Source organism: Arvicola amphibius, chromosome 5 (genome assembly GCF_903992535.2).
Source record: "Arvicola amphibius chromosome 5, mArvAmp1.2, whole genome shotgun sequence".
NCBI classification, from domain to species: Eukaryota; Metazoa; Chordata; class Mammalia; order Rodentia; family Cricetidae; genus Arvicola; species Arvicola amphibius.
This window is the reverse complement of record NC_052051.1, coordinates 24923456-24995544: the sequence shown is the minus strand read 5'-3', so window position 1 is coordinate 24995544 and position 72089 is coordinate 24923456. Positions and strand designations below refer to the sequence as shown.

At 42.5% G+C, this 72089-nt stretch overlaps 2 protein-coding genes and 1 pseudogene across 4 annotated transcripts in view; 1 reads left to right on the top strand and 2 right to left on the bottom strand.

Annotated features, from left to right (window-relative positions):
- The window catches only part of Tbc1d20 (TBC1 domain family member 20), an 18011-nt gene extending 16170 nt beyond the window's left edge, over positions 1 to 1841 (bottom strand). For 2 of the 3 annotated variants that reach the window (XM_038331994.2, XM_038331996.1), the window contains exon 1: positions 1670 to 1841. In XM_038331994.2, the coding sequence (XP_038187922.1) occupies positions 1670 to 1736 (67 nt within the window). In that variant the 5' untranslated portion in view covers positions 1737 to 1841. The remainder of the gene's footprint in view (positions 1 to 1669) is intronic. The other variant, XM_038331995.1, reaches the window with a different exon arrangement.
- A 12409-nt stretch (positions 1842 to 14250) lies between these two features.
- On the bottom strand, positions 14251 to 55271 carry Csnk2a1 (casein kinase 2 alpha 1). The gene is given in 14 exon segments (XM_042055062.1): positions 14251 to 17035; positions 17037 to 17107; positions 18799 to 18885; positions 19991 to 20139; positions 20849 to 20949; positions 23086 to 23187; positions 23705 to 23815; positions 28009 to 28092; positions 30094 to 30153; positions 31473 to 31523; positions 31960 to 32061; positions 34810 to 34921; positions 38186 to 38395; positions 55129 to 55271. Coding segments are annotated over 13 exon segments (1203 nt in total). The 5' UTR covers positions 38287 to 38395; positions 55129 to 55271; the 3' UTR covers positions 14251 to 16963.
- A 13597-nt stretch (positions 55272 to 68868) lies between these two features.
- Positions 68869 to 69109, top strand: LOC119813975 (annotated as a pseudogene).
- Positions 69110 to 72089: the final 2980 nt, after the last annotated feature.

Here is a 72089-nt window from a genome sequence, read left to right as displayed (position 1 = left end):
CAAGGCCAGCCTGGGCTTCATGAGACCTGATCTCAAAAGAAACATTAAAAATAAATAAAGGAGGCTGGAAAGATGGCTCAGAGGGTAAGAACACTGACTGCTCTTCCAGAGGTTCTGAGTTCAATTCCCAGCAGCCACATGGTGGCTCACAACCATCTGTAATGAGATCTGGTGCTCTCTTCTGGTGTGCAGTTAGTCAAACATGCAGGCAGAACACTATATACATAATAAATATATTAAAATAAATAAATAAAGGGCTGAGAAGCCTGGGAGGTAGTCCCAGCACTCAGGAGGCAGAGGCAGGCAGATCTCTGAGTTGGAGGCTAGCCTGGTCTACAGAGTGAGTTCCAGGACAGCCAGGGTTAAACAATAAAACCCTGTTGTGAAAAACCCACTCCGCCAACAAGAAAAGAAAAAATATGTTTGAATACCATGTTTGTATAAAATAAAGAGTGGACCACAAAAATCTTATATTCGTGGTAAAATTCCTGTTAAAAGAAAATAAACCCAAGTGTCCTTTTCTTTGATAGTGCTAATTCATTTCTAAAAAACGTAACCAAACTGGAAGGAATTCATTAAGTACTAATATAAAGACAGATGGAAACTGTGAAGTTCCTGGGTAAATTATCAAGATCTGTAAACTTGGTAACTGTAAAAGGGCCCTGGCCATGTAGCTGGGGGTCCTTCCAGCACTTCCTGCCCTCTTCAAAGAATATACTTTACTGAATGGGGAAAAAGAGAACACACCAATTTGGCTATGAGCTCTACAACGGAGTTTTTAGCATTAGTAATTTGGTCGTCATTATATTTAAAACCAATCATCTTAAATAAGAAATATTCTCTGCATTCCCTTTCCACCCAGACAAGCTGGAGGGCCTGAAGTTTTGCAACCAAGATATAGCTGCATTTCAACAGGTCACACGACCCATGTCACAGGGGCACTGGCTATGCCATAAAGACAGATGTCACACAGACACAAGCAAAGAGTGTTACACATACCAAAGAGCCCGGGAAAGTGGCTCACAGGCTGTCCAGCTTCTCGGATGAGAAAAGAGGAATAACAGAAAATGAGCCCGGAGAACCAAGACGTGGAATCTAGAAGCATCATCCAAACATGTGGGAGGGATAACAGGGTCAGTTCTAGCATGCGCACCACCTGTCAGGGGACGGGAAGGGAAACAACGGCGCTTTTGGATTAGCTCACCTGGTACGGGACTTCTCACCAAGCAGTACCATATGGGAAATGTATTCCAGAACACGCGCACAACAAAACCCAAGATTTCACAGAAATGCTTTAGACGCAAAAAAAGAGTATAGGAAACAGCACTGCTTTGTGCACAACAGAACACTAACATAGGTGGCCCAAGGAAGGGCCAGAAAGTAGCTGAGCAGGGAGTGTGGGGTGGAGAGCTCACCGACGGGAGTTTCTGGAACTGGACAGAGGCGACTTTGCATGAGTTTGTGTGTGTGCGCGCGTGCAGAGGGGAATTTCAGGGTCACGAGTGAAGGCCGGAGCTCCAGCAGCCGTCTAGCACGGGCAGCCCGCTCTGCGGACGTGGCGGGCGGCGTCCGGGGCGAGGCCCGGTTCCTCCTCACCCGACGCCGCCCCCCTCAGGCCCCGGCCGCTGCGCGGCCCTCGCTCGTCGCCCCAGCCCGCCGCCCTCCGTACCTGCCTTACCCGCGCCGCGCTTCCAGCGGCCCGCGGAGCCGTCGCCCTGTGAGGGCCGGTGGGCCATCCCCGGGGGCCCGGGCCCCAGCCCGAGCCCCGGCTGGCGGCCGAGCCTGAGGCGCCGCTCCCACCGCCGATGGAAGCCCAGTTCAGCCGGGGCAGGCTGGTCTCCGTCAGCCTGCGACGCGCAGGCGCGCAGACAACCACGCCCCCACGTGACCCGCGTGCTGGTGTGGGAGGGGCTGGGGCGCGCGCATGCGGCTTGACAGTGGAAAACGCGGGTGCGGAGGGTAGGCTCTGAGAACTTGGTTGTGCGTTCGTGTGCTAGACCAAATTTTATTATTGCTTTTACTTTTATTATCTGTGAAACAGTTGTGAAAATTACTGAACTCACGAGGCTGGACACTGCCAGGCTCCAATGTTATGCGCAGACTATCGTTTGCCAAGGGCTCTACCTCCGGTCATACCTGGCTCCCCAACTTAGCAGGGTCGCCTTGTGCAGTTCCTGCGGCTCTGGCTGCACAACGCCGGGAGACGGCCTCCATTCATGAAGATGGTTATGGGGCACTGCTCCCTTGCTGAGTTGTGCGAACCAGTTATCCTTTGGTCAAAATACTATGGGTGGGATCAGGCCTTTGAGCTCCTCACCTCCGGTGTTTCTAACTGAACACACACTCAAACCCAAGCTCAGTGACTCCTCCTAAGAGTCATCCCCGCCTAGACACTGCCTCATCTCTCAGATCTCTAGTGAAGATGCTCCTGTGAGTCTAGCTGTTGATGAGCTTCTCCAGCCTCACTGCTGTTCCCCTATCCCTCATTTGCAGTCATCCCCAGAGACTGCCTCACCTCCCAGATCTTCAGTGAAGATGCTCCCATGAGTTTAGTTATTTGATGAACTCCTCTAGTCTCAGTATTTTTTTTTCTTCTAAAGTATTGGCTCCTCCTGGTTCCATATCCTTCTCTCTAGCCCACCTTTGTTCTGCAAGTCCTTTCTCTTTTTCTTTTCTTTTTCGTGCTTTTTTCTTTCTCTTCTCTTCTCTTTTCTTCCCTCCCCCCCCCCTCCCCCCCCCCCCCCCCCACCTCGGAGACAGTTTTTAGCCCTGGCTGTCCTGGAACTCACTCTGTAGACCAGGCTGAGATTCACCTGCCTCTGCCTCCTAAAGGCATGTGTGCAAAGCCACTGCCACCGGGCCTTCAAGATCTTTTTAAAGGGTCTTTGAAGAGGATTCCTAGCCAGCCAGTCTAGTCTAATTGGTGAACTCCAGGCCAAAGGAGATGGATGGGTATTCCTGAGGTTGTCCTCTGGCTTCATGCTAACATACACACACACATCTAAAGATAATCGATCTCTCCTCTCTCTCTCTCTCTCTCTCTCTCTCCCTCCCTCCTTCCCTCCCTCTCACACACACACACACACACACACACACACACATACACACACAAAGGAACAAAGGAGCATCTTCTGGGGAATTTTCATGAGCAAAAGAAATTACTCTAAAGTCATATTGGTTTTTAAAATTAATATTTAATACATGTAAGAATTTTCAATTCTGGGGCTGGAGAGATGGCTCAGAGGTTAAGAGCACTGTCTGCTGTTCCAGAGGTCCTGAGTTCTATTCCCAGCAACCACATGGTGGCTCACAACCATCTGTAATGAGATCTGATACCCTCTTCTGAGCTGCAGGCACACATGCAGACAAAACACTGTATACATAATGAATAAATAAATCTTTTTTAAAAAAGAAATTTTCAATTCTAATTGTTCCCCAATTTCAACTGACTGAAATCGAAAAATTTTTTTTCTTTTGTTTTTTCTTTTTTTGTTTTTCGAGACAGGGTTTCTCTGTGGCTTTGGAGCCTGCCCTGAAACTAGCTCTGTAGACCAGGCTGGTCTCGAACTCACAGAGATCTGCCTGCCTCTGCCTCCCGAGTGCTGGGATTAAAGGCATGCGCCACCATCGCCCGGCCTCGAAAATTTTTTTAAATGTTATTCCTAATCTCACAGGTTATAATAATCACTTCCCTGATCCTATTAACAAACTCAATTAATTAAAATTATGTGCACATTTGAAACATCATTTACAAATTTAGTAATTCTTTTTTCTAAGCTGTGGTTCAGTGGCAAAGCATGTGAGACCCAGACTGAGTTTGTTTTGTATTTGGTCTTTATTTGAGACAGGGTTTCTCTGTGTAGCTTTGGAGCCTGTCCTGGAACTCTCTCTGTAGACCAGGCTAGCCTCGAACTCAGAGATCTGCCTGCCTCTTCCTCTGGAGTGCTGGGATTAAAGGCATGTGCCACCATCACCCGGTCCATACTGAGTTTAATATAGTGTTCTGACAATGAAAAACCTTTTTAAGTATCCTGATTTTCTAACAAAGCATTTCAAACCTTTTTTGTTGTTGTTGCTTGTTTTTTTTTTGTGGTTTTAGATTGTGTTTTTATATACAGGGTCTCCTGTGGCCAAGGCTAATCTCAACTTGCTGTGTTCCTAAAATGACCTTGAACTTTTGACCCTACTGCAGCCACTTCTGTAGTGCACTACCAACTCATTTGTGCTAAGAATCCAGCCTAGGTTTTGTGAATGTTAATGAAGCACTCTACAAGCTCTATCCCTGACCTGTAATTACTGTAAATATAAAAAGCATTTAGACTGAGTCATGAAACTTCCCTCTAACCAAGAGACATCTTTGTTTTGTACTTTAAACCACACCTCATATCCTTTCAGCAAGAAAAAAAAATGAAGTGAGACACATTTGTTTTGAAGGTTGCTTTGGGGGCTGGTGAGACAGCTAAACAAGTTAACAGCACATACTGCTCTTGCAGAAACCCCAAGTTTGGTTCTCAGCACACACATGGAATGACTCCCAACCCAACCCTCCAGCTCCAGGAGTCCAATTCCCACTTGTGGTCTCTAAAGGTATATGTACTTGTATACACCCACACACTTTTTTTTTTGATACAGGGTTTCTCGGTGTAACTGCCTTGACTGTCCTGGAACTTACTCTGTAGACCAAGCTGGCCTCAAATTTACTGAGATCCCGGGGAGGGAGGGGCAACTAGGATTGGTATGCAAAAAAAAAAAAAAAAATTGTTAAAAAAGATTTACAGAAATCCCGCCTGCCTCTGACTCCCAAGTGCTGGGATTAAAAGGTATGTGCCACCATTGCCAGACTACATAATTTAAAAGAAAGTATCTTAAAAAAAATGCACACAAGAAATGTTTCTTTTGGAGCCAAGACACCATATACTTCTATGCACTTATAAGAACATTTTCCGGAGGCCTTTTATTTTTCTACACTTATTAAGCCATGAGTTAATTCTCAGGGGCTGTGCTCCAGCAGCTCAGGTTGTGTAGGCTTCTTGGGTGGATGGGCTTGGTGATGCAGCTGAACAGGCTCCTTTCCCTCTGGCATCCATCCTTTGTCTGATCATTTCCTTCACTCTAGAGCCCCAGCATGCTTAACACACGCAACAGACACTCATTCTCTCAGCTGACATTCGTTGTTTGTGACAATGCCGACAGGTAACACCGTAGAATCTCCCGGTTTTGCCAGTGACATTTTGGGCCATTCTTTTTTTTAACAGGACCCATTCCAATGTTTTATAAAGGCCCTAGAGATCATGTATCAGGTGTCCTTTTGTGTTCGTTAATTTGTTGAATTGCTGGAGAAAGGCTCTAGCCAAAAGGGAATGAGGTTGGTTGGTTAATTTACTTCTTTTGTGTGTGGAGGATGAATTCAGGGCCTGCTCAAGCTAGGCAAGTGTTCTACCACTGAGCTCTCTCAGGGCCCTCATAAAGTCTTTTAAATGTGTTCATATAAGTTTAAGGCTACAACTTAAAAATCACAAGTCTAAATTATTTAAATACATATTTGTCATTGAAACATAAGTATAATCTGTTAATGGCCAAGTAGGCATGGTAGTACAAGCCTTTAATCCCAACACTCTCGAAGAAGAGGCAGGTAAATCTGAGAGTTCTAGGTCAACCAGGGCCAAAAGGTCTCTCAAATAAATAATGTTTTGGGGGATGGAGAAGTATCTCAGCAATTACTTGTTGCTTTTGCAGAGGATTCAATTCCCTGCATCTTCATGTGGCTCATAACTGTCTAATTCCAGTTCCAGAGGATCTGATGCTCTCTTCTGGGCTCCAGGTATGCATGTGGTGGACATACACACATGAAAGCAAAATATTCATACTCAAAATGTTTTATTACATGTATGTATTTAGTGTGTATGTGTGAGCACGGGATTGCCATAAAGAGTGTTTGGAGGCCAGAGGATAACTTTTGGGTGTTGGTTTGCTCCTTCCATCACATGAGTTCTGGGAATCAAATACAACTCAGGCTATTAGACTTGCCGGTAAGAACCTTTGCCCACTGAGCCATTTCTCCACCTGCTCCTATTTGGAGCCATGCTGGCTTTGAACTAGCTGCTAACCGAAGATAACTTTGAACTTCTGATCCTCCTGAGTGCTGGGATTACAGTGCTTCTTAACTGGGCTACCATGCCTAATTAAGGGGCGCCATGACTTTTAAAACTCAGGACATCATGCATAACAAGCAAACACTGCACTAACTGAGCTACATCTCTAGTCTTAAAATCATACAAAACTTCTAAGAAACTAAAGTATTACATAATGCAAAGATATTACTACCCAAGGGCTGGAGATGTAGCTCAGTGCTAAAGCAGACCATGGCCCTAGATTTGATTCTTCCTACTGCAAATAAATAAATACATACACACATACATACATATTATCACTGAAAGTTCAGTCCAACTCCTCTAAGTCATTACTGAGGATAAAGAATGCTTTGTGCTTATAGAGAATTAAGTCATCCCACTTGGAAATTCGGAGAATGAGGTCATCCCACTGGGGAATAACCTGCTCAAGCAATTTGGGTCATAGTATTTATGACTGTGCTAGTCAGTGAGCCAGCTGGTTCTGGATTCCTCCCTTCAGTGGTAATCTGTCAGTGATTCCTCCCCCCTAACACCGTAACTGCAGGGCCAAACTTTGTTTTACAGGGCTAGCACTGTAAAACAAGGACATGCCTGGTTCTCATGACAAAGTTCCGGAAAGACAGTTAAGTGCAAAGAAAGGAGTAAGCTGCTCACAGTGACTGACTGATACATAGTTATTTCCTTTAAAGTGGTACATTCCTTCCTGGAGAGAGGATTTTTTTTTCTTCTTTTTTTTGAGACAAGGTGTCTCTGTGGCTTTGGAGCCTGTCCTGGAACTAGCTCTTGTAGACCAGGCTGGCCTCGAACTCAGAGATCCGCCTGCCTCTGCCTCCCTAGTGCTGGGATTAAAGGCCTGTGACACCACCGCCCGGTTGAGAGGATTCTTAAGATTCAGGAAGGAGAGCAGTTCAGTAGGCAAAAGCACTTGCCATCATGCACTGAACCAGGAAACGTATCCCAGCAATTTAAATGTGATATACTAGTGGTATCTATGTATACTTATTTTCTTTAATGTTTTCTAAATCTTTTGTTTTATACACTAAAATATTTTTTAGTGTATTTGTCTGCATGCTTATGTGCACCACATGTATACAGAAGCCCTCACTGCCCAGAAAAGAGGCTCTCTGATGCCATGGAACTGGAAGTTGTGATTTGTCACGCTAGTGCTGGGAACCAACCTGGTCCTCTGCAGGAGCAGCAAGGGCTCATAAGCACTGAGCCATATTTTCAGCCCCTAGCATGTATTTAATGAGACAGGGTATCATTCTATATCCCTGTATCGCCTGCCTCTGCCTTCCAAGTTCTGGAATTAAAGGGGTACACCACCAAATCTGGCTTGTTACTAAGTGTAAAGTGTATGGGTACATGCATATGGAGGCCAGATGATAATTTGTAAAGCTGGTTCCCTCCTCCCTTCATGCGGATCCAGGGGAGCAAACTGACGATTGGCCTTTTACAACAAGCACTTTACAACACCCCTATTTTCTTTTTAAAACCCAAAATCTGATTCTATTTGAGTGTATGTATGTTAGACAGTGGAGCTGGCTCTCTTTCCACCTTGAGCCCTGGGGATGGGACTCAATTTTGGCAACAGGTGTGCCTTTACCTGCTGAGTCATCTTACCTGTCTCCAAGTGTCCTGGAAGTTATGAATGGGGGAGAGGGGATTACAACCACTGAATTACACTCCCACCTGTCTCTACACTTTTGATCTTGCATGTTGATTTTTGCTAATTCCTCTATCAAATTAATTCGTTATTTACTAGCTTCAGCATTGACATCAGAGTCTAATTGTGCAAGACTTCTTGGAAGTGCACCACACGTCTACGGTCTACAGAGTCAGTGGAGTTGGGTTAGCTTGTTTAGGAATTCAAATAAAAGGGCTTTCAGGTGTGGAGTTAGGCATGCCTCTCCTTCTGCTAGGCCTTTTGTGCAGGAGTTGAGTTGGGTTGGTTCAGTTAATTGTTGCTGAGGTGAAATCCCATGCACAAGCTTCACATTCTGACATTGCTGACTTGGAGTGCAGAGCGATTTTTCTCCTACTGTGCTTCTGTCTTCTACTGGCATCTTCCTTGGAGGCTCTGTATCCTTGTCCTTCTTGCTATTGCTATTAGTATATATCATACAATGCTCATTTGCTCAGCACTGAGAGGTTCTAGAGCACTGTCCTGAGGCCCACTCAGTCTTCTTCAGGCACTGTGCTCCTGGGACTTGCGGTGTGGCTTCCTTAGAGCTCCTGCCCTTCTGTAGCTGGGGCTGTAGACCCAGTATGCATTTCTGTCCCTATGAAGGGTGGTTTTGTTTTCTTCCAGTTGAGTACTTGGTATCCTACCTTTCTATTTTGGCCTTTTGTGTAGTAGAGGACAAAGGACAGTGACTGCCTCTCTCACAGATCCCTTCTAACAGATTTTAAAAGACACATTCTAGTTTTTGTGTGGTTGTAGTGAAAACATTAACAGGTCCAGGGCCCATCTTTCACCTATATTCATATTAGCTGTCAACCAACAGCTATCTCTGCTTCTACATCATGCTTGTCTCTATTTACCTTTGACCTCTGCTCTCCATAAGACTTCTCCTGTGCCTCTCAGTCACGATTACCCAAGTCCCAGAAGAGAAAGTTGGTCATCCTTCCCACCCTTCAAGTGGGGCACTGTCTATAATGAGGAATATATTGGGAGACAGCAGAAACTGTGCAATTGGGAAACAATTGGGAAGCAATTGATAAGCTTTGAAGCAAGAATCAAAAGACCTGTTTCTGAATGAGTTCTCCGGCTGGAAAGTTTAGGACAAATCTGGAAACAGGATGGCATAAAAGAGTGCTAGTTGGCACCAGGATGGTGGCCTGCAAAGAAATTTGGCAGTTGGAATAGTGGAAAAGAATGTATTCAAAATAAATATCCATTTATTAAAATTTGGTTATGTTTTAACCAGAGCAATACAGTGTTACAAGTACATAGTTCTACTATGTTAACAATAAAAATATCAAAACAACATGCATAAAGAACTAATTGCTGATTTTTCAGTTTTAGCCGTAACTTCTCATAAAGTGTTGAGTGCTTCTAAACTGTTCATCCTGTTATGGATGCTACCACACCCACACTTCCCACACTAATTCTTTATTGTGACATTCTAATTTTGGTCAGACAAGTCATGATGGCTGCAAGTTCTCCTCACAGCTGACCGGATGATGGATTTATGTTAACGTCCCCCATGCTCCTAGCGTTGGTTCAATTTTGAATTTCTTTTGCTTTTCCCATTTTACTTTTAAAACCTTTTAACATCTAAACCCCTTACAATTTTGCCAATCATATTGTACTGTTTAACTAATAACTACCAAGTGAAAGCACATGTAACCACGTCCCCCAAAACATAACATTCCTAGACTGCAGAAGCTCTCTGTGTAGCAAGACTTCATGTTGTTCTGGCCAGGAAGCCTCAAACTTGGAACTGATTTCAATTGTTGGAAAACAAGAGCCTGGTGTGGAGGCTCACACTTGTAATCCTTGCACTCAGGAGGCTGATGCAGGATTGCTGCAAGGGCTAAGACCCTGTCAAGAAATAAACACACAAACAAAAGGCTAGAGATGGTTAAATAGTCAAAGAGCTCTCATACTGCTTTTCTAGAGGACCTGAGTTCAATTTCTAGTACCCATGTTGGGTGGCTCACAACCCCCTGCAGCGCCAGCTCAAGAGGTCACAATGCCTCTGTAAGCATCCACATTCATAAGCACATATCCATACACATTAATTAAGAACAAACGTTTTTTTAAACCAACAAAAAGTACAAGGATTTCTGATAAATACATATATAATGGTCCTCTGTAATTATGAGTTCTATACCCACTCAAATGAGAATTGAAAATCTCCTAAAAGAAAATGATTAGTTCTGGATTGAACAAGGACAACTTGTTATTTTCCCCTTATAGTAACTATCCACATAACATTACATTGTATTTAGATACTATAGAGAGGTGACTTACAAGTGTGTGGGAAATGTATGAGATTAACTACAAGGCCATTTTACAGAAGGAACTCAAGGTTAGACAGATTCTCGTACTTCATGGATACAAAGGGATGACTACAGATAGAACTTATGTATGACTTCAAATGATTAAAATTACCCACAATGCTCACTCCTCGGTCATCAGCGGTTAAACAGCTTCAGTTTCTGCTGAGATAGCATGATTGATTGTGTTACTGGTCTCAGTTCTTCACTGTCTTATAAGACTATGTATCATATCCTTTGCCATATTACTTCCAACAGTTCTCAACATGAGGTGTATGTATATCCTTGTCTCACTGATGACGGGCTTGACGACTTGTGGCCAACAAGGTGGCACATACCTGTGTGACTTCATCTGGCCTCTGTGCTTCTGCAGTTCACCATGGATAACATGTCCCGGGCAGCTAGTTCAGCATGTGACTCAGAAGGAACCACCTGGAACAAACATGAATCTGATCCAAATGGAGATGCCCAATCTAGCAAAGGCTAACCCTGAAGGACAGCTGCTTGGCTGAACTTAGTCTAGACCAATTGCCCTAGAAGTCTATGTGGATGCAAGACTATAAAGCAAAAAGAGAGTTTATTATAAAAGCAGAAGGGGCTCAGGGACTCCTTGAAAACACAGCTGTACACTCAGGAAACAGAAGCCAAGAATAGTTCTGATTCTCATAGTTCAGGGCTTTTTCCTAGTAGGGTTTCCCATGCTACTGTAACCTCATTTTCCAGAGGCAATTATAGCTAAGATTTTGTTTTCTTCCAGATGTTCCCCCAGAGGCAGCCTCGACAAGTATCACGGAACTGTTTCAGCTTCTACCTCAAAAGGCGCGCGCTCTCTCTGCCAACACTAGCCCCTATCCTCTGAGGCTCATTTCTAGCTAGTTTTCAGTATGCATTTGTTCCACAGTGTAAATCCTAACTTCCTTTGAGAAGTGGGAATTTCCCTTTCTTTAATCTGGCCTTCTATTTTCAAGTAAACTGAGGTGTTTATATGCATTTGGAGTAGTAATGACCTATACAAATTAGTTCCTTTTACCATGTTGACTGGAAATCCTTAATTCCCATACATAATTAATCAATTTATTATTTTATTGTAGTGCTAGAGAGTCCAGAGCCTTACACATCCTAGGTTTCAATACAAAGCTAAATCTCCAATCTAGGAAATTAAAAAACAGACCAGTTGGAATTATTCTACATAAATGACCTTGATTCTCACTTTCCTAGTTGATATTTCTATACATTAGATTGTATCTACTTCTTGCTTCAAATTATTTTACATAGGCCAAGGTTCATGAACACCAACACATCTGTTGATAAAAGATTAAAGGCAAGTTCAAGGTCTGAGCTACATATTAAGTTTCAGGCCAACCTAGGCTATAGTGTGAGGTCTTATCTCAAAATAAAATAAAAATAAATGGTTAAAAATATATACACTTTGGGAAGATAGTCAAGGTAGGAGAGAAAGATGAACCTCCGCTGGGGAGCAAGGAAAGGAATGAATATGAATATACAGAATGGGATGTGAAGGAGGAGGAGATTAATACCACCACTGTGTGAATGTATGTCGCTGTGATCGGCTTAATAAAGAAGCTGACTGATCAAAAGCTGGAGAGGATAAAATTAGGTGTGTGAACCAGACTAAGAACACTGGGAAAAGGAAGAACGGAGTCTGGAACTGCCAGCCAAACATCGAGAGGAAACAGGAGGTTCAAGATGCCACCATGTGGCAGAATGTAGATTAATATAAATGCGCTAATTTAAAATTTATGAGTTAGCTAGTAACAAGCCTGAGTTATTGGCTAAGCATTTATAATTAATATAAAGTCTCCATGTCAGTTATTGGGAACTGATGGGTGGGACAGAAAAGTCTTCCTATAAGCACCTGGGAGGTAGAAGCAAGAAGATCATGAGTTCAAGGTCACCTCAGCTACATATTGAGTTCCAGGCCAGCCTGGACTGACTACATGAGTCGCTATGAGAGGTTTAGGCCTTTTCAACAAGAAGTTTAACACTCAACTTTCCAGGTTTCTGGTACAAGTATTTTATATATGGCTGAGAATCACAGAGTGGCTTAGGAAGCTACTATTGTTTCCTTCTTCCCTTCTTTGTCAAGAAGACAATTCTGGTCAAAGTGAGTAAGGCACAAATGCTGTTGACTGAGAAATCCTCAATCCCTGTAGCCACTCCTCTAAGGAATGGACTAGCCATTCTGGAAGAGCCTGGAGGGTCCAGGGCAGGGCCACTTCAAGGTGGTCAACAAGAACCCTACTCCGGCCAGAGTGACAGAATGTAAAAAGGAAGACTGGGAAGAACAGCAAAGTGCAGTGCTAGGCTTTGGGAACTAGAGGGCCTGCCTTGAAAAAAAAAAAAAAAAACACACACACACACAAACAAAACAACAACAAAAAAATATCAAAACCAAATTTCTGTGTTCAAATCTTCTACACTGGTTGGAATTATTGCTTCATCTCGTTCACTTACTGACTAAGGCTCATAGCCATTTTCTTGTCCTACTGATCAAATCTGGCCTCCGGCTTATAATTACAGCTACAGACCCAAGGACAAGGTTCTGAGATGCACCTTGTCATGGCATTTCCATTTTTTGCATGTGTGGAGGGCAGAGGATGGTAGTGGAAGCGAGGAACCAGCCATTTAGTAAGCACTATGTTATTTATTCCACTCAGCCCTCTTCAATCCTGGGAGATACTAGCCTACATTTTAGAAAAAGGGTTTTAGTAAGACAAATAAGGTCACCAGGGAGCTAACTTGCAAGTGGAAAGGACAAGTATATCAACAAAATAATAAAAGAAGGTTCAGGTGGCCAGACAAAGAAAGGCAACAGTAGAAGCAAGGAAAGGAAATGCCACATGGGTGGGACATGAGGATCCAAGTTTTCAGACCCAATTTCTCAGGAAGGAAGGGTCACCCCAAAGACTTCTGGTTAATTTAACTTCTTCCTCAACCAAGAAATACTTCTAGGCTGGACGCTATGGTGCACACCTTTAATCACAACTTAGGAGACACCCAGGACTATTGACAGAGAAACCCTGTCTTGAAAAAACAAAAAAGGAGAGAAATGGTCCTAGAAGTTACCCACAACCAGGGACATACCTTAAAACTATACCCCTAAGGAGAAAAGCCCCAGCAGGACCTGTCAGTACAAGACCCACTCGGACCTGCTGGGGAGATTGGTGGAGAATGAGAACAAAACTCCATCTTTCAGGATCTGCTCAAACGATCAACTCTAATTGTATTACATGACAGTTTCTTGCATCTCAACCTAGCTCCTCAATCTCTAATGATCAAAGTTGGAGCTATAAAATCCTATGCAGTGAGGATCTAAGACAAAAGAGAAATCCAGGATACCAGCATTCTCCAGCTCTTACAATCACGGTTAAGTGAGAAGCAAATGGGATCTGCTCTGTCTGTGAGGACTTTTCTCAACTGGCTGACAGTTACCTGTTCCCACAGCTCACCAGCCCAGGTCTCTAAAACTGCAAAACAGCCTCCATAGTTAGGCTATCTTCAAGGCTGACTGTCCACGGGGACTATAACACACTTAACCAACATTTGCACCCCTCCCCCGGAAACAAGCTTTTTCCACAGGCCTTTTAAAATTAAGTACCACTCAGAAGTTCTTTAAAAAAAAAAAATCAGTTATTAGAGGCAAGCAAGTCCTCAGACAATTCATTTAGTTTCTCCTTCCTTAAAACACATAGAGCATAGAGGTCCTGAAGAGGGAAGGACCTCTTCCAAACTGTACTGTGAACTGCTGATACAGCAAACACCAAGGACTAACCAGAGGAATTAGGCCAGTGCCAAACACCTGACATAAATACATTTTCACCACATTGCCAACAACAGCGGCCCCATCTAACAGATGATATGTGATATACCTAGTAACAATGTGTATGACAGAGACGTAAATGAAATAGAATCACCGTGTTCCCTTCCACAGTTCTTCTAAAACTCTGACTTTAGAGTTTTATCACCAATACCGACTTCTCCCACCTAACATCTTCACCAACCCAGTATTAAGTTCAAATAACACAAAAACTAAACCATCCTTTATTACACACGGTGTCGGTTGGAGAAGCATATTGCTCAGGCTACAGGGACATTTCATTTATTAAATGTTTTTATTAAAAAAAATTAAAGACCTTCATGGCACAACTTCTTCCCAGCACAGTTATGTCTTAGTCATACCAATTACAATACAATTACAACCAATAAACCAAAGAGGGGAATTCTGACTTTAAACTTAAAGAGCGGAAGGGTACACTTCAAAACAAAGTAAAAAATACTTTGCCAACACAGTTGTTTTATATTGGCATTCATTTCCCACCATCTAAGCAATGCAGACACAGGAAGTGCTGAGAAATAGTGTCCCAATACAAGGTGTACAGATGAGGTAATTTACAACACAGAAGTTGTTACTCTGTAAACCACCCTACACACCACCCACTCAGGTCTTTTAAAACCCTCACATTTCTGCGTGACTCCTTGCTTCTTTTCCATTTCTATTATTTTACAAGGCTCTTAGGTGGCACTCCAGAGTCCTCTGCATCCCCATCAGCTCTTGTACTAGGTGTGATGAGTGTGAGGAGGCCCAGCCGTCTGCAGCTGTCCACAGCAGCCTCAAACACATCTGTATTTCTGAGCTGTGAGCAGGGTGTGGAGTCCTGATTACAACCTTCCTCTCCACCTCAAAAGAAAGAATTCAGTCTAAGTGTCTTGTTCAAATCACGATCCAGTGCAAACATAATCACAAACCGCATCTCTAGCACACCTGGTGCTTTCAGCTCCGCACAAATCCAACATGGTAACCCTCACAGCACGCTAGGGTATACAAGAATCAAGTACAATAAATAGTCACTGCAAGTAGCCAAAAAGAAAAATCACTCTGCAGTCAGAAAGTTTTCTTTTTAGCTCTCCCTATGGTTGAGAAAGGTTAAGAAAGGCATTAGCGTCCTCTACTTTTATCATTACATTCGCTAAAGCCACCACCTTGATAAAGTTACTAAAGCCAAGATGGATTACAAAGTTAGGTAAGTTAATTAAATTCAACTCCCCAAACAATTATGTTTTGTCTATGATGCCAGGTGAGAAAGCTTATGAGTCTATAAAGGTAGGAGAATGGGGAACTAAGATTTTAGGCCTTAAAATATGTTGGAAGATTTTTTTCCTAGTCCCCATAGGCAGCTACTGTAATGAAACAACAGGAGAAAATACAGAGCTGATGATTTGCTATTGTGCTTAAAAAACTAGGCTTCCTCAGTGAAGCACCTGATAAACTTAGGTGGCTGGATTACAGTGGAAAGTCCACTTTACACACACACAAACACACAAACTGGCGACTTGTCCTATCCCCAATCCCTGCAATGCTGAGACACAGAATGAGTTTTATGGCAAAGGATCCTTAATCCCCAGAGACGCTTTGGCTTGTGGTGCTTTTTTTTTTTTTTAAGGCCTCTGCCCTGCCCAGTACCATGGGTCGAACGAGGGGTGCATAAAAATGAGGGCCCTGGGAAGCCTCCATGGTATGGGCTGTAGTCCCCTCAGGTTTGAATGTGAGACACCCACCCAGCGAGACCTTTACACAGGGAACTTAAATCTACCCTTGATAAATAAAACCAAACGTTTATTTACACCATAGAATTCCAACACTGGATCTTTCACATATGAAGGACAAAGTTTTATATATATACACACAGCGAGGGGTAGCAGGGCCATAACAAGAGAACTGATAGTTTCCCACAATTACAGGTCTACCATTTCTGGTTCACTGGAGATGGTGGCTCTGCTCCTGCCTCTCAGATACAATTATAACTCTGAGAGCAGGTCTCCTCACTAGATGGCATGTGAAGAAAGGGGAAGGTAGGAGGAGAAAAAAGTACAAAGTTTAAAATGAACCCAGTGTGGCCACATCACCCGTTAGCTCTTAAGAGTACTAGCATGAAACTTACATGGACAGTATTTCTTTTTTAAAAAGCAATAAATTATGCCCAGTAACTAACTGACTTCAAAATGGCCAAGTCAAAGAAAACTGAAAAAGATTTTGCCTTCCCTTTCCTACCAGCTATGAAGCACAGCATGTGAGGAGATGGAAAGGGAATGACCAAAGCAGGAGCCCAGCAGGGAAAGTATCACAGATTTAAACTCAACTAAAATTAAAACGATTTAGGGTTAGGTCAGCAAGACATGATTCAATCCGAAAAGAAGCTTTAGGATCTGTCTGCAAGTCGGGTAGACTTTTAACATCTTGATGTAATGAAGACAGATCCACCTCCACCAGAGCTGGACTAACCCATGGACGCAGTCCTGAAGAAAGGTGAAGAAGCGACCAGCAGCAGAACAATGTTCAGGATAGACTGGGTCCTCCCTAACTATTTCCTTCCCACCTCCCTTGATAAGCTACACTTTCTAATCTCTGGGGAAGAGCATGAGATCTGCGCCCCAAGAGTGTAGTAATGTGGGGAGAGCATTGTGGGAAGGGGAAGAAATCTCCACCCAAACACAGTAGCTGGGATTGAGGCCAGTTTATCTTTTTCTTTAGTGGTGATGAACTGAATTTGGAAAGGGAGAAAAAATGTCCATGAAATATTCCATCTGCAAGTAATTTTTCAGGGAATACCCTGAGTTATGAAAAGTCCAAGTTTAAAAAACAAAAACAAAACAAAACAAAAAAAAGAAATCAGCCTATTATAATTTTTTTATGACTCAACTACTAAATCCACAAGCAACGGTTCAGACACGGTGCTTCTGAAGTTTTCTCACCCCTCCCAACCAGGCGCAAGCTGCATCAAGGAGAGGGTGGACTTCCCCACCTCTGCTTAGGCATCAGGAGATAGATGGGGATCATTACTGCTGAGCGCCAGCGGCAGCTGGAACAGGCATCCCAAGGGAGTTGGCAGCAGCAATCACTGGTGAGCCTGCCAGAGGTCCAAGGGGTGAAGGGGTTGGCACTGAAGAAATCCCTGAAAGAACAGCCAACAGTAAGCCCGAGACACCAATTACAGCCAGCAAACTTTCCATAAAACTTTCCCCAAAAGGTAATACAATGAAGATTCTTTCTTCATGACTTCTCTTGGCTACATTTTTGCACACTTTAATCTGTACAAATCCAAGTTAAAACCAACAAGTCCTAATAAATAAATTTAGCAGGCAGCTAACCGACAATTATGCACAGATATCATTAGTAGGGTGTCTAGAGGCTCTCTGCTCTGCATCCCACCTTCTCTCAGGATGACCTCTGGCTAGACATGTGGTTAGCACACACTTGAAGTGTGGCTACAAGGACTGGAGACTCAATACTAATTTTATTCAGTTTTTATTAAATAGCTGTGTGGGCCGTTTCTACCATACTAAACAGCATAGCACTTCAGGCAGCTGTCAATCTACAATGGCCAGGGCCGGAGAGATGGCTCAGTGGTTGAGTGAAGTGACTGCTCTTCCAAATGGACCTGGGTTCAATTCCCAGAACCCACATGGCAGCTCACATCTGTCTGTAATTCCAGTTCCAGGGAATCTGACACCTTCACACCAATGCACATAAAATAAAGTTAAAAAAAAAAAAGAGGTATACTCTTAAAAAAAAAATCTACAATGGTCACTTAGTGGAGAAAGGCGAATTCTTTACAAACTATGACTGTGATTTGGTATCTATTTCCATTTGATTTCTTCTCCATTTATTACAATTATATGTCAGCTTGCCCTCAATTAGCCAGTTTTCTCTCTCTCCCTCAAATACAAGACTGCCCCTTATCTGTAGGGGATGTGTTCCAAGGCGTTAGGGTGCCTGAAACCATGGATAGTACCCAATATTATGTATATGTATACTATGCTTTTTTCTACATACATATATGTATAATAAAGATTAGTTTATAAACTAGGCACAGTCATAAAATAATTTAACAAAAAACTAACAAAAGTTATATGAATATGTTTTCTCTTGATAGATTCCAGACAAATTGTATTTTTTGGATCCTGAGTAAGTAAAACCATGAATATAGGAGATTTTTGTACATGATTCAAAATATAAAAGGTTTAAAGGAGTCTATAGTGAAAAGTCTCTTTGAGCTATATATACAAGACAGTTTCAAAAAAAGCAATCACAACAAACACATATCTCTTTGTTCTTCAGGATTTGTTGGGAATTCAAGTCTCTGCAAGAACTTTTCTGCAGGGATACTGGAGATTTGAAGGGGAGACACCACTGATATCCTACTCAAGACAGTGTCACTAAAGTACATCCAGACTATTTAGTAGCACAGATTATATATACACACCGATCAATTTTTGATCCCAGCACCCATAGAAAAAAGTTACATGTAGGGGTATAATTGTAAACCTAGGGTTGGGGATGGGGAAAAAGACAGACCCCTGGGGCTGTCTGGCCACTTAGCCTAACCAAATTGATGTGTCCTTGGGAGAAAGCCTATATTGTGTTACACAGGCATACACTCAGGTAAACACTATTAACAAGAATGTGGATGGCTCCCTAGCAACCATATTTGAGGCTGACCTCTGGCTCCCACACAATTCACGTCAATGTTCTCACATCTATCCATCTCCACCATTTTATAAGAAAGGCACAAAGAGAGAACTGAAACTAAGAACAGTAACTTTTTTCTAAGTTTTCTAAAAAGAGAATTACCAATCAACCAACCTGACATCATATTGGCGCTGCTGACAGGTGTACTGCCCCCTGGCATGCTGGATGAACTCATTCGAGCCTGGTCTTTCACAACAGTGTCTAGAAAACAGATAATAAAGTTAGATTCTGTTCTGCTTGACGTACTAAACCAGTTGGGGAGAAATAAGAGCAGCTACCTTCAATCTTTACCTTTAATTTATACTCTGTATCACTTTTAGAACATATAGTGGCAACTACCATCACCATGAATCAAATAATAAATAATAAACACCTGGCCTGTAGAACTGTGGTTAAAAACCCAAGTCTGAATATAACAGCAGGATGATAAGAAAGTATCCATTATAGAGCTAAATTAAAAATAATGGTTAAATGAATGTTTAATGGAGATAATACAATCTAATCTGGCCAAGAGAACAATTTATTATCAGTGAATTGGTCCACCAGAGCAGGAGATTGAATGGGCTAAAGCTATTTGCCTATGTAGGTTAGTGCTATAAGCAGACTTACTTTTTATACCAACCAGCCTATGTGTTTTAGTTATCATAGTTGGCTATATACCCATAAACCTTAATGGTTTATACAACAGTTAAGACTTGTAAATTTCACTGGCTTTCTCCAACAAATGATTGGCAGAGATGGAACAGGTCAAGACCTATTATATTCCACCAAGCCAAACCAGCCATAGGGAATTGGTAGGAAAATAAATGTCTATAGACAAGAATCTTTGCAACAATTCTGCTTTGTTTTGTTTTGTATAGATTCTTACTTTATAACCCCAGCCTGGCTTGGAATTTACTATGTAATCCAATCTGACTTGGAACTTGTGGTGAACCTCCTGTCTAGGTCTCTGAAATATAGAGATTATAGGCACGAACCAACACATGTCTGATAGACAGCAAAACTTCATTAAAACATCATGTCCATTTTTGGTAGCACTGTGGATTAAATTGAAGGTTTTACATGTACTGGGTAAGTGTTCTACCACTGGCTATATCCCTATCTCTCTTCCCAGTAATTCTGCATGTCAACTGCTGACAGTGCCCCTCAGCTGAAGAAAATGAGGCTCAGAATGGGTGAAGTAACTTTTTGGTAGGAGCTAGATTCCAGATCTGATCTATAACACTCAGAACCTTGTTTACAACATAAATTCTCCTCTGCCTCATATAATCTGCTAGGCAGTGAAGGGCTACACAACTGGACTCACAGAAGTAAGGATGCTCCATAGCCTCTCTTGCAGTGAGCCGTGACTGGTGGTCATATCGCAGGAGCTTATCCAGAAAATCCAAGGCCTCAGGGCTAACAAGGTGTTGATTTTCACTGTGGACAAAGCGTTCCCATCGCTTACGAGAGTGTCTGTAAGGCAAAGCTAGAAATGAGAAATGGGATGCAGGGTACAGAACAAAAGCAAAGAAGGATAAAATCCAGAGGACAGTCTTTTATCACTCCTGTTCTCAAGGGGATGACACCCACAGATAGGTGGCTGGCAACTGGAAAGGACAATGCTGCACCAAGGAGAAACCTGGGTCTTCCCCTCTGAAGAGCCACACTTCAGGCTGTTAATGTTCTTGTGCAGCAGTCAGCGTCTGAGATAGCCAACACTCTTCCTCCATCTTCATTCTTTGCCAATTCTGCCACTTGGCAGATAAATGTCTTTGCTTCAGTAAGTCTGTGTCCTCGTATGAAGTGGCCAGTATATTCCTATTCTGTCTCTTCAGCACTGCCAGGCAGCTGTCAGCAAATCAGTCTATTTCTTTGTTTAGAAAGTCCTAACATTTAAGACACAAACTGTATCAATGTTGGATCCAACTGGATTCTTCTACTCAGATCCAAACTTACTTAAATTCCTTTCCCAAGACCCCCCTGGCTATAATCGTCACACTCAAGACTTTCCTATGTCAATTAGGACAGATGGCCATTCAATCCGATGTTATCATGTGTGCTCAGACAGCATCCTGCAGCTCCAGATCAGACACCTTACACTTTTGGCAAAGAGAACAAGACAATTTCCAGGAACCAAAATGCCAAAACACAGACAAATTTTGTGTGTGTATGTGTGACTTACCTGCCCAAGATATCGTTGAAACGTGGATCTAATTCAATGTTGTACTTGTCAATATAGTCATATAAATCTTCTGTTCCCAGAACCTTGGCTATCCTCACCAACTAATATTAAAGAAAAACAAAGCTCACAACACAAGCATATTGTATGATCAAATCAGTAACTAATAATAAATGGTACTGATATGCCCTAAAATAAATGTCCCTTAATGCTTAGTTCAAATTTTGGTGTGTAGCAGGAGTATGTCCTATAAAGTACTTAAGTCAACTCAATGTGAAAATGTTAGAAAAGTCCACCTATTTTGCTTTTTTCTCCCCTTGAAAGTTTCCCCTCCCCCCAGGGTCTTTTTTCCTCGTCACAACTCAAATGATGGTGTCTCTTCTTTGGAACTTGCCACACTTCTGCATTTACATTACTATAGTCAATTGCTTCTATTGCTGGATTTGCCTATAGACAATGAGCTATCTGAAGGCATTCCTCTTTGTAGACTTTAGTGGCTCACACCTTTAATCCCAGCACTTGAGGGGTAAGGGAACAGAGGAAGGCAGATCTGCTTTCCAGGCCAGTCAAGGCTACACAGAGATACCCTGGCTCAAAAAGCAAAACAAAACGTCTACTATGCCCAAAGAGAACTAGGCATTAATACCTTCCTATTATCACCACTAATTTAATTTCCTTAAATTCCAAGGGGCAAGTGTAATTAGTTCAAAGTACCACCTACATTTCTATTGATATATATAGACACCTAAACACAATTTATATAGAGAAAATAACCAAAGCACTATTAAATATAAGCCGACACATGGAAGAAAATATTTTCTTCTCTTCTAAAGGAGTTCTATTTTTATTTGATGTATATGGGTGTTTTGTCTACATATATGTCTATGTACCACATATACACCTAGAGCCCATAGTGGCCAATCACCTGGAGGGTTAGAGCACTTGGATCTGCAATTAGCCATTGTGTAGGTGCTAGAAACTGAAATCAGGTCCTCTGCAAGGTCAAAAAGTGGATTTACCACTGACCCATCTCTCTAGCCTCATCTTTTTTTTTTTTCTTTTGAGAAAAGGTTTCTCTGTGTAACAGCCCTTCCTGTCTTAGAACTCTTTTTGTAGACCAGGTTGTCCTCAAACTCACACTGCCTCCCAAGTGCTGGGATTGAGGGCGTGTAGTATCATGCCTGGTTCCAGCCTCGTTTTTTGCAAACTATTTAACATCCCTGCCCCAACAATAACAGCAAAAAGCAACCTTTTTATGTATGTATGTGTACCACACGTGTGTTGTGCTCATGGAGGCCAGAAGAGGACACCAGATTCCCCAGAACTGTACTACAGCTGGTTGAGAGCTGACTGATGTGGGTGCTAAAAACTATACCCAGGTCATCTGCAAGAGCAGCAAACCCTCTAAGCCACTAAGTTGTCTCTCTAGTCCTGAACATGTATTTTATAGAGCATTTTACATGCACACTTTACAATGAAGCAACAAACATTAACAAGACTGGGGGAGGGGTGAGACTCTGATGTCTGAAGATTAAAATGTAGGGCTCCAGTGAACAAGCAGAGAATTATCAGGCACTGTGCATTAAGAATTGGATTTGGAGGTGAGACTGGGAGGAGGGGGTTATGAGGCAACTGTACTTTATTTTTTTAAAAAATTGTTTTATTTTTTAAGTTTTTGAGACAAATTCACCCTATGTAGCTCTGACTGTCCTGGAACTTGCTGTGTAGACCAAGCTGGCTTTTAACTCACAGAGATCTGCTGCCTCTTCCTCCTGAGTGAAGGGATTAAAGGTGTGCGCACCATGTGTGGGAGAGTGGGGGTGGGGCATAACACAGGACATGGACTCTGGGATCCACATGCCCACATGCCTTTTGACTCCCAGGTACAAGGAATACAAAACCACATCTGGATGGGTTTTTAAGTTTTTTTTCTTTTGTGGTTTTTCGAGACAGGGTTTCTCTGTGGCTTTGGAGCCTGTCCTGGAACTAGCTCTTGTAGACCAGGCTGGCCTCGAACTCACAGAGATCTGCCTGCCTCTGCCTCTGCCTCTCAAGTGCTGGGTTTAAAGGCGTGCACCACCACCACCCAGCGTGGGTTTTTAATTTTTAAACCTTATAGCCCAGCCTGGCTTGGAGCTCACCTGTAGTCCAACCCCACTGAAGTTTCTTATGAGTTTGCAGATCTGGCTAATTTTTTAATTAGGTCAATAAATTTCTTAGTGGGAATAACATGTTATCACCTGATCATAATTGTCATGTCCATGGAAAAATGGCTCCTTCCGGAAGATCATACTTGCCAGCATACAACCCAAGCTCCACATATCCAAACTATAATCATACATCTGTATTAAAGAAAACATTGTTATCACATGAATTCCCAGACACAATAGACATTATAAAAGAATTTTAAAATTCACTTTGCTCACAGTGAACCATCAATAACACATTCATGTACCACTTCTCAGTCTTTTTATGACTTCTTTTACCCAGTTATTGGCTTGTGTTTTTTTTCTTTTTTCATTTTTTTAGTACTGGGGATCAATCGAATCTTGATCAAAATCCTTTTGCCTCTATCTCCTAAAAGCATGATTAGAAGTTATTTACAACATTTCTTCTGGATCAAGATAACCTTTTATTGGTAATCTTCTGGTTTTGCTTTGGCAAATTAAGGACCATAATTTAACATTACCACAAATAAAACAAATTACAGAAGACAGCTCATGTATTTGTTACATTTTACCTTAAAAAGGACAGCTACAGATATAATAAATGGTTTACTCAAAGCACAAACTGACATTTCTGTAAATTCTGTGCTAAATAAGCACAGGAACAACACTATACTTGCCATTCTCTTCTTACCTGATAATCTACAAGTAGCTCTGGACCTTTGAAGTATCGGGAAGCAACTCGAACATTATATTCTTGGCCAGGATGGTAAAATTCAGCTAAGCCCCAGTCTATTAGCCTTAGCTGAAAGGGGTGGGAGGGAGAACAAGTCACATATAACTACAGCATCTTTCATCTATTCTCATCCCAACAATGGAGTGCTCCAGAGAAAGCATCCTCAACAAGGTGTCCACATCCTTGCCAGCACTTTGCAATGCCATTGCATTTGCATTTTAGTGATTTCACCACATATGCAGGGAACTTTCAACATGCCTGCACTCTGCCCAGACCCTCTCCCTGTCCTCAGAGAAAAGGTCTGGGGAAACATGACTTGAAAGTCCTCTTCCCCCAACGTACTCAGCTCTATTCACGCTGCTATTCCGGCACGCCATATTGTGATATTATGATTTTAATACACATACATTGTTTTTTATCCATGGTTTCTGGCTAATTTCCATAATACCTATATTTTCTAAGTTTCTAAAATGATAAGCATACTTTTGGTAAAGTTTTTGCCTTTTTCTTTGTGTGCTAGCCTTTGACCCTAGCTAGGGCTTCCTAGGCACTGAGCTACATTCCTAGCCTGAGTTCCTGGAACAGTGTAGGCCTCAGACAGTAAAACTGTAAAACTCCCCCTTATGTACTCATTTTGCCCATTCTCTTTTTTTCTGAAGGTAAGCAACAGAAACTGAGTTTCGCTTTCCTAAACTAGATCACAGAAACCTGTATAAAAATGTGTTTTGGACCGGGCAGTGGTAGTGGTGCATGCCTTTAATCCCAGCACATTTTTTTTTTCGAGACAGGGTTTCTCTGTGTGACAGTTCTGACTGTCCTGGAACTAGCTCTTGTAGACCAGGCTAGCCTCAAACTCACAGAGATCCATCTGCCTCCGCCTCCCAGGTGCTGGGATTAAAGGCGTGAGCCACCATGGCCTGGCATGTAATAATATCATTTTTAACAAACCAGTAAATCTATTTACCTAAATTCTGAAATATTCTAGTAAATTGAACCAGAGAAGGGTTGGGTAAAAAAGTAATAGTTGTTGTTGTTCAAAAATGCAGCTACAACAACCTGGGGCTTGTAGCCAGCATTTGAAAGGGAAGAAGGGGAAGTCTGAGGAATCTGATAAAATGTTTAGGCACTCAGTGTTACACTGAATCAAATTAGAAAATACTATGTGCTGGTGTCTGCCCTAGAGTTCATTAGTTTACTCAGGGAGAGAAACTCCTTTTCCTTCTTGGAATATATTTTTTTCTTAACATTGTATTTCTGGGTCCAGTTCAGTACTCTCAAAATTGTCACTTTTCCAATGGACCCTATAAAACATCCTACAAAACACTGTACTGGCTAGTTTTATTTTAACTTAACGTAAGCTCGAGTCACCTGGGAAGAAGAAGCCTCAACTGAGAAAATGCCCCAACAGACTGGCAGACAGGCAGGCAGACAAGCCTGTGTTGCACTATCTTGACTGATGATATGTGAGAACCCAGCTCATTGTGGATGGTTGTAGCAGGCTGAGAAAGCAAGCCAATAATCAACATTCCTCTATGGTCTCTGCCTCAGCTCCTGCCCTCCAGGTTCCCTCAGTGATGGACTTTGCTGTGGGACTATAAGCTGAAATAAATCTTTTCTTTTCCTCCCTGAGTAGCTTTTGGCCATGGTTTTCTTTCACAGAAATAGAAACCCTAACTAATCACAACATATTCCTTAGTTAAATCTAAAGTATCTTCTGTGATCTGCCATTGCCTACTCACTGATCCCACTATCCTTCCTTCCCTTTCTAATACCTCCCTGAAATAGGTTCTCACTATATAGAACCAAGCTGGCCTTGAACTTGAAGCAATCACCTAGCCCAGTCTCCCAAGTATTGAGACTGCTTGCATAACGGCTTTAGTTACCACACTCAACTGAAACGTAACCTCTTCGGAAAAGCATTTTTGTCTGCTTTGTTCATTCATGTACCTCCAGTCTCAAACTACCTGTTACAAGGTATGTGTCAGAAAATGTATTAACTAGTCACCTAAATTCCTTAAGTCGACAACAATCATCACTGTGTAAAAAGATGGGTTTGGTAACTTAAAAATCTGAATGTCAGGGATAAGGAGAAAGCTCAAAGTGCTTGACATAAAAGGATATGAACCACCGAGCGATGGTAGCAGACGCCTTTAATCCCAGTACTCGGAGGGAGAGGCAGTCTGGTCTACTGAGCTACTTCCAGGACAATTAGGGAAGTTACACAGAGAAATCTTGTCTCAAAATACAAAACAAAAACAAAAAAGGGATATGAACCTGAGTTTTAACCTCAGCACACAAACGAAAAACAAGTATCAGGCAAGGTAGCACACATTGGTAATCACAGCATTGCAGAAATAATAGCAGGGGGAATGACTCATGCAGCTCACTGGCTAGCCAGCTACCAAATTAGTGAGTACCAGGTGCCAATAAGAGACACCGTCTCAAAAACAAAACAAAACAAACAAACAACAACAACAAAAAACCACACAAAACAAAACAAAAAACCAGAGATGTATGACTCCAGAGGAAGAAACGCAAGGTTGACACACATACATTGAAACACACACACACACTTGTCAGAATGCTTGTGTAGATTGCTCAACACGTTGAGTTCAGCCTCCAGTGTCACATAAACTGAGCATGGAGACACGCTGTAATCTCAGCACTCAAAAGATAGAGGCAGGAGGATCAGAAATTCAAAGATACCCTCTGATATATGACAAGATACTGCACTTTCTACCAAGGTTGATGACCTCAGTTCAAGTCCTGGGACTTACATGGTAGAAGGAAAAAAAAAATGACACCGAAGTTTTCCTCTGAGCTCTATACACATACCATGGTATAACATGTCCAAACTCATATACACACCCCATTCCTCCCTTCACAAAATAATGAATTTTTAAAAAAGATTCTATCACTCCGGGTGTGGTGACGCACACTTTACATCCCAGCATTTAGGAGGCAGAAAAAGGTAGATCTCTGTGAGTTTGAAGCCAGACTAGTAAACAGAGCAAGAGCCAGGACAGCCAGGGTTACACAGAGAAACCATCTCAAAAACAAACAAAAGCAGGAAGAGAGGGAAGCAAAAAAAGGAGGACAAAGAGCTAGCTATTGAGTAAAACTTTGTCTCCAGAAGAGAAATAAATATACATAGTGACACATGCCTTTTAATCTCAGCACTCAGGAGGCAGAAGCTAACAGGTGGATTGCTGTGAGTTTGAGGATACCCTGGTCTACACAGTGAGTTCCAAGACAGCCAGGGCGACAAAGAGAGACCCTGTTTCAACACACACAAATAAAAAAGGGGGTTCAGAGGAATGGGGAGATGGTTCAGCTAATAAAGTGCCTGTCGGCTGTATAAATAAGAAAACTTGAGTTCTGACCACACGACCTATGTTATAAACTAGGTGTGAGAGCATGTGTCTGTAATCCCAAAGGTTGACAAAACAGGGGCATTCCTGAGGACAATGGTCAGAGGGATTAGCGAATTCCTCCATCTTGAGGTTCAGTGAGAAACCCTGTCTGAAATAATGAAATGGAGAGTAATCAAGGAAGACATATGACATTGACCTCTATCTTCTAAATCCAGGTGTAGTGATGCGCGCGCGCGCACACACACACACACACACACACACTAAAATCTGAAATATTACAAAGCATGCTACTATTACAGCATTTGTAAAGGTCACAGGCTTCTTGATCTCTGCTACTAAAGCAGCGTATTCTGAATAATTTATCAACTTCATAAGCATGTGTTTTATTTATTCATTTACTCATTTATTTATTTAGTTGTTCGAGGCAGGCCATTTATTTATTTAATTATTTGTTTGTTTATTCAGGGCAGGTTTTCCCTGTGTAGCCTTGGCTGTCCTGGAACTTGCTCTGTAGACCAGACTGGTCTCTAACTCAGAAATCCACCTGTTTCTGCTTCCCAAATTCTGGGATTAATAGTATGTACCACCACTGCCTGGTCCTATTTATTTTTTGAGACAAGGTCTCTATATACTAAGTATATACTAGTATATAGCCCTACATAGCCCTGAAACTTGCTATGTAGACCACCCTGGCCTTGGACTCAAAGAGATCCCCCCTGCCTCTGTGCTGGGATTAAGGGCATGTGCCATCACACTCAGCCCAAGTATGAACAAGTATTTTATCAAGTATCTAACAGGTACTAAGGACTAAGGTAATGGGGATAAGTATTGAAGATGGACTGCTAACTCTCCACCATATTTACAAAAGAAGTTCAACTATGACATTACCTTTCTGTGCTCATGATCAATCATGACATTATGGGGTTTCACATCTCTGTGCATAATCCCCATGCTGTGACAATAATCCAAGGCCTGCAAAAAAGAGATTTGTTTACATGAGTCAGTGTTTTAAGTAACTTGTTTTTTTTCTTCTGTGTCAGTTTTTTTTTCTAACCTCACAATCCAGAAATCAGGGAATCAGGAATAGTTGCTCTCAGCTATTCCTCAAAACCTGGTTCAGAGTCAAATCTCATATTCAAGTTACAAAATCACCTCATCTCATCCCATTTCTCTCTCTCTCTCTCTCTCTCTCTCTCTCTCTCTCTCTCTCTCTCTCTCTCTCTCTCTCTCTCTCTCTCTCTCCCTATCTCTCTCTGAAAGACAGGATCTTGCTATGTTGTAGCCCAGCTACTTAGACTTCTGTCAACCTCCCCCCCAGCCTTCTGAGTGCTGGGTTATAGGTATTGCTGCTCTCTAGTTATTGCAGCATCCTTTCTGTTCAGAAAGAACTAACGTCCACAGCAACTGTACAACTCCTTATCCAAAACTTAAATTATTTCTATAAACACATTCTCCTCAGAAGAAAATTCGCCTACCAACACTTTGTTTGAAGAACAGTAATTTCTTCAGTGGCTGAGAGTGGGGGTGAAATCCCCAGCTGCCTGTTTATATGAATGTTTTATCTGCACACAACTATGACTGTGTACACACACTAACCACGGCTATTTTCTTGCTGTAACAACAGAGGTGAACAACAGAACAAAGACTTTAGCCCTATAAAGAAATCTGTCAACTCCTGATCTAGGTCATCTATCAAATCTGAATACAGTTCATAAGCTTAAATTAAAGTGAATAGAGCAACACACCTTTGAGTTTGTCAATCCTGGCCTTTAGTCAAACACTGCCATTAGCTACGTAAGTTCTTGCTCTTCCTAGGACAACCTGTGATTCTAGTTTGCGAGGCTGGGCAAAATATGTCTACAGCTTTAAGTCCTGCTTTCCACATGAGCCAACAGAAGATCAAATGTCTCTGAAAGTATAATCTTTGATGCTACTTTGAGGGGGGAGAGGGAAGGGAAACAGTGTTTCACTATTTAACTCTGGCTGGCCTAGAATTCACTATGTACAACAGACTGGCCTCAAAACCAGAGATCTGCCTGCCTCTGCCTCCCCAAGTGCTGGGATCAATAGCATGTGCAAACATGCCTAGCTTTCTTTTGATACTTTTAAATCTTAAACAGCTGGCATGGTATTAAAACCTATATTCATAAGAAATTTTAGCCAACTAAGCAGTTCTCTCCTTATAAATCTGATCTTGGAACTACTGAGTGCCAAGGATTTGTGATCTCACTTTAGAAATCAAAGTCCACTGTAATCAACAGTCTACAGGAAGAAATTTACAGTCTTTAGAACAATAACTCTCTGAGGGTTGAGTTCAAGAATCTTTCTTTAATCTTGTTTATTTCTTGACAGTCTCACTCTGTAGCCCAGGCTGGCCCCGAACATGCAGCAGTCCTCATACTGGGATTACAGGAAGGCCTGCACTGCTAGGCTACCGTCATTTGTTGAATCCAAAGTAAAATAAAGTATATCGACAGCCAATGCACAAAAAAAAAAAAAGAGTTGTTTTTACACTGTCACTTCCACCCCCAGTTTTCTTTAAGGCAATCTAGGGCTGGGGAAATAGCTAATTGGTAAAATCCCTGTTTGGCATGCATCAACAGGATAAAAACTGTAACCAAAAGAGAAAAAAAGGGGGGGGCATTGTAAAGTTGGGTGTGGGTGTGGTGGGTGGTAACTGTGAGTCCTAGAATGTGGGAGGCTAGGGCAGGAGGATCACCAAGAAAGGCCACCCTTGCTTAAGAGGCCCTGTCACATAAAACCCACATGTTCTAATTACAGTTTCTTTGTACCCCATTTCATTACTGAGACTTTACCCAAGAGTCTAGTACTAAAACAGTTTACAAATACTGCTGAAGCTCCTTGAGTTTAGCACACATTACAAAGTTAACCCCCTGGTTTTTCTACTATCAAATAAACTTCTCAACGAAGCAAAGACCAATTCAAAAATACTTAGTACCTACAGTTACTTACTTTTAGAATTTCATACATGTAAAATCGAATGTCATAGTCTGTTAACGTCTGGTACAATTGCTGTTAAAGACAAATGAGATTATTTAAGCTATAAAACAATGGTAAGCTAACACTTTACTCATCATAATTAATAGTAACTTCAACTAAAAACTGGCTCATTCGCCATGGTCCCAAGATTTATTTTTCAAATGCTCTCTATTTCTCCAGTTTCAAGAGACTCTTGAAGTCTTCACCTCTACATGCAAAAGTAAAGAATAACACAAACATATACTGAAGCTATAATGCAATGCTGGACCTACCTATATATACGACTGACACAACATTCACTGATATACTTTTACCACCTAGGGTTTTCTCTTCATTTACCTTCTAACTTCCTTCAAAGGCATTTTGCTAGACAACCTTTATAGTAGTGAAATGTCCTTCTTATGCCTACACACTTGGTACTACCATCACCAGGGGGATATGAAAATGTAAAGACAGATTTGCTGAGCCAATAGAACAGAACTATTCCAGTGTAGAATTACCCTAGACTGCAAACATCTGCAATATAACTTTTCCAGTTTCTAAAAAGGCTGTAGATTATTATTATTATTTTTTTTTACAACTAATTACCTTTAAATGGTGAGTGGCATTCTCTGGAAGTTTATTATTCTGATTATAAAATATCTAAAATAGTTCTTTTTTCTCTTTTTTTCAAACAAAATAAACCATGTTTAGTGTACTAACATTCAGACACCAGATTTGTACAAAGTCAAGTCAAACTCTATTAAATGTGTACTTGAGGAAAGTGCCTACATTCTTCGGTTATACCAGAATAGAGAACTGTTTGAATAAAAGATATGTATTGTCCATGTTTGTGCTATAGCAAAATCTTACATGACCTTTCCTCATTATCTTTTATGATCCATACCCTAGGGGAGTACAAAGATACATCTCAATGATAGTTGAACTGCCAGGCACTTTAAACGCTCAAGACCTGGGTTCAATAACCAACAGAACAAGAATAAGGAAAAAGAATAAGAGCCCAAAGTTCCTAAGATCTTATGGAATATGCATGTAGTCCTTACTATTACAGAAACAATTTATTCACTCTTGAACCTAAAGTCAGCATATATTGTCACCTTCACTAGTCTGATTACCAGCAGAAACTATTAAATCAATAATAAATGTGCTAGCTATAAATGTACTTACTAGTTATTCAAAGAGCACTAAACAGATGCAAGTGTAAAATATCCATGGAAAACAGATACTACTTTGAGCACTGATCAATCAATCTAGCAGCAAAACATTCTTTTTAAAACAAGCAAAAAAGCAAGCTCTTTTTATACCAACGTTCCCAAAAGATGTTCTGTATAGTTTGAAATGGTTGCTTATACCTTGAAGTCTGTGTTGTTTACGTGTTCAAAAACCAAGGCGGGGGTTCGTGACTAAGGGAAGAAAAAGGAAAATGCATTAGTATTGGTCCAAGCAGCTTTAGTTTACAGCTTGTGGGCTTTGTGTGGGGAATGTGGGGAATGTAGCCTTTGCTACAGTAGTAAACCTCCCAAGGCTCTAGAGGACCCAACAATATTCCTATTGCCCATTGGCCCTAGGCCTAGGTTTGCAGATTGGATTTCAACACATTTGGTTTTTTAAGGATATCAATCTCTTAGAATAACAGACTTTGTGGGTACATATGTGTGCACATGTTTTAAGTCTTTTCTTTCAAAGCAGGAGCACTAAGCTGGTTAAATGTGTAACTGATTTAGAACATTTAAAGCAATATTTAATGGTAGGGTAGTAAAAACAGAACAAAATAAGTTGTACTTTGGGCCCAATACCTCCTGAGCCCTGGCAAGCATAGCTAACAACGACTGTACTCACCACAGGGTCTTTTACAATATCTGCAAGTGTGATGATGTTGGGACCGCCTCTCAAATTCTCCAAAATCTTTATTTCACGCTTAATTTTCTTCTTTTTTACTGGCTGAAATGGTAAAAGTGTATTAGCATATACACACAAAAATACTTCTCAGTATATCTTCCAGTTATACTGGAAGTTATTATATACAGTTATATATAATACAGAACAGCTTCTATCTGGGCTTCTTGAAGAAAGGAAATGTGACAGACTTCTCTGAAGCCCTCCCAACACTGTCGGGCACTCTGCAGGTATAAAATTCCCACTCCAAAGACCAGATAGTCACAGAATCTTCATTTGGTCTCTATTTAATAGTAGTATGCTACACTTTAAAACCTTGTGAACCATCATTTAAAATGGCAACATAGTAGATCCTTTAAAACAAACAAACAACAACAACAAAAAAGCAAAAAGAAACCCACAAACTTTTAGTGGCCCAGAGATAAGGCTCAGCCTATAATGGAACTTTGCCACCCACACTGCTGTGCTGACCTCTGAGATTCTTCCCAAGTCCATGTGATGTTGTCTTCTAATCTCCAAAGACTCACAAAATAAGTAAATAATGTTAAAATAAAGCTTTTAATGCATTAAAGAGGGGCTCTTTTTTATTTTTTCCTATAACAAAAGTGGCTTCAAGTTCATATCAATATTCCTGCTTTGCTTCCAGATGTACTTTAAAGGAATGCAATTTCTTAAAAAAAAAAGGCTAATAGCTAGAACTAATAGTTTTTGTGTTTGTAGGTGTGTGTGCACTAATTGAAAAACCGCACGCCTTTAATCCCAGTATTTAGGAGGCAGAGGCAAGTGGCTATCAGTGAGTTCAAGGACAACCTGGTCTACAAAGTTGAGTTCCAGAACAGTCAGGACTGTTATACAAAGAAACCCTGTCTCAAAAACAAAACAAAACAAAAAAAACAAAAACCTGTGAGACAAGAAAAGAGCTACAAATGAAAGGTGTTGGGAACCTCTGCTCCTCAGTAGCAATAGACACCTTGGTTACAAGGAACTGAGCCTCCAATATAATGCAGCACAGAAGTAATGCATTAATAAACAATTAATAGACGTTGCATATTGACAACCAACTGGCTAAATCTGACTCGTGCGATACTTCAAAAAACCTTGATCAAAATTTATATATTTTTAAAATTTTATGTGGATGGATATTTTGTCTGCATGTTTGTGTATGTACCACATGTGTGCGTGATGTCCTCAGAAGCCAGAAGAGCATATCAGATCTTCTAGGACTGGAGTTAAAGCCGGGTATGAGCTGCTATGGAGACTAGGAATCAAACTCGGGTTCTCTGAAGAGCAGTAAGTGCTCTTAACCACTGAGTCATCTCTCCAGTCTTCTAGAATCAACATTTAAAATATCAGATTATGTAAATATTGTTTTCTAAATTCTCTTTGCCAAAGAAATCATCAAGAAACACCAGACTTGCACTGTTACATGAACACCAGTCAGCTGCAGCTAAGAAACTACCTCCTTTTCTTTTGTTGGGAAGGGTGTGTATAGATGCATGTGTATGTATAAATGTGTGTCAATACTGGGCATCTCCTGAATTGGTACAATGTTATATATAACATTTATTCACTTTTAAGTAAGTCCCACAGCATGTGCATGGCGATCAAAACAAAGGTAGCGAGTTGAACCATGTAGGTTACAGGGACTGAACTGAGGTTGTCAGTTTTATCAGCAAGCACATTTACCTGCTGGACCATCTTGCTAGTCCTCACCTTGTATTTTGAGACAGGGTCTTCTTATCTTCTTTCATTAAATCTGAAGCGTACAGAGTAATTAGCCTGCTTGGCCAGCAAGTTCCAGACAAACTCAAGTCTATAAATTCCCGGAAATTATTGCCATGTCTGGCTTTTTAGGTAGTTACTAGGGATCTGAACTTCTGATGCAGGCCCTCTGACTTGCATGGCAAACACTTTACTTAGTAATGTTCCTAGCTGTTGTTTTGTTTGTTTCTCCTTTTTTGTAGCATTAGGAATCAAATCCAAGGCCTGATGCACTTTTGGCAAGCACTCTACCACCGTGCTTACATGCCCAGATAGTTCCTGTTTCTGATGAAGTGTGTGCTTCCAGGTTTGTGTTAGTTCCTAATATTCACATGGCTGAAGTGTATGTGGTAATACTACATTAGGTGTATCTGCTTGCCTTCTTATTCCTATTCTTACAAAGCAGAGGTAATGATTTGTTTATTGAAAACAAAAGCAAAAACGAACTGAAAGCATGAAAATGGACATTAGGTAAGACCTGGGAAAGAGGAGTCTCTTCAGCCACTCTAACCACCTCTCTCTTGCTTTAGATCTAATCTGGCAAGCTAGTATCGGGAGTTCTGTTGACTTCAGAGGATATAAGAGGGAGGCTAAATTACTAGAAAAAAAATTCTTTCAAGGGAGATATATAAAAAGACATCTATGTAAGCCGGGCGGTGGTGGCGCACGCCTTTAATCCCAGTACTCAAGAGGCAGAGGCAGGCAAATCTCTGTGAGTTGGAGGCCAGCCTGGTCTACAAGAACTAGTTCCAGGACAGCCAGGACTACACAGAAAAAAACCTTGTCTCAAGAAAAACCTTCTATGTGAGCCAGATGGTGGCTGCGGTGCACGCCTTTAATCCCAGCACTCAGGAGGCAGAGACAGGAGGATCTCCATAAGTTCAAGGCCAGCCCAGTACAAAGAACAGAGTTCCAGGACAGGCCCCAAAGCTAGAGAAACCCTGTCTTGACCACCCTCTCAAAAAGAGAGAGACATCTATATGCATAGATTCTACATTTCAACTCTGACATTATTTCTCTTCTTGTACTCACCTTGAGAATTTTAACAACAACTTTTTCATTATTTGTGATGTTGATGGCTTCAAACACTTCACTGTATTTGCCCCTGCCTAATTTTCTAACAAGCTGGTAGTCATCTTGATTTCTGTAGATAAAAACAAAGTGACAATGATTTGAAAATATCAAATTTTCAACATGCAAAACTTTTTGCCAGACATGGTGGTGCATGCTTGTAATTCCAGCACTTGGTAGGTGAACATGGGAAGATCTGCATTCAAGGTTATCCTGAGCTATTTACAGAAAAAGAGAAGCAACACACAATCATTGAGAGAAAAAGAGAAAGAGAAAAAAAGACAGATACCTCCATTACCAGCAAAAGTAATACAAGAGATATTCCAAATGTATTAAAAAAAAAATCTGGGCCAGTTAAAACTATGTGTGCATCAAACAAAAAACAGAAAAATTTGGGGCTATGGCTCAATTGGTAGAGTGCTGACTTAGCATATATATGGCCCTGGGTTCAATCTCCAGTACCATGTAAACCAGACATGTCACACACCTATATTCTTAGCATTCAGAAGGTGAAGACAAGAGGATCAAAGTTTGCAACCACACCAGATATAGTGAACCCCAAAGGTCCTGCATTTATTCACATTTTGTTAACTAATAAGGACATTAGACATCATAGGCAGAGTAAAGAATAAAGCATATGTTAATACTTTCCCTTGTCCCCTGTTGGTTAGGCCCTTGCTCTAACCAATAACAAACACAGTTCCTTCAGGAGGCCCGGCTGGTTAGAAGGGTCTACAAATATTATCCCAGGACTTAAGAGGCTCAGGAAGGGGAATGGCAAATCTGAGGCTAGCCTGGGCTACAAAAATACAAAAAAAGTCTGCCAGAAAAACAATCAAGCAAACAACAACAAACCAGTAAGGCACAATTCTACCAGGTATGGTAGTACATACCCATTCCTAGATATCTGTCAAATTTAGGGCCTGCCTGGGCTACAGAGTGAATTCAAAGCTAGCCTGTTTAACTTAGAGAAACTATCTCAAAAGAAAAAATGAAGTGGGGCTGGTGGCACACACCTGTAATATCAAATCCCAACACTTGGGAGGTAAACGCAGGAGGATCAGGAGTTCAAGCTCATCCTTAGTACATGAGAATCTATCTAAAAAATACCAAAAAAATTAAAAATAAAAAAAAGATCTGGAGAGATGAATTAGTGGTTAAGAGCACTTGCTCTTACACAGGACCTAGCTTCAGTCCCAGCACCCACATGGTGGCTCCTGACCATCTATAATCCAGGGGATCTAATCTCCTCTCCTGATTTCTGAGGGTACCACACAAAACATTTATACATATCAATTAAGTAAACCTTAAAACAATAAATATGGGCTGGCAAGATGGCTTAGATGGTAAAGGCCCTTGCTAGAAGGCTCGAGTTCAATTTCTGGTCCCAACTCACAAATTGTTCTTTGGCACATGTAGCACATATAAATTCCCCATCAACTAAATAAACTACAGTAATTTCAATAATTTATTATTTTTTTTCGAGACAGGGTTTCTCTGTGTAATAGCTCTGGCTGTCCTGGAACTGGCTTTGTAGACCAAGCAAGCACCAGGCTGACCTCGAATTTACAGAGATCCATCTGCCTCTGCCTTTCCTGTGCTGGGAATAAAGGCATGAGCCACCACCACTAAGCAAGTATAATTTTTGAAACCCCCCCAAAATAAATCAAAAAGTTTAGTTAACATTCTATCATGCATGAATCCCTGATGCATATAACCCAAGGTATGCTAGTGTACATTGAACCTCAGTTCTGGAGAAGTAGAGGCAGAAAGATTAGAAGTTCAATGTCATCCTGGTTAGACAGCAAATTTGAGGCCATTCTGAGCTACATGAGTCCCTGTGTCATGAAAGAAAGAAAAGAAAAAAAAGAAGACTGGGGCTATAACCTAGCAGTTGAGTACCTGCTACAATCCACAAGGCCCTACGTTTAATGGTTGAGTAACAGGGAATGGGGGCTAAATTCTACTTATTCCTATAATACAGTATGCATGATTATCAGCCATTAATATTCTCAGTTAAAAAGGAGAATGAAAGAAGAGACATAAAGAACTAAGAACAATGGACAATGTTAATACTATCAGATCTCTTTCTGCTCATTGAGTTCTCTTACACAAGGGCATATGAACTAACACAGCAAGCAAATAGCACCATGTAAACACTCAAAAGGGCTCTGTAGTATCATTTCAGCAGAGCTATGGAAGAGCATTTGGTTTTGAAGCAGTAAACAAAGGTAATGCCTTGAGTTCAAAGTCCATGACATTACAGAATTGTTAAGATTATCAATAGTGATAACACTTATTGGTTTGTATTATGGTTCTTAACACCATCTCTAAGCTAAGAGTGTCTCCTTATATGTGGAAAATTGCTTGCTGTTAAATATCACAGCATACCAGAATGGAAACCATACCCTATGACAGTTCAAGGAGAGAGTTTTAACCACTTACAGACTACACAAAGTCATATGGAATCAGATATAAAATATCATATATGGAAGTTAAGTTAAAAAACAAAAACAAAAAACCAAGGTATTATTACTGCATAGCCCTAGACCTCCAATTCAAGGTCATCTGGTCTTAGCTTCTCAAATTTAGCTGAGTTACACCTCTCTGAGTTTTCAAATTCCTTTATTTTGTACTTAATCAAAATGCTTTTATCACAAAAGTGACAAAACTCTCCATGTTCAGACAGGAAATGCAAATGTTCAAATGAGCCTCTCATGGGTAACTTTGAGAGTAAACACGGTTGTTGAAGTAAGCTACAGCTCTGGAGGATAAATGGGCTGCATTCCATGATGCACATAACTAGGATCATGGAAAGGATAAAGGGTAAATCCTGCTTCTCATCTAAAAGAAGTTTCTATTTCTAGAGAACTGTTTCATCCTTTACTATCATCATGGGACACAACTCTGACCCCCCAAAAGACCTTAAGTAATTAAGCTTGGTGATTTTAAAGTCTCTCAAGTATTTAAAAACCTCTCTAGTATCTTCAGTGCTAGCTTTTAACTCAGAAGCCCAGGCAAGTCCTAACTTTGAGTTCTACCTGCCTCAGTTTCCCAAGGTTCCAGAACAGTAGCTAAAGCTGGAAGGCAAACTGACAGCTAAGTCTTTGTTAGTACCATAATGCACAAAATACATAAACCAGAGAAGTAATCACAATGACTTTTAGACTACAAACCCAGAAACTAAGCTTGCCAAATCACCGACCTGCTGTGTAATATACCTATGTAAGAAAGCAAGCTCGGTTTTGTCCTGTGCTTTGAAGGGAAGGCTTACTAACATGAATCTACAAGATACAGGACTGTGGGTGAGGACACTGAAGTAAACGGAAATAATTACCCCCATTCCACCACATGTGACTCATAATCCCAGTATTCTCGAGGTCTGTGCGTGTTAACATCTGTGTAAACTCTGGCCCTGCTTGGCACGGGTCCCGACATGTCAGACAGGTTGGCAGACAAAGCTGAACTTGATGTTTGAAGATCTGGCAGTCACTGTGTTCAGAGGCAGATGTAGGTAAGACCTTGTTTCAGACCTATTTTCTTCAAACTGTTGGGAAAAAAAGTAAAAACAAATTACTTTTTTCAAAGTATTTTTGGGGAAAACGATTTTACTAATAACAACAACGATCTCAAATATAATGCTATGCTAAATATCCCAGCTGATCTTAATCAAATTCCACAAAGTAGCTTGTAATCCATATGCAATGTGAGGATCTTTTTCTTTTGCTTTTTGAGACAGGGTTTCTTTGTGTTATATAGCCCTGGCTGTACCGGAACTTTGGCCTCAAACTCACAGAGATTGCCTCCCTCTGTCTCCCAAGTGCTGGGATTAAAGGCGTGCACTACCACTGCCCAGCTGACACCTGCTTTTCAACAAAAACGAAAACTAGAAGCTTAGAAATGGTCTAAAATCTGATAATTATACAAGGTAGATTACACAGTTCTACTAAAGTAATTTTTGTTGAATTTCCTAGTATTTGAAACAAAAGATTATTCTGGGATGTGAAAGGTGAAACTGGTTTTTATACCACAGTTTTATTTAGTCCATTAAATACTAATCAAAAGAAATTATGAGAGATGGGCCTCGATTTCCATATAGTCTCAGTTTCAGTGCCTTCAGAGTCCAGGTTCTTACAGGGGGATCACCTACTGGACTCCCAATCTTACAAGAAATAAAGCTGCACTGGAGGTTTTATCACATCTCAACTTATTTCAAGGTAGCCTCTGGAGACCTGATAAGCAAGGTCGAGAGAAAGAAGAGAAAGGAAGAGAGAGATAGGGAGGAAGGGAATGGAATGTCTTGCTATGTGTCTCAATGATTCCACACAGGGATGGAAATTTGAAAGTCAGCAGCACCAGCAACGCACAAAGTCAGGTTTACTGGCACCTACCTACACCTATAATCCCATTATCTGAGCGGTAGAAGCAGGACAATTGGGAGCTTGAGTTCAGGGGCTGGAGAGATGATAGCTTGGTGGTTAAAAAGTTCCATTCCCAGCATTTACATGACAACTTCCAACCACCTGTAGCTCCAGTTTCAGGGACTCCAAAGTCCTCTTTTGACCTCAGGGGCACTGTATGTATTTGGTACAGAGAAGAGACATACGCAGACAAAACACCCAAAGAAATTAAAACAAAACAAAAATTCTTCGAGAGGACACAGGCTTGGTTTCCAGTACCCATCTAACATGCTCACAACCATGTGGACCTCCAGTTCTGGGGGAATCTAAACACCTCTTCTGGCCTCCACAGGCACCACACGCACATGGTGCACATACATACACGCAAACAACACAAGCATAAAATAAAAATTTTTGTTTTCTTTTTGAGACAGGGTCACTTCCTGGCCATCCCGGAACTCACTAGTATAGACAAAGCTGGCCTCAAACTCAGAGATTCATCTATCTCTACCCCACAAGTACTGGGAACAAAGGTGTGGGTTACTACACCTGGCTATAAATAAAACTTAAAAACCCATCATTGGCTACATAGTGACCTTGAGGCCAATATGAGTTCCGTGAGGACCTGCCTTAAATTTAAAAAGTTAATATGATTGTTAAAATTAGCTTTAAATTTTTTTTATGTGTATGAGTGTTTTGCCTGCATGTGTGTGCATAGTGCCCTCAGAGATTAGAAGAGAACATTGGAGCCCCTGAAGTTACAGATGGCTGTGAGGCACCATGTGGGTGCTGGGAAACAAACCTGGGTCTTCTGGAAGAACAAGTGTTCTTAACTGCTAAGCCAACTCTCTAGTCCCTTTATGATGATGATGATTTTGAGACTATCTCTGTATTATAGTCCTGGAGCTTGCTGTGTAGACTAGGATGGCTTTGAACTCACAGGGATCTTCCTGTCTCTGACTCCTTGTGCTGGAATTAAATGTATATACCCTCTATTACTTTGAGACAGGGTTTCTCTGTGTAACAGCCCTAGCTGTCCTGGAACTCACTTTGTCGACCAGTTGGCCTCAAACTCAGAGATCTGCCTGCCTTCTACCTTCAGAGTGCTGGAATTAAAGGAGTGAGTATCCACCCACCCAAGCCCTTTATTACTTTCTTAAAGATTTATTTTTATTCTATGTATGAATGTTTCCCTACATGTATGTGCACCATACACATAACTGGTGTTGGAAGAAACCAGAAGGGTCAGGTCCCCTGGAACTAGAATACAAGCTGCCAGGACAGTACCAGCAATCAAACCTGCATCCTCTGGAGGGCAGTAAGTGTTCAATTGATAAGTCTAAATTCCAGTCCAATTTGGTAATTTTAGCACAACTTATTCTTTCAAGAACCAAGGGAGACAATGTAACATAGGCATTAAGCTATATTTCAACAGGATATCCAAGTTGGATGGATGATTTACAAAATATCTTCAGAAAAGATACAATAGCATTCAGAACTAGACAGGTGGCAACAATAGTTTAATAGAAGCTAACTTTATTTTTTCCTCATTTTTTTAAAGAACAAATATCCAACTTTAAGATATTAATGAATCTTTCCTGTTAGACTCAATTACTGAAATTTTAAAAACCCAAGACACAGAGAAAATACTGGTATTGTACTAAAAGAACAGGACTACTACTCCAGCTACCACACTGCACCTTATGTAAATAACTTTAGGCCTAAGGGTTGATGTCAGAAGTCTTCCTCCAAGGTTCTTTCACCTTACTCTTGGAGGTCAGGTCTCTTAAACCCACAACCTAGTTTCACTAGCCAGCTTGCTCAGGGGAATTTCCTGGCTCTGCCTTCCAATGCTAGAATTACAGGTGGACAGTCACTCCTGTCTGGCATTTACCTGATTCTGGGCATCAGAACTTAAGCTCCCTTGCTTGAGACATCTCCATGACACCCCCCCCCCCTTCTTTAACAGGGTCTTGCACTGTAGCTCCAGCTTGCCTTATGTAGTCCCAGGCTGTCCTGGAACTTCTTACAATCCTCCTGCTTCAGCTCCTTAAGTGCTGTGATTATAAGCACATGCCACCGTGTGGTTTAAAGCACAATTTGTTTCTTTTGGTTTTTTTGTTTTGTTGTCCTTTATGAAGATAGGGTTTCACTGTGTAACTCTGGCTGGCCTTGAACTCAAGAGTTCTACCTGCCTTTGCCTCCTGAGTACTGGGATTAAAGGTGTACACCACTACCACCACCTGAAACCAGAATTTCTTCCTATAGTACTACGTCTGAAAGGTGCTGCTTAGTACTGTCAGGCTCTATACACACTCACATGCATCTGCAAAGAAGTGTGTTCACACAGTGCAAACACATACACACACAAAAGATAAATACGGCTCTAACAACGCTTTGTGAATAAACTTAGCATCAAGTCTTGATAACCTAGGTCTGACTTCCAAAATCTACATGATGGAAGAGAACCACAGGTGCCCACTCCTCACAATAAAAAAAAAAAATAATTTTTTAAAAAGATACTGGTGAATTAAATTGAGGAAAAAATAGAGCTTAATAAAATTACTGGATAATGGTGCACCCCTTTAATCCCAGCACTTCAAAAGCAGAGGCAGGTGGATCTCAGAGGTCAAGGTCAGCCTGTACACAGAGTAAATTCCAAGACAGCCCGGGCTACACAGAGCAATCCCATTTCAAAAGCAACAAAACCACCAATAACAAAATGGATTAATAAAACCAACAACTAGAATTTTGACAGTTCCCAAGCTTTCTTTGACCTTCAAATTTCAAAGTTTCTTTCTTCTGTCTCTCTCTTTCTCTTGGAGACATGGTTTCTCTGTATAGCTTTGGAGCCTGTCCTGGAAGGCCTCAGTAGACCAGGATGGCCTTGAAATCAGAGATCCACCTGCTTTCTGCCTGAGTTAAAGGTGTGAGCCACAACCAACTAAGAAAACTTCCTGTTCAAAACAAAATTTGGCTATACTAAGGGTCCGATTTTGAAATATAATATTTATAATAGCTGTGGATATAGCTCAATGATAGAACTCTTGCATAGGGACTAGTATGACACGCGGCATACCCCCCCCCCCAAAAAAAAGCAAAACAAAACAAAGCCCAAACTAAAACTGTCTTGAGGTGTGGATGGAGTGGCTGCCTGAGGGGCCTTTAAAACAAAGCCTTTGCTTTAAAGATGTATGAAGGTCACCTTAGGACATTTAAAAAGCTGGGATATAAGATGGCTGTAAAAAATTAAAACAAAAACCAGGAGCACAACTACATGTTAACTACAGGAGAACATAGGTAGCTGCTGGTGGATAGTTAAGTCCTTAAGAATGATATCTGAAAATTCTTCAGTACATTCAAAGTGTGAAGTACAACATTTTGGGAGGAAAACTTGTCAGAAAGACAGATGAACAGAAGCAAATAATGAAAATAATCTCCAACTAAATTACACAGGGGGAAAAAAAGACCCAACATTGATGGGGGAAGCTTTGTTAACCAATCATCTTTAAGAAGTAGAACCTAATTAAGGCGTGGCTACCTGGAGCCCAGGAAGAAAAACTGGGAGGGACCAGGTGCTCACTCTCTCTGGGTGATTCCCGCTGGACACAGCGGAACTTGGACTTCCCATTTCTGTGGCATGAGTTTCCCCTTATAATAAGTAAAAATATAATTGTTTATCTTTAAGTTGGCCTGGTTACTTCCCAAATCAAGTTAACTTATACACAACATGCTTGAAAATTTACTGTTTTGATTACCAGGCTTTGTTTTTTAAAGGAAGAGGACAAGGAAGTGTGCTTGTCTAGAATGTGCAGTACCACAGGTTCAACCTCCAGTAAAGAAAGAGAGACAAGAGTCTAGAGATTGGGGTTACAGTTCAGTTATGAGCACTTAGCTAGCATGTTCAAGGCCTTAGTCTCAACCCACAGCAACACACACCAAAAAACATACTTTTCACTGTGTGTTATGGTTTACCCCTGTAATCTCAGCATGCAGGAGACTCAGACAGAAGGATCACCTTAAAGTCCAGCCCTAGCTACACAGCCACGGCCCTGTCTCAAAAAACCCCAACCCCAAAAGGACAAAAATTGAAAATAAATGAGAGAGTTTATGATTTATATCAGGCATGGTGATATGGGCCTGTAATCCTTATATTTAACTGACAGAGGCAGGAGGGTCCTTATAAATTCAAGGCCACCCTGGTTTACTAGCAAGTTCCAGGACAGTCAGAGAGTTACAGTGAGACCATATCTTAAAAATAAGCAAACAAACAAAAGCACTTGTAAACAACGATTCTATCAGGCCAGCCAAATGGCTGTTGACTTCAACCTCAAGGATTCACAGGGTACAAAGAAAAAACTGACTGCAGAAAGTCATCCTCTAACCTCTATACACAGAGACATAGACCAGACAGACAGACCACACACACACACACACACACACACACACACACACACACACACGAGTTCATCCCCATATGTAACAAATCATACCACTTCTACAGAAACAGAAAAGAATGTATGTTTTAGCTGGGTGTAGAGGCTCATACTTGTAATCCTAGCATTGGGGAGACAGAAACAGGAGGTTTGTCAAGTTCAAAGCCAGTCTGGGCTAACACAAGTGAGTACCAGATTAGTCTGGGCTATAGAGTAAGTCCCTATCTCAACACTGTCTCACAGGACTGTCCATCTCCCTATTTCACAACTTATGACAGAGGTACAGCTCAGTGGTAAAGTGCTTACCTAGCATGGGCAAGACCCCAAGGTTCACTCTCCAGCATGCTGTCCTACCCCCAGAAGAACAAAATACACACACACACACCCAAAACCAAAGCAAAGCCAGACATGCTCTAATGTCAACACTCAAGAGGCAGAGACAGAAAGAGCACTTAAAGTTCTATGCCAGTCTGGTCTACACAGTGCATGGCTCAGTATTGTGTAGAAGAGAAACTACTCCTAAACGTTGTTCTCTGACCTCCAGTTATACACACGGCACAGTATGCATCCATACACAAAAGTCAACAAAAAAATGGGTCAAGGGTGTGTGTGTACCCCCATGATAAAACACTTACCTAACTATATACAAAGCTAGGTGGTGGTGGCGCACGCCTTTAGTCCTAGCACTCAAGGCATAGGCAGGTAGATATCTGTGAGTTTGAGGCCAGCCTGGTCTACAAGAGTCAGTTCCAAGACAGACTCCAAAGCTACAGAGAACCCTGTCTCGAAAAAAACCAACCACACAGAAACCAAAAAAAAAAAGAAAAAAAATTATATATTTTTGTTATTTTTTTTATTTCTTTTTAAAGTTTTATATATAAACTTTAAAAAGAAGCAGTCAGGACCTGGTGATATATGTGTACAATCCTAGGCCAGCCAGAAATATATGAAGACAATCCACTCAAAAACAAACCAGATGTGGTAGCACATGCCTTTGATCCCAGCACTCAAGAAGCAGAGGCAGGTCAGTCTCTTGAGTTTGAGGCCATCCTGGCCTACAGAGTTCCAGGACAGTCAGGACTATAAAATACAAGCAAACAAACAAACAAACAAAAAACAGAACATCCAAAATAAAAACAAATTCATATGCTGGGCAGTGGTGGAACACAGCTTTAATGAAATCTCTGGAGTTTGAGGCCAGCCTGGTTCACAAAGTTCAGGAAATCCTGTCTCAAAACCAAAAAAAACCAAGTTCACATAAACAAGAGACGGCTGTACAGAAAAGATCCTATAGGTACATTTCTAATACAGTATCAGCAAGTAATCCCTGGTCTATGATTATGGTATCACCAAAAATACCACTTCTGGGTGCTGGAGAAGATGGTTCAGAATTTGAGTACATACTGCTCTTACAGGAATTCAGTTCCTGATACTTATTTCAGGTGGTTCATGACTGCCTGTGACTCATGACTCAACTCTAGGGGATCCGCTGCCCTCTTAGGACACTACACTCACCTGCACACATTTCCATATAGATTAATACAAATACACACAATTAAAATATTTTAAAAAAGAAAATACCTCTAATTAAAGGCCATGTATCTACAGATGAACAAACCTAGACCTCTTCCTGAGTCTGAAACAAGAAGATAAATTCAAACTATAATTAAGAGAATCCTAGATCTTGGGGAATAGAAAAAAGAAAAAAAAAAAGAGGGAGAAAGACTCTTAGATCTGTCGAAACTATACAACATACACTGTCTCTGGGTAACTGAGGCAATCTACACTGGGTGTGACTTATATACAGATCCACACCTAAGCAACAACTCAGTGTCTCACTCACCCAGCAGGCCACACCAGAAACAACATGTACAAGTCAAGAGTCTCTTTTAAAAATAAGAACTTTTGGTATCAGAAAAATCAAAATCAAGAATAAAAAATAGCAACATCAGCATTGACATAATATATTATTAGCTGGTGATTTCATTAATAATATTCACAATTTAGAATATTATGAGGTGTAAAGTACTAACCCCATTTTACAGATGAAGAAACTGAAGAACAGTTAAGTCATCCCACCTAGCTATTACTCCAGCTGTAGAGGTTGAAGCAACAACAAAAACAAACCAAAAAAAAAAACAAAAAACAAGGCTTGAAAGATTGTGAGGTTTGATCCTCAACTCTCCAAGAGCAGAGTTCTTCCTACTAGCCTCCTAGCCCTCCTACCCCCTAACAACTTCAGCGAATTCTAAATTCCATTCTCTCCCATCCAGTCCCTACAGCTGTCTTAGAAATTACCCCAGGGCACCACAAAAAGCTACTAAGCTGAGACACAGTGTATTTATTAGGACAAAATGCCAGCCAATTGTGAAGTTGAGGGCAACAGTATCTGGGGGTCCTTGGTATAGTACCTGCCAGAAGTATAACAAGCATTCAGGGGCTGTTGAATGAATATCTTCTGACTAATCCAAATGGCCACTTTATACTTTTTAATACAAAAATGACACAATTTTCTAATAAATTACCCCCCCATTCAGAGGGAGTATCTTTCCTTGTAACAGGACACACTATGTAACTGCAGGTATACAATATGCAAATACACTGTATTTTATACACACACACAAACTGCCTCTATCTCAAAAGCATACACCATAGCTTCTTATCTTCTGTTCACAGAGGCCAGAAGAAGGTGTCAGATGACTTGGAGCTGGAGTTACAGATGGTTGTGAGCCACCATGTGGGTGCTAGGAATTGAACTCAGGCCCTATGGAAGAACAGCCACTTTTCTTAACTGTGGAGCCATCTCTCCAGCCCTGTCCATTCATTTTTAATAGGGTGATTTTCTTAAAATTCATAGTGCATTAGCGAGATAGCTAAATTGAGAAATGCCCATTAGAGCATTAATCATAACTAAAAAAATTCCAAGTGCTCACCTTTCTAAGACTAAAATGTTTCAGTTAATCAAAACCACTCAGAAAAATTCAAAAGACTCAGGGTTAAAAGAACAGACAAAAGGTATTTGAGATCTGACATATACAAATTATGAAAAAAATCCTCTAACCATATACTCAATCCTAAAATTTTCAGATAACAGTATTTTTCTCATGTAAGAAAACATCATCACAATTAAAAGGTGCTCACCCACCATAGCAACTGTTAAGTAGGTTTTTTTTAATCTAAGGCTAAAAGACACAAAATTTGCAAAAACCAATAGAACACCACTCCTAGCTTTATCTTGTGATGTAATTATCTATTCCCTCAAACTTTTAAAAAGGCCCAATCCTTGATTTCTATAACATGTTTCGTCAACAACTGCTGGATTCTGATCTGTAACAAAATATTTAAATATTGGCTAGAAATTATCAATTGTTTCTTTTCTGTGAGAAAAAATTCCAACTGTTCACTTTTCTAAACAGACTAAAATGTTTCAGCTAATAAAAAACAACTCAGAGCCTGGTAGTGGCGGCATATGCCTTTAATCCCAGCACTCAGGAGGCAGAGGCAGGCAGATCTCTGTGAGTTCGAGGCCAGCCTGGTTTACAAGAGCTAGCTCCAGGACAGTCTCCAAAGCTAGAGAAACCCCGTCTCGAAAAACCAAAATAAAAAACAAACAACAACAAAAAACCCAGAAGAACTAAGACCAGTGTTAAAAGAATAGAATAGATAAAGTGGGGGCATTTGATATGTGACATATATAAATTGTAAAATATTCATGCCTATAATTCCAGCACTTGGAAGGTCAGGGACGAAGAAGAGCAGAAACTCAAGGTCATCCTCATCTACTTACTGAATTTGGGGGGAAAGGGGGGCAGTGAGGTGAGGCTTAAGACAGTTTCCTGTGTAGCAGCTCTGGCTGTACTGGAAATCACTTTGTAGAGCAGGCTGGTCTGGAACTCAATGAGATCCGCCTTCTTCTTCCTCCCAAGTGCTGGGATTAAAAGAATGTGTCATTCTGGAATGGCTGTCTCTGAACTGTGTAGACCAAAATGGCCTTGAACTCACAGAGATCCACTTGCCTCTGCTTCCCAAGTACTAGGATTAAGGTGTGTACTATTATGCCTTTTTCATAATTTTAAATCAGGTATTACAAGCATTACTATTGTCTGAAAATGCTAAGCCCTTAGCAAATTAAATGGCAAACCTCATCAGATGTAAGTTTCTGCAATTATATATTTATATACAAGTTGTCAGGTTACCATACAAGTTATAAACAGTTAATATGTTGGAGACATTTTCTGAGCTAGGTACTAACTGTCTCTCAACTAATATAGTCTTTCAACTAATCCTCACAATGACTCAATGAAGAAGCAGGCAGAGAGAACTAACTATAGTCCCAGGTATTTTAGGGTGCTCAAGGAGAATACAGGTTCAAAGCCACGACTACAGTCTTGACCAGGATCCTTTAGACAGTTCTAGAGTCATCCTGGTTGCCCTTTAGAGGATAATTTTCCTTACTGCAAAGTCTAAAAGCCAAACTCGAACAGAGAATCTCAAAAGTCCATTATACCCTGAAATGTTAATTTGTCAACTGTATTCCAAGGAATCACTGTGAGTTCTAGGAAAGTGTGGGCTACAAAATGAGATCCTTTCACACAAAAAAAGAAAAAAAATATTTTGTAGATATGATTGCTAAATCTAACCTCAAATGACAATGGCAGACAGAAATAAGTAATATCTTTGAGTAAGCCGCACTGTGAGAGAATAGACACAGCCAACGTCCAGTGACGCTGCCAGTGATTCAGCACTAGATCCAGCACTCTAGCAGGTTTTCTAGGCCCTTCATATTGCATCTGAGAACAGGAACAAAATATTTAAACATTAAGGACTTAAGAGATGTCTGGGCTGTTAAGAGCACTTAAGTTAAAAGGACTCCAGTTCAATTTTCAGTCCCTACATGGAAGCATACAACCACCTTGAATTCTCTCCAGTTCCAGAGGAACGAATACCCTCTTTTGGTCCCTATGGACATTAGATATACATGCAGGCGACACACACATATTTTAAATATCAAGCTCAAGGCATAAGTGCTACTTTATACATTATTCTAGGAATAATCTTCGCTGCTTTTGTTCTCTAGAAAACACCTCCACATTCTGAAATAAACCTAGCAAAAGTCAGTGTAAAGTTTTCTATTGTTGCTGTAACAAATTACCAGAAACAAGAAAAAAGCAACATAAATTACATCAGTTTCAGTAAATCAGAAGCAGAGTGAGCTTAATTGGGTCTTGTTGAGTGGCCAACTAAGCCAAACCCAAAGTATCAAGGAGCCATTTTTCTGGCTGGAAGCTCTGGGAGGAATCTGCTCCCTGCTCATTCAGGTTGTTGACTTAATTTCCTATGGTTGCTGGACTGGAGAACTGGCTCCTCTGATGGCTGTCAACTGGAGCTCTCTTGTTGCACAAAGCTGCTTGCTGTATTCATAATTTCCCTGTTGCCAGCTCCCAGAATGGTAGGATGGAATCTCTAACTCCACCCAAAGCTCTCTGCTTAAAAAAGTCTCACTATGTAGTCCTGGCTGACCTTATACTCAGACTCACTTGTATCTGCTTTTGCTTTTGGAATACTGGGATTAAGGGCATGGACTGCCCCATCCAGAAGCAGGTTCTTTGCTTTTTAAGGACACAGTGCTTAGACTAAATCTCTGGGGGAGGGAGGGGACAAACAAAGACAGAGTAATCCTTTGAGTCCCTTAAATTCCCTACATCAGCAGTTCTCAACCTGTGGGTTGTATCCCCTTTGGGGATTGAACAACCCTTTCAGAGGAATCACGTATCACATATTTACATTATAATTCATAACAGTAGCAAAATTATAGTTATGAAGCAGCAATGAAATAATTTTATGGCTGGGGCCACCACAACATGAAGAACTGTATTAAAGAGTTGCAGCATTAGGAAGACTGAAAACCACTGTCCTAAATAGTCTTTCTGCCACATAACAATATTCTAGGGATTAGGGTACCAACATTTTAGTAGGGTCATTGTCCACTACAGTCCATCCTACAGCCTCCAAAGATTTACATTCTCCCACAAAACACATACATCCTATACCAAGTTAAAGTTCCCAAAGGTCTCAAACCACTATAGCATCAAGACAAAGTCCAAAAGTCTCATCTAATGCTTTCAGGTTAAAAAGAAAAACCTAAATCTCAGCTAGGCGTGGTGGCATACAATTGTAACGTCAACATTTGGGAAGCAAAGACAGGAGGATAGTCAACAAATTCCTTCCAAGCCAGCCTGGTCTAGCGAGCTTCAGGTTATGAAGGCACACATGGCAAAATCCTACCTCAAAACAAAATCATCAACAAAATATCATCATTTAATTTAGGTATAAGATGTTCTGGGCTACAATATGTTAACTAAAACATTTGGGATACAAACATAAGAAATACACCCAAAGCGAAGCCAAAGTCCACTCCATTTCTTGCCCAAAGAAAATTCTCTGTTGCTTTGTTTCAATCCTCTCGGCTCTTGGTCCTACTATAAGAGACAAGGGTTTAAGCATGCTCACATCCTTCTATATGCAACAATCCTCTTTAATTTTTCCTACTTCTTTTTTTAATTGATATTTATTGAGCTCTACATTTTTCTCTTTCTCTGCTCCCCTCCCTGCCTCTCCCCTCCTCCCAGGTCCCCATGCTCCCAATTTACTCAGGAGATCTTGTCTTTTTCTACTTTCTACTTCCCATGTAGATTAGATCTATGTAAGTCTCTCTTAGTGTCCTCGTTGTTGTCTAAGTTCTCTGGGATTGTGGTTTGTAGGCTGGCTTTGTTTGCTTTATGTTTAAAAACCACCTATGAGTGAGTACATGTGATAATTGTCTTTCTGGGTCTGGGTTACCTCACTCAAAATGATGTTTCATAGATCCTTTTTTTTTTTTTTGCCAGAATTTTGAAGCTAAAAATACTTTTTTTTTTTTTTTTTTTTTTTTTGGTTTTTCGAGACAGGGTTTCTCTGTGGCTTTGAAGCCTGTCCTGGAACTAGCTCTAGCTCTTAGACCAGGCTGGTCTTGAACTCACAGAGATCCGCCTGCCTCTGCCTCCCAAGTGCTGGGATTAAAGGCATGTGCCACCACTGCTCGGCTAATTTTTTCCTACTTCTTTCAATGGACATTAGCATTGTTCCTTTGGGCATAAAATTATCAAGAATGCAATGGGGCTTTCTTTAATTTCACGGGGGTCCACTCCTTTACAAAGATATTCACAATTAAAGCAAGCTTCACCTTCATCATTTTGCTAGGACATCTAAGTTAAAAAACAAAACAAAAAAACACCTAAGTTTATTTGCAAATAAACTTACAAACGCTGCCTTCCATAGCACAAGATATAATTTCTGTTTCGTTTGCTGTTACGTGTAACTCACTCCTATCTCAGTCTTCACTAGTAAAGTCCCATTCCTACTAACAATCTGTTCTAGGGCTTTTCTACCACAGTCTTCAAAATTCTTCCAGCCTCCACCCACTGGCACTTCTATGTTTAGGTTAACAGTACACCCTACTCCTGGTACCAAAATCTATTCTAGTGTTCTGCTACCATAGTACCATCAATGTAGTGACTTATAGCACCACAAATTTATTATCTTAAGTTTTCTATGGGTTACAAATTGGGTGAGCCTGGCTAGTTTAGGGTCTCGAGGCCAAAATCAAGTTATCTACAGAACCGTTTTACTTGCTGAGAACTCTGGAGAGGAATCCACTTCTAAGTTCATTCAGATATTGGCATTCAGCTCCTCATGGTTGTAGGACTGTGGTCTTCATTTCCTTGCTATCAGATACTAGAGGGTACCCACATGCCTTCTCATATTCTCTTTGCAGCCTTCTCTAAATGCACCTAACGGAGTCCCTCTCATGCTTTACATCTGTCTGACTGCCCCATCCACCAATCTAATCCAAATGGAAGAGGTACTCTACTCTAAGTGCTCATGTAATCAATCTGTGACTAAACCAGGATCCAGGTTAATTTTCTATTTTAAGATTTTTGGGGCTGGAGAGATGGCTCAGTGGGTAAGTGGAAGTACTGCTCTTCCAAGGGCCCTGAATTTCATTCCTAGCACCCCCACCAGCACAGCTTACAACTGCCCATAATTCCAACTCCAGGGGACTCAACACCTTTTTTCTGGCCTCCATGAGAACCCACATACATATAATTTAAAATAAAATCTTTCAGAGAGTTTTAACATTAACTACACCTGCAAAGTACTACATAACAATATATTTACAGATTGTGTAGATGGATACACACAGGTAAGGTATCATTTGCCCCATGTTTAGACATTAAATTCAATTCTTTTTCTTTCTTTCTTTTTGTTTTGTTTTTCAAGACAGGATTTCTCTATGTAGCCCTGGCTGTCCTGGAACTCACTCTGTAGACCAGACAGGGCTCAAATTCAGAGATCTGCCTGCCCCTGCCACCCAAGTGCTAGGATTAAAGGCATGCACCACCACCTGGCTTAAATCCAATTTCTAAGAAAAGTCTTCCTTATCTTGAAGTGACTGTAAGATCTAAAAATGTTATGGTCAGGCCTGAGCTGGTGCTAAGGAAGCAAACAAAGACCTAAATTCAATCCTGAGCATCAACATAAAAAGTCAGATGCAGAAATCCTAGCATAGGTGGGAGATAGGAACAAGAGCATCTCTGGTGCTGGCTGGATGAGCTAAATCATGGAATTCCAGATTTAGTGATATATTGTCTCAGGAAAAGAAAAGGAATGCTAAAATGCTGGGTGGTGGTCCACACCTTTAATGTCAGTCTCAGGAAGCAGAGGCAGGTGGATCTCTAAATTCGAGGCCAGCTTAGTCTACAGAACAAGTTCTAGGATAGCCAGAGTGACACAGAAAAGCCCTGTATCGAAAAACAAAAACAAAACAAAAAAGTAAAATAAAATTAGGCAGAGGGGTTAAAGAGCTAGCCTAGTAGCTAAGAATGAGTATTGCTTAGCTGGGCAGTGGTGGCGCACACCTTAAATCCCAGCACTTGGGAGGCAGAGGCAGGCGGATCTCTGTGAGTTTGAGGTCAGCCTGGTCAACAAGAGCTAGTTCCAGGACAGGCTCCAAAGCTACAGAGAAACCCTGTGCCGGAAAAAGGAAAAGAAAAAGAAAAAAAAATTTAAAAAAAAGAATGAGATTTGTTCTTGTAGAGGATGGAAGTTCAGTTCCCATCACCCATACTGGGCAACTTATAACTGCCTGTAATTCCAGCTCCAGAATTTCCAGCCCATTTCCGGCCTCCTTGGCCACCAGCACTCATGTGCACACACATATCCCCACACAGACAAAGAATTTTTTTGTTTTTATTTTTCGAGACAGGGCTTCTCTGTGTAGCCCTGGCTGTCCTGGAACTTGATCTATAAACTAGGCTGGCCTCAAAATCAGGTATCTGCCTGCCTCTGCCTCCTGAGTGCTGAGATTAAAGATGTGAGCCGCCACCACCACCCAACAGTCCAGACACAGATCTTTAAAACAAAACAAAACAATCAAAGAAAAGGTTTAATAGCTTAAAAAGGCAGAGAGCAATTGAGTAAGACATCTGGCCTCCGTGTTCACCTATAGACAAAAAGCATACACACATGAATATATACACACACACATACGAAATGTTATGTTCAGAGACAAATTCAGTACCAAGAAGCTGGGTGTGGTAATCACACCTGTAATTCCTTATATTTGAATGCTTGGGCAAGTGGACTCCAGACCATCCTGGGCTACAAAATACAAAAGCAAGCAAACAGTAACAGAGTGGAAGACTCAAAACCTCATCATGGAAATGTTACTGCCTAGTTCAGTCAAGTCCCAACTTCCAGGTCACCCAGAAACTGACCCATGATCTCCCTTCTCCCCTGAGTACTTGATTTTCTGTTCTTGTTTTCCATAAAAGCCAAAATAAAGCAGGTATGGTGTGCGTAGTTTGTGTCAAAGAAAAGCTGCCAAAGAGTAACCTAACTTTTCAACTATTAATAAAACCAATCTAAGTAAATATCCAACCCTTTCCTTCTTTCTTCAAGTTACACATCCTCCTCCAACAACAAACTAAGGCCAAATATTTCAAAGTCAAGGGAGGACAAGCTTGCCCTGGTAGGACTGCAGCAGGTGAACTTTCCAAGATGACATATAGGGAAGAAGTTAGTGTCTGTCCTGGACATTCAGCCTCAGGTCTACTAGGTAATTATAACCAGCTACAGAGATGACTGCTGAAGTGACTCCTAACAATAAGCTGTACCTAGATGGGAGGAATTCTGAACATATCAGCTAGCCCCTTTAATAACAACTCATATGGCCTGAGCACTTAATGTTTGCCACACAGTCTAGCAAACGCTTGATACAATCTAAAGACACTCCTTAACACAAACTTATAAACTTGTAAGCTAGGAAATACCACAGTTTAACAAGTAGAAAAACAATGCCTCCAGAGGTTAGGTCACACAGCTAAGTCAGTGGTTCTGATATCTGAGAAGCTTAGGGAAGTTTTACTTCATTGTCACCGGCCTATATGGCCAGTTATTTGACGAAATGAGGTCTCCAAATTTTGGGGGGCAAAAAAAAAAAACTTCCCTCCCTACTTTGGTTTTCATTTTTTTCTCCCCTAGGCCCTTTCCAAAAAAATTCAACAGTTACAAGAGAATCAGTTCCCCAAATAACCTGTCACCTTTTCAGAAAGAAGGCTTTATTCCCCCACAACAGCAAAGACAAGCAGCAATTCTTCCAACTCTGACTCTGGTTCCCCGAAACAAACTCCAGAAGTTTCACCCATCACCGGCCTAATCTAGATCTGTTCCAAAACTGCAAAAAATCATAGAAACAAATTCGAAAGTACTCTTCTTTCGAAAGGTCATTAACATGTCTAAACTCTTAGCCAACTTTCTTCTTCTACTACTTCTCCTCTTCCACCCAGGCTTCCAAGGAGCCCTCAAGCCCAAATCCGCTCGATCGGCCCCAATTCGTGCTTCCCTCGCCCTTCCTCACCAGCAACCCCGCCCCGGGCCCCGTCCACCTGGCACCGGGTCTGCAGGTAGGAAGTTCAGCCCCGCCCAGAGGAACCCCAGAAAGGGCCCTCTCCCCGCTGCCCCGCGCGGCGCAGGGATCCGTGCCACTCTGCCCAGCAGGCCCCGATCTCTCCGTGCGCCTCCCCAGCACCCGCGCGCGCCCCCCACCTCCAAGTTGTCCCTTAGTCTCCGCCCAGTCCAGCCTCCCTCCTGCAAGAAGCAGGAGTCTGACAGCCAGCTCTCCACCCTCGCACCGGCCGATCCCTCCGCCTCGCTCTGCGCCCTCCAGGTCGGCGGCGAGCGTCCGGGATGGACTGCAGGGGCCTCGGCTGCTGTGTGCGGCGAGGGGGGCAGGGGAAGGCGACAGGCCGCCTAGGCGGAGAACGTGCAGGACGACCTCGCCCTGCTGCCTGGGCCTGGGCTCACCCGCGCGCCCCGATGACCTCGGCCCGCGGCTCCCTAGGTACCTGCGGTGGAAGCGGCAGCGGCAGTAGCCGCGCTCCCCTCTCCTCACACAGACAATATGGCGGCGGCGGAGGAGGAGACACACGGCTCGGCCGCCAGCCGCAGGGACCAGAGCGAGGCTACAGCCTCCAATGCCGGAAGCGGAAGCCCCCTCCCAACCAGCGGCGAGGCGGAGCCGGAAAGGGCGGAGCCGCCCCGCCCTCGTAGGCTCCGGCTGCGTGCAGCCTTGCTGGCTTGTTCAGTGTCATCTGAGAGCGTTCGGGGTGAGACTGCGGAGCTGAATTGGAATTCTGATCGTAAAACTTAATAGTGAGAATTCTAACAGAGAGGCGCATTTTAGTTAGAACCTGTAATAGGTGGCTAGACAAACCATGAGCGTCCCATCAAGCATACACACGGTTGGATTGACCCAGCCGAAGATGGCGTTATGTTAGGTTTCCCGCACTACGCCTAGCGAGAGAGTCACTAGCCGACGAGGCCCTTCCTTTCTGCAAAGAAGCATGCGCGACCTTCCGTACTGTAGAGTGAAGCATCCTGGGAACTGAAGTCTCTCCTGCCTGGACCCCCTGGTCTAGGTTTTGGTTTCCAGCAGCACTTTTTTTCCCCTTCAAACTTGGAGTTTAGACTAACGAAAGTTGGGTACCGTAGGTGGCGTGACTCTAGGTTCTACAGTTCTGTAATCTAGGAAAAGCTAGTAATAGCTCTAGAGAAGAAGGCCCCGTTCCATCTATGGAATCCTACCCAGAGCTGCCTACTTAGATCACTATAGGGTTGTCTGCCTTTCAATCCACCCTCATCCTCACTCTGTTTGCACGTGTTTCCTTCTCCAAACAGGCGCGGGGCTCTTTCTGCTGTGCATACTGGAGTATGTTCTTTTGCTCAAAATACTCCTGTGAGGAGTCTCAAAATTCCCTCTTGTGCACCAACACTCGGCTTATATTCAACATCGCCCCCCTCAAAAAAAATTTGCTCAAACCCCTTCCTTTTAGTCTCTTACCTTCTGTAAAATTCCTGATGTGCCACTTACTAAGACTGCAAACAATCCCGGAACTTGGCAGTGTTGGCTCCCTCTCTTTGAACTGTGCTACAATTACCTTGTGGACTGGAGAACTTGCATGCATTGGTCAAATTCATCCAGGGGGTTTCTCTTCTGAGGAACTGCCCTCCTTGAGTTCCCAAACCCAGGTGCCATCGCGTAGCAGCCTGAGGGCCCTAGCTGACCTCCTCCATCAGACTGTGAGCCCCCTAGCAGACAAAAAGCTGGTGTGTCTGTGAGAGCTGCTGAACGCTATTGATTATTAGCCTCACCTCTGGTGGGGCAGAGGTGTGAGGGCTGGAACAAGGGTGAGGAGGCTGGGTTATTTCTGTAGCAACCATTCTCTCCAGCTGCCTCAGAATAACTGTGTGTTCCAGGGATAGGCTTTCCACCCTCTCCAGCCCTCCTTTCACGGTGTGTCAGCTGACTGGCACCTCTGCTCCCAAGGAGACTCTCCTGCCCCCACCATGAAAGGAGAAGGATGGTGGCTTGCAGATATGTACCAGTGACTTTAGAGAGCTGTCAGTTAGCTTTTATGGGCCTCTCCCAGACAGGCCTGTGATGTTTGATCCAAGTTGCCTGAGCATCCACAATTATCTGGGTGTCTGCAATCTAAAGCCATTCTCTTCCCTGGGCCCCAGTTTTCTTATCTGTGAACTGAGGTGATCAAACAAGATGATCTCAAAGTTACCCAGCTGGGCATGGTGATGCATGTCTGTAGTGACTGCACTGGAGACGTAGAGGCAGGAAGATCAGGAGTTTGAGGCCAGCCTGGGGTTCGTGAGACCAGTCACAAACAAACCAGAGAGCTGTGTCTGGGATGTAGCCCAGTTGGTATAGTGTTTGCCTAGCATGTTCTAAGCTCTCAGTTCAGTTCCCACAGCCTGCATAAACTGAATCTGGTGACCTTCAATTGCAACCCCAGGACTTGGGATTAGGGAGTTTGAGACCAGCCTGAAATATATCAGATCCTGTCTCAGATGAAAGAGGGGGGGGGGAGATAGATAATTGGATGATAGAAGAGATAGATAGATAGTAGATAGATAGTAGATGAGTGGATAGATAGAAGAGATAGATAGATAGATAGATAGATAGATAGATAGATAGATAGATAGATAGATAGATGCCATGAAGGACAACAAGGAGATGTGAAGTAGATTTAAAGCTTTAGATAGCCTAAGTGTTATGAATGAAAATGGTAAGTGGTTCTGAAGTATCCAGCAGCGCAGAAGCCCACTCTAGGAAGGGAAAAGCAGGTACAGAGGTCCCAAGGCAGAAAAGAGCTTGCTACATTTGAAGTCAGCCTAGGTTCTGAAACACTTATAACTAAGGAAGAAAGGAATAGAGAATATGGGAGGAGAGTGGTCAGGACACTGGGCTGTTTCAAGGACGCCGCGCCTTTGAGTGAAATGGAGGTCTTGTTGGGCTTAGCACATCTGTCTCTCTGATGGCAGTGTTGACCTGAGCAGTGCATAAGTGGCCTGAGTTTTTATTTATGTATCTATTGTGTTGTGTGTGCACATGTGTGTATACATGTATATATGCACTGTGTTTATGTTTGTATAGGTGACTGAAAAGGCCAGAGTGGACAGGCAGTTACAGCCAGTTGTGAATCACCAAACCTGAGTCCTCTGCAAAAGTAGCAAGTGCTCTAAGCCTCTGAGTCATCTCTCCAGTACCCCCCTTTTTTTTTCAAAAAGATTTTATCATACTTTTAGCCCAGGCTGGATCAAACCCTTGACAATTCTTATGCCTTAACCTCCCAACTGCTTAGATGTAAGCCTGAACCTCACTACAGGCTCAACACCAGGATTGCTTTTTTTCTTTTCTCTTTCCTTTCTTTCTTTTTTTTTTTTTTAAAAAAAATTAGCTGGTGATAGTGGTGCACGCCTTTAATCCCAGCACTTGGGAGGCAGAGGCAGGCAGATCTCTGTGAGTTCGAGGCCAGTGTGTCCTACAAGAGCTAGTTCCAAGACAGCTAGAACTGTTAAACAGAGAAAACTTGTCTCAAAAACAAAAACAAAAAACAAACAAAAATAGCATATGTGGGGGGGCGTGTGTGTTTGTGTGTGTGTGTGTGTGCATGCATGTGGGGATCAAGAACAACTTGGAGGAGTCTGCTTTTCCCCTCAGCAAGTGCTTTGACTGGCTGAGCCATCCTTACCAGGATTTCTGCTAGCTGGATCCTGTTTACCTCTGAGGACAAGGATGCCAGAAACCAGAAGATTCTCCTCAGGTAGACTGGTTGAAATTATTAGATCTAACAGGGCTTCCAGGGTTACTGCCAGACTACTTCCAACTTCATTACGATCTCATCTGCATACTAAATGGTACACTCTCCAGTGCCTTGACAATTGGCAATTGTCATAGCAACGCCTGGAAAGAACCATGAAAGGAGGGAAAAGAGGGCTGCAGACCTAGCAGAGTAGGGAAAGCATATACCTCCCAAATATGAGGAGCCGAGTTTACTCCCAAGAACCTAGAGGGGGGAAGGTCCAAAAGATGTGGTAACACAGACTTGTAGTGCCAGCACTGAGCAGGCAAAGGCAGGTGGAGCCCTGAGGCCTAAAGACCAGCCAGCCTAACCTATTTGGTGAATACCAGGCCAAGTAAAACACCATCTCAAAACCAAGGTGCTGCCTGACAAGCAATGCCTGAAGTTGACCTACAACCTCTATAAACAAGCATAAGCACACATGCATAGGCATCCACACACAAACATATAAAAAGAAAAAAATGAGGGGCTGGAGATATGACTTAGTGATTGAGAGTACTTGTTCTTTCAGAGGGCCTGAATTCAATTTCCAGTACCCACATGGTGTCTCACAACCATCTGTTATTCCAGTTCCAGGAGACCCTATGCCCTCCGTGGCACATAAACATACATGCAAGTAAAACACTCATGCATATGTTTAAAAAGAAGAAGTCGAAATTGCTTGCCTCACGATGTATGCAGAATGCTCATTTTTATATTTAATTCTCATATAATAAGACAAGGTAGAATGAAAACTATCCCATTGTACCGTTGTGGAAACTGAGGGCCAGGGAGATCACAGCCTTCTAGCCTCGGTCATTAGAGCTCGTTTCTGTACTGTGACCCCGATATCAGATTTCTGCTGCTTAGCAAGCTAACAAAAGGCACAGTGACTTAAAATGACACCGTTCGTTTCTTTGCTGCCTCTGCAGTTCACGGATTTACCTTGGGACAGCTCTTTGCTTTATTGCATGGTTTTGTGTGGGCTCACTCTGTGTCTGTACTTAGCAAGCCGACTGTTCCTCTGTAGCTTTCTCTACACATCTGAAAAATGGCTGCTATTGTGATCTGAATATTGGTTCTCCTCAATATGGTTTCTCCAGTAAATAAGCTCTGGCTTCCTTAAGTTATGACCTTCAAAAGGAAGAGCAAACAAGCAATAAGACTTCTTCAGGTTGAGGCAGGGGATGCTAGAGCATTGTCTCTACTTTATTCTCTGGATGAAAGCCAGTCATGTGACACTAGCCATCTCAGATTCAGGAAGACCATTCCGTGTGTGTGTGTGTGTGTGTGTGTGTGTGTGTGTATCTGTGCCAAGGAAAGTATGTGGAGATCAGAAGACAATGTTGATGTTATTCCTTGGGTGTCACCTTTTTTTTTTTTTTTTTGAGGCAGGGTCTCTAGCCTGAAACTCACCTGCTGACTGATCAGCAAGCCTCAGGGACCCCCCCTATCTCTGCTTCCTCACCTGTTATGGAATATTATTTCAAGATATGCCACATTTGTTTATGCTGTGGGAACATTTGTTTTAATAATGCAAAGATATGTAGCATTCTTTTATGTTACATTTGTTTAACTCTGTGAAGCTGTGATTCTTTGCCTGTCTAACAGCAAAATAGTGAGGCAGGAGAAAGGATAGGTGGGGTTGGCAGGCAGAGAGAATAAATAGAAGGAGAAATATGGGAGAAGATCCTGAAGCAAGAGGATCTAGGAGCGAGAGGATGAGGAGCACTCAAGGGGCCAGCCACCCAGCTACACAATCAGCAACAGGGAAAGTAAGAAAGAAAAAATATATACAATAGAGAAAGATAAAAGCCCAGAGGCAGAAGATAGTCAGGATGATTTAAGTTAAGGAAAGCTGGCTAGCAACAAGCCAAGCTAAGGCCGGGCATTTATAAGCAGGTATTAAACTTCGTGTGAGTTTATTTGGGAGCTAAGTGGCAGGCCCCCAAAAGAACTAAAGAGCAAAAAAGTAAAACAACCAACAACACTCATCACCAGAATCAGAAGCATGCAGCATCACACTTGCTTTTTTTTAAAGGTTTATTTATTTTTATTGTATGTGTATTTATTTATTTTATATGCTTGCATGTATGTGTACCCTGGGTGTGTCTGGTGCCTGAGGAGGTTAGAAGATAGTGTCTGACCCCTGGAACTGAAGTTACAAACAGTTTTTTTGTTTGTTTGGTTTTTTTTTTTGTTTTTTTTTTGTTTTTCGAGACAGGGTTTCTCTGTAGCTTTTTTTTTTTTTTTTTTAGAGCCTGTTCTGGAACTAGCTCTTGTAGACCAGGCTGGCCTCGAACTCACAGAAATCCGCCTGCCTCTGCCTCCCGAGTGCTGGGATTAAAGGCGTGCGCCACCACCGCCTGGCTTGAAGTTACAAACAGTTTTGAACCACATGCGGGTGCTGGGAACCCAACCTGGATCCTCTTCAAGAGCAGCAGCAAGTGCTCTTAACCTCTAAGCTCTAACCTCTTCAGTCCCTCACACCTGACTTTTTTTTTTTTTAAATACATTGGCTCTGAGGATGGAACTCAGCTTCCCATGCTTAGGAGGCTTGTTCTTTACTGACTGAGCTAGTTCTCCAGCCTGAGGACTCAGAGTTTTGAGCACTTACTATATCTCAAGACAAACTTCAAGATGCTTTTCATATTTTAACTCTTGTAGTCATAACAGGACTCCTGTGACGCTTCCTTAGACATTACGTATATGCAGGTCAAGAGAGTATCAACAGTTTGTCCCAGGTCACAGCAGCAAATCACGGTGATTAAGTAGAATGAGGATACTATTATGTCTTGGCTTGGAGAACTGGCTCTGATTTACTGATAGACGATTAAAAAGCAAGAAACAAAACGATAGTTTGTTGACCACATTGGAAAATGGTCCTGGAAATACATCTCAGATGTAGAACACTTGCCTGCCATGCACAAGGCCTAGGTTCTACTCCCAGTGCTAGGGGAAAAAAGTAGGAGAAGAGAGGCTGAGAATGTTCTGTCTGGGCATGCTGTGTATTACACGCTATAATCCCAGCACCTGAGAGGTTGAGGCAGGAGGATTGTTTATGCAACCCAGGCAATCCTGGACTACAAAGTGAGAACTAGTCTAGTCAAAGCTACATAGAATCTGTGCCACACCACCCCCCCAAAAAAAACAAGACAAAAAGTGGGTATATATGTTCTATAGAAGGGTCCGGAGGGTCTGGCACCATCAGTTAGCAGAGCCCATCTGGAATGGAAAAGGAGGAAGCTCTCGCTTTCAGCATCCCTGTCTGTATTGTTTGATTTTTTTTTAAATTTATTTATTTGTTTGCTTGTTTGTTTCGAGACAGTATCTCACTGTATATTCCCGGCTGGCCTCAAACTTGCTATACAGACCAAGCTGGCCTCAAACTCACAGAACTCTATCTGCCTCTGCCTCCCAAGTGCTGTATTAAAGGTGTAGACCACCATGCCTGCTTTTATTTTAATTTTTAAAATTCTCATTGTAATAATAATTCTCATTATTGCATTCACTTACTTTGTCTATGTGTGCACTAGTGTTCTGTAGCACATAATAGAATGCAGAGGACAACTTCCAGGAGTCGGGGCTCTTCTAGTCTGTGCTTCCCATGGAATGAACTCAGGTCATCAGGCACCAACTAAATGGTCTCACTGGCCCTGTTTGAATTTTTTTTTAAAACAAACAAACATGAATTTTATTTTTACTACCCCATAAAACGGAAAGTGTTTAATATCACTGATGTTTGCTTGTTTGGTTTTGCAGTGCTAGGGATTGAACCCGTGGCTTTGTGCATTCTAGACAGGCACTCTACCACTGAGCTACATCCATAACCCTACAAAGTACTCAAAAATGTCTTTTGCCAGATGTGGTGATGTAGGCCTTTAATCCCAGCACTCAGGAGGCAGAGGCAAGTGAAGCTCCATGAGTTCGAGGCCAGCCTGGTCTACAGCGTGTGCTCCAGGACAGTCTGGGCTACACAGAGAAACCCTGTTTCAAAAAAAAAAAATCAAAAGATAAATAAAAAATAAAAATGTATTTAAATTTGCTCCTCACCTCTGTCTTTTTCTGTTTGGCTTTTACTTTGACTGGTTTTCCTTTTTCTGGCACCACACCCCTAACCCCTTATCAGTTCTGGCCTGAAGCTTCCTCCTTCTGTAGGTCACCCTTACCCATGGCTGGAGGACAGTTTACTAAGCGCCAGGCTCTGTTCTTGCTTAAGAGTTTTGAGTAATAGCTGAGCATCACATCACATGCCTGTCAACCCAGCATTTGGAAGGTGGAGACAGGAGGATTAGGAACTCAAGTGTTGCTGTGAATAGAAAACCCACACCCTTTGGCCGGGTACAGTTTGTAAATATGACAGCAGTTTGGCTGGATTCCAGCAGTTACCTAATCATGGTATAAACTTGGACAAATTATTTGACCTCTCAGAGCCTCTGTTCCTTCCCATCACTGTTAAAAAGCATAGCAGAGGGCTGGAGAGATGGCTCAGTAGTTAAGAGCACTGCCTGCTCTTCCAGAGGACCCTGGTTCAATTCCCAGCACCCTCATGGGCAGCTCACAATTGTTTATAACTCCTGCTCCAGGGGATCTAACACCCTCACACAGACATACATGAAGCAAAACACCAATGTACACAAAATACAAGTAAATAAATATTTTTTTAAAAGCATGGCAGAAAGAAAAGATGTATCTTATGGCCAGTTAAATGGCCTAGTGACTATTCATTCACTCTCTCCCAACTGGGGGCAGTTGCCAGTTCCTGTCCAAAGACATTAGGCTCGCCCAAGTGACTTGATTATACACCAAATGACCAGGTGAACATTACAGCGTGGCCTTAGGAGTTCTTTCATGCAAGTATGGCAGAGCACACATAGAATCCAACCAAGCCCTCAGAAGGCTGAGGTGGGGTGATCATGAGTTCCAGGACAGCCTGGGTTACATGGCCACGCCTTCTTTTTATTTTAAACAAACAAATGAACAAATAATGGAGGGGAGTTCTATTTTCTTTAAAAAAAAAAAAACAGTTTCAGTAAACAAGGTAAAACCTGTTTAGCAGTCAGTGGCGGTGCAAGCCTTTATTCCCAGCAGCCAAGAGGCAGAAGCAGGCGGGGTTTCTTATATTTTTGGTTGTGAGTCTAGCCTTTAATGGCTGAACCATCCATCTCTCCAGCCCAGCTCTGTGTGTGTGTGTGTGTGTGTGTGTGTGTATGTGTGTGTGTGTCGTGTGCAGGTAAAGGTTAGCAAAGGACATCGGTATCCTCCACTATCAATTTCCATCTTATTCCTTTCTGTACTGGCTAGTTTTGTGTGTCAACTTGAGGCAAGCAGGAGTCATCAGAGAAGAAGACACCTCAGTTGAGGAAATGCCTCCATGAGATCCAGCTGCACTTTCTCAACTAGTGATCAATGGGTGAGGGGCCAGCCCATTATGGGTGGTGTCATCCCTGGGCTGGTGGTCCTGGGTTCTCTAAGAAAACAGGCTGAGCAAGCCCTGGGAAGTAAGCCAGTAAACAGTACCCCTCCATGGCCTCTGCATCAGCTCCTGCCTCCAGGTTCCAGCCGTGCTTGAGTTCCTGCTCTGACTTCCTCCAATGATGGACTATGATCTGGAAGTGTAAGTCAAATAAACCCTTTCCCCCCTAACTTGCTTTTTGGTCATGGTGTTTCATTGCAACAATAGAAACTCTAACTACGACACTCTTAGACAGGGCTTCTCACTGACTGAGGCTCAGCATTTTGATTCAGCTGGTTGGTCAGTGAGCTCCCAGGGCTTATAGGCACACACAGTGTGGATTCTGGGGGTGCAAACTCAGGTCTTTCTGCTTGAAGAATAAATGTTCTTACCCACTAAGCCATTTCCCCAGATCTCAGTAAATTAATTTAAATTTTTTCAGTTTTTGTATAGGGGTCGTTTGGTGGCATGTATGTCAGTGCGCCATGAGGTCAGAAAAGGGCATCTGATCCTCTGGGACTGTAGTGACAGATAATTGTAAGCCATCAGGTGGGTGCTGGAAATCAAAAAGTTCTCTGAGTGGTTAAGAGCAGCCTGTGCTTGTAAGCACTGAGCCATCTCTCCAGCCATGGCTTTGAAGTTTTGATGGTCTTGCCTCAACCTCTCAAGTAGCTGGGATGCCACCATGTATGGCCAATATTTTCTTTTGAAAGCACAGTCTCCCTTGTTTACTGGGTATCCCAGCCTCTGTGTGTGTGTGTGTGTGTGTGTGTGTGTGTGCGCGCGCGCGCGCGTTCAAACATGTGTGGTATACCTGCTTGTGTATGTGGGATATATACCTCTCTGTGCACACAGAGACCAGAAATTGACACTGGGTGTCTTCCTCAATCACTCTCCTCCTTATTTTGTGTGTGCATTGTGTATGTACGCATCTGTGTGTAGGTGCCCACTCCTGTGTGTACACAGAAGTCAGAAGAGGGTATCAGGCATCCTCCTCTATCACTACTTTATTCTCTGTGGCAGGGTTCCTCACTGAACTGTGATCTTGATTTTTCAGAAAGGCTACTAAGCATCAGTTCCTAGTGACGAGCCTGTCTCTACCTCCCATAGCACAGGGCTTTCAGGTGCAAACAAGACCACACCCAGCTTGTTACTTTGGCATTGGATCCAGACTCAGGTCCTCATGGCTCTAGGCCACTGAACCATCTTCTCTGTGCCTCCACCTTATTATTATTATTATTATTATTATTATTATTATTATTATTATTGATTAAGTGTCTTTCAGTGAGATTGCAGCTCACCAAACCGCTAATCTGGCTGGCCAGCATGCCCCAGAGATATTCCTGCTTCTGCCTCCCCAGTGCAGGATGTTGCACATGACTATCCTTGGAGCCGTATCTTCATGAAACAGCTGTGCCAGCTTGCAAAAGGCCATCACTGTTGGTCTTGTTGACTATTGGTGTCCCCTTACAGAAAGAAGGCCAGGGATGAGTGGGCATGACCCTTACCCACGTATTCATCCACTCCTCCTGACCGGTTGCATGCAGTTCTGCCCTAATTGCATGTGATCTCTCTGGGAATGGCTTGATTATGTGAGTGGGAAAGGATGAGGGAAGGGGGCTCCATCTATGCAGCAATGGAAGAGTTATCTTCCTATCAGGGATACTTTAATGTCACCCGTGCTCCTGCTCATACCCCCTTGACTGTTGTCTGTACAGAAATCTAATAATGAACTCATTGGTTCCCCAAGGCGAACTTTGGTAGAATCATACCTCTGTTTGTTATTCGGGACATTAGGATGAGAACATGGATGCCGTTTGTCTCTCCTGCAGGGAAGGAATTTTAACTACCTAGGATACAGGCGTGTGCTGTCATGCCTGGATTCTAATGCAAGTTCTGCTCCTCCTACTTGCCCAGCAAGCTCTTCAATGACTAGCCATCTCCTTGGCCCCTGAGGGAGACTGTTTGGGTAAGGAGTTGTTAGGAAGTATTTTGACAACTATAGCTAACTGGTGTAGATCTTTACCTCATTAGATTCGGTGGGTACAGTAAAGTCCTTTACATGGACTGATGCATGGTAAGAGTGGATTGTTTCCATTTGGGAGTACCAAAGTAAGACCTAGTTCTGTGGCTTTCCCATTCCATGGATCCCAGGTTCTGTGTGTTGAATGTTTTATGGCCTAACAGGTACTAGTGACTGTTACAGAGGAAGCAAAACAGACACGTGCCTTAGCGACTCTTCTACTGCTATGACCAAGCACCATGACCAGTACAACTTACAGAAGAAAGAATTACAGTGTCAGAGGGTGTGTCCATGACCACCATGGCAGGGAGTGTAGCAACAGGCAGGCATGGTGCTGGACCAGTAGCTGAGAGCTTACACCCTTGATCTGCAAGTGGGAGGCAGGGGGAGGGGCACAGAGATGGGAATGGCATAGTCGTTTAAAACCTCAAAGCCTGCCCTCAGTGACATACCTCCTCTACCAAGGCCACACCTTCTAGTTTTCCCAAACAGTTCCACCAACTGAGGGCCAAGTATATAGTCATATATTCAAATATAGGAGCCCTGGGGCCCATTCTCATTCAAACCACCATTGAAGGTGGCTAGGCAGTGCCACTGAGTCCTTTCAAACCAAGTCATCACAAACGCCTTGCTGGGAAGAAGAAACTGAACCAGGGCCCAGGAGAGGTGGTGCAGGCAACCATGAGGGTGCCAGAGAGAAGACTGCTCCCAATAGAGGCAGCAGGGTGAGGGAGGACCCCAAGAAGGTTCTTGCCTGCTGGGGATGCAGAACAGACAGTTGACAGGGTGATGGAGCTAACTGGGCAGGAGGAAGACAAAGGCCTAGATGCTATGTGGTCTTGGGCCATTGTAAACACTCTGCCTTCTGTTCTGAGTAAGGTGGGAAGATATGGAAAGGCTTTGATCATAAAGGAAGGATGGGGCTCAGTTTTCAGTTTTTCCTGCTCTGTCCATTTAATTATGTATGCTGAATGAGGAATAAATGGACTGGGAATGAAGATGGATCCAGCGAGACCAGGAAAGAGGCCCCTGCTACTTCAGATGAGAGGCAGTGATGGGTTTAAGCCACATTAAAGCCTGAGTATACTTTAAACGTGAACATTTAAGGGTTGGCTGAGAAGATAGGTGTGGGGAGCAGAGAGAAGAAAGAGGCTGAGCAGCACCGTGCAGGGAGAACGCCTGCCACGCCTGCCTACACGGTGGGGCTCAGTGGGTAAAGAGCTTGCTGTGCAAGCGTGAAGACCTGAGTTCAGATTTCCAGCACTCACACAAATGTCAGGCACATCAGTGTGCGTCTGTGTACACCTGCGATCCCAGCCTGAAACGCCAGAGGTGGGAGAATCCCTGAGAGTCACTTGCTAGATGAATCAGGGAGCTCTGGTTTAGTGAGAAATTCTGTCCAAAGACAAACAAACCAAAAAAAAAAAAAAAAGAGCAATTGAGGGTCTGGGCACGGTGTCACCTGCCTTTAGTCCCAGAACTTGGGAGGCAAAGGCAGGTAGAGCTCTATGAATTCAAGGCCAGCTTGGTCTACACAGTGAGTTCCAGGCCAGCCAAGGTACACAGTGAGACCCTCTCTATTAAAAAAAAATGTAGAAAACATCTGACATGGACTTCTGTCCTCTCCACATGTTCGCTTGTACCTTCATACACGTACACCTGCACATACAAGAACCCAGAGACCAACACAATAAAAGGAAAGGCACTGGAGAAATGGCTTAGCAGTTAAAAGTGCTTACTGTTCTTATAAAGGACCTGAGTTTAGCTCCCACATCAGGTGGCTCACAACAGCCTGTACCTCCAGTTCCAGGGATCCAATACCTCTGACCTCCGTAACCACTTGCACACATGTGGTACGCATAGCCTCAAGCAGACACACACATACTTGCACACATATACACACATACATAAAAATAAATATTTTTTTAAAAAAGAAGAGAAATGAGAATAACCCTAAAATTTTTGGCGAGGGAATGGAAAGAAACAATTTTCGAGTCACAAGAGAAACCACTTCTGGTGACAGAAAGGGTGTGATTAGAAGCTCTGACTAACTCCCAGCGCTTAGGCAGAAAGGAGAGTCATCCATCAGAACCTAGCAGAGAAGCCCAGGCCAGAGAGGTAATGTCAGAAGCTGTAAACTGACGTGTGTTCTTACTTGCGGTACTGAAGCTCCACCCCTCAGCGCGATTGTATTTGGAGGTGGACCTGTAACAAGTGCAAGGTCCCGCCAAACGTTCAGTTTGTGCTCTGCAAACACGGCATCCGCTAAAGACGGATGAAAAAAGGAGACTAAGCAGACAACTACAGACGATACCAGATGCAAGGTCAGGAAAGACTTGCAGACCCTTGCTATGAAAGATATATAAAAGATAACAGTGTGGGGCTCAAGAGATGGCTCAGTGGTTAAGAGCACTGCCTGCTCTTCCAAAGGTCCTGAGTTCAATTCCCGGCAACCACATGGTGGCTCACAACCATCTGTAATGAGGTCTGGTGCCCTCTTCTGGTCTGCAGGCATACACACAGACAGAATGTTATATACATAATAAACGAATAAATATTTTTAAAAAAAGATAACAGTGTGTGTCAGGCCCGGGGCTCACATCTTTGGTCTCAACCCTTGGGAATCAGAAGCAGGTGGATCCGTGTGAATGGAGGCCAACCTGAGCTACATAGCAAGTTCTGGGCCAGTCTGGGCTATGTACTGAGACTCTGTCTCAAAAGTAAAAACTAACAAAGATAATAGTGGCACTGGGTGTGATGGCTAATGCCTATAGTGTTAAGACCTTAGGAAGTAGTTTTGTTGCGTACCCGTCCCACCCAGACCGCAGAGGCCCAGCCAGTGAAGGCTCTGGAGTTGGCTGCGAGATGAGCCTGGGGCCATGAGAGGTGACCTGGTGATAGTTACCAGCTGCACAGCTGATTAAGTAGCAGAGGAGATTAGAACTCAGTTCCTTGCCTCCCAAGATTGTTAAGAATGAGTCTGCGGAAGCAAACCCCTAGTGACTTCTTAAAGCGGATCGTCGGACTGCCAGTTGGGGTGGAGCTAAATTCTGGGGTGGATTATCGAGGGGTCCTGGCCTGCCTGGATGGCTCCATGAATATAGTCCTGGAGCAGACAGATGAGTATGTAAACGGGCCGCTGAAGAATAATGTGGGATGCGTTCATCCGCGGGAACAATGTGCTGTGTATAAGTACACAGAAGCGGAGCATGTGAAGACACCAGGAGCAGTTCTCTTCACACTTGGGTGTACTTTAGTATGAAGAGTTTGATTTTTTTTTTTGTCCTTTTACAACCCTAGTTGGTCTGGTTTCATAGTGGTTGGTGTGTTTTGTTTTGTTTTTTAATCGCCATTTAAATAAGATGGAGGTGTTACATTACAAATCAAATCTTAAACTTTTCATGTTCACATTTACTCCTGTCTGTACAGAATATAATAATAATTTAAAAAAAGACTTAGGAAGTAGAGGCATGAGGATCAGGAATTCAAGGCTGTCCTCTACTACACAGAAAGTTGGAGGCAAGACTGAGCTATATGTGATTCTATTTTGGAAGGAGGGAAGAAAGGAGGGAAGGAAGAAAGGAAGGAGGGATGGAAGGAAGGGTCCTGAGTTCAATTCCCAGCAATGACATGGTGGTTCACAACCATCTGTAATGAGATCTGGTGCCCTCTTCTGGCCTGCAGGCATACATGCAGACAGAACACTGCATACATAATAAATAAATAAATCTAAAAAAAATGGAGAGGTTGGAAGAACACCAAGATCATGTGTGGCAGTAGTAAGAAGTATGGATCACCTTAGGAGAGTTTCACCTTTCCACTGAGGGTGGGAAAGCAGAGAGAGGGCAGAGTAGGACCAACAGAGTCTTCTCAACCAAGAAATATCGGCACGTTTTATATGGAGCATATAAATCCTTCAGAGGATAGGAAAATAAGTGTGGAAAGGACAAGTAGCGAGAATGATATTCCTGATGGGAGGGGGTTGGGCTGTGGTGTGGAGCTGGGGGCTTGGCCTGTGAGCTTGGGTGGCTCACTCTGGCCACAGAAGGACAGGCAGCATATTGGGCAGGAAGCCTGTGGAAAAGCCTTCTCAAGATAGTTTCCCCCAACTGACAGGAAGCCAGAAGTTCAGCTGAGTTGGGGAGGGGTTTTAGAGGTTTGAAGAGATGGAAGCAACCCTTGGGAAATGATGGACACAGGAACTCTGTGTGTGACGGTCAGTTCTTACCAAAGCCACCCCTGGAGGAGCTGACCTGTGCACAGGGTGAGACTGGTTTATTGGTGAGGTTGTTTGTTTACAGTCACATTACTCTGCTGAAGGACAAGAGTGGCCTCATCACCCAGAGGGATTTGGCTGAAGCCTGGGAGGGAGTCTGAGGAGTGTCCTGGCTGGTTGTGTGTGTCAGCTTGACACAAGCTAGTCATCAGAGAGGAAGAAGCCTCAGTTGGGGAAATGCCTCCATGAGGCCCAGCTGTAAGGCATTTTCTCAATAACTGATCAGTGAGGGAGAGCCCAGGCCACTGTGGATGGTATCATCCCTGGGCTGGTGGTCCTGGGTTCTATAGCACCTGCATCAGCTCCTGCTTCCAGGTTCCAGCCCTGCTTGAGTTCCTGCTTTGACTTCCTCCAATGATGAACTATGATCTGGAAGTGTAAGTCAAATAAACTCTTTCCTCCCCAACTTGCCTTTTGGTCATGGTGTTTCCTTACAGCCATAAGAACCCTGACTAGCAGGCGGATCTCTGTGAGTTCGAGACCAGCCTGGTCTACAAGAGCTAGTTCCAGGACAGGCTCCAAAGCTACAGAGAAACCCTGTCTCGAAAAACAAAACAAAACAAAAAACAAAAAACAACCAAAAAAAAAGAACCCTAAGACAAGGAGCAAACAGAAAAGTGGGATAAAGCCTCTCCGCTGACGCAATAATCCAAATCAGACCAAATCTAATCGAATTACAAAAAGCCCACGTTTAATGGATTCTATCGTTCAGAGTGGCCCTTCAGGTCCCCCAAGGAGGAAGACCCGGAAAACAAGGAGAGGGGGAAGGAGAACAGGAAAGACCATGTGTTGGTCTCTGGGGGCAGTTTAAATATCCCGTAGGAGTGGTCTTGACCCTCTCTGGGGAGGGGTCACTGTTTGGCAGGCTTTCTCAGAGGTGGAGTCTGGACTGAGGCATCTCACAGGGGAGGGGGCTTGAAATGGAGCTTTCCACTCAGCATTCCAAAATGGATGCCAGGAGCTGAGGTGAAGCCCCCACCCAAACATTCCAGACTCTTTGGATATAGGGGTGTCAGTGGCTGGGGTGATGCTTCCAGCCAAACAATAAACATTCACTATGAACTTTGATACACAAAACAAGAGGGTGGTGGGTGCCTAGGTCTGGAGAGGTTTGGTGAGTTGGCTTGCACGGTGGTGACTGGTGAGCAAAGTTCTCAGCCAAAGTGGTGTGCAAGCCAAACACTTGTTCCTGCGTGAGCCTGCACACACAGACACCCGGCATGCGCAATCATGTCTGCTCCTATCGCCTCACGCCAGCCAGTTATGGAGCTGCGCCTGGGATTCCCTCGGCCTCCCCATCCTCCCCAGTTGTTTCTGTCCCTTCCAGCTGTCTTCGAACAGGGCAGACTCCATTAACACTTGGTGGCTGGTAGGAATATTATGTGGTGAGACCCTAGACTAAAGCCCTACAGATGTCACAGCAGCTGCTCACTCTTTGTGTGTGTGTGTGTGTGTGTGTGTGTGAGAGAGAGAGAGAGAGAGAGAGAGAGAGAGAGAGAGAGAGAGAGAGAGAGAGAGAGAGGGAGGTTGGTCAGAGGCCAACTGGCTTTTGAGAGCCAGTTCTCTATTCTGCCATGTGGGTACCGAGAATAGAACTTGGGTTGCTAGGCTTGGGGGTAATTGTCTTGACCTAATGAGCCATCTCACCAACACACACACACACACACACACACACACACACACACCCCTACCTCTACCTCCAGGCTGTCATCACACTGGATATGTAGCGTAGGATGACTCTGCCGGTTAGTTTTTTTGTCAACTTGACACAAGCTAGGGTCACCTGGGAAGGGGGAACCTCATTCGAGAAAAGGTCTCCATCAGACTGGCCTGTAGGCGTGAATATAGGGGCATTTTCTTGATTAATGGTTGCTGTGGATAGGCCTAGCCCATTTGTGGGTAGAGACATGTGTGGACAC